The sequence below is a fragment of the Hemiscyllium ocellatum genome, chromosome 29 (assembly GCF_020745735.1).
Source record: "Hemiscyllium ocellatum isolate sHemOce1 chromosome 29, sHemOce1.pat.X.cur, whole genome shotgun sequence".
In the NCBI taxonomy this organism is placed as follows: Eukaryota; Metazoa; Chordata; class Chondrichthyes; order Orectolobiformes; family Hemiscylliidae; genus Hemiscyllium; species Hemiscyllium ocellatum.
Window position 1 is genome coordinate 26,890,289 of NC_083429.1, and position 72,089 is coordinate 26,962,377.

The window sequence follows — 72,089 nt, forward strand, 5'->3', positions numbered from 1 at the left end:
ATTCCTTATTTTTTCAACAGTCTCTTTGGGAATTTAGAATTGTGGGAATGGAGGTGAGGGCAGTTGAATGTTCCTCCTGCAGAATGTGGGAGATAAGGGTCACCGCTAGTCCTGCTGACTACATCTGCGGGAAGTGCACCCAACTCCAGCTATTCGAAAACCACGTTAGGGAACTGGAGATGGAGCTGGATGAACTTCAAATCATTCAGGAGGCAGAGGGGGTTATTGAGAGGAGTTACAGGGAGGTAGTCACTCCTAAGGCACAAGAAAAAGACAAATGGGTTACTGGATTCTGGATTAGTGGTGCTGATGAAGGGCTTTTGCCTGAAACGTCGATTTCGCTGCTCCTTGGATGCTGCCTGAACTGCTGTGCTCTTCCAGCACCACTAATCCAGAATCTGGTTTCCAGCATCTGCAGTCATTGTTTTTACCAAATGGGTTACAGTCAGGGGACAGAAAGGGAACCAGCAGGCAGTGCAGGGATCCCCTGTGGCCATTCCCCTCAACAATAAGTATACCGTTTTGGATACTGTTGGGGGGGGGAACGACTTACCAGGGAAAAGCAGAGGGGTACAGGTCTCTGGCACAGACTCTGTCCCTGCTGCTCAGAAGGGAAGGGGGAAGAGGAGCAGAGCAGTAGTGTTTGGGGACTCCATAGTTAGGGGGACAGATAGGAGATTCTGTGGGGATGAGAGAGACTCACGGTTGGTGTGTTGCCTCCCAGGTGCCAGGGTTCATGATGTTCTGATCGTGTTTTTGGGATCCTTAAGGTGGAGAGGGACAAGCCCAAGTCATGGTCCACATAGGCACCAATGACATAGGCAGGAAGAGAGATGGGGATTTAAGGCAGAAATTCAAGGAGCTAGGATGGAAGCTTAGAGCTAGGACGAACATAGTTGTTGTCTCTGGTTTGTTGCCCGTGCTAGTGAGGCAAGGAATAAGGAGAAAGAGGAGTTGAACACGTGGCTACAGGGATGGTGCAGGAGGGAGGGTTTTGGATTCTTGGATAATTGGGGCTCTTTCTGGGGTAGGTGGGACCTCTACAAGCAGGGTGGTCTTCATCTGAACCAGAAGGATAACAATATCCTGGGGGGGGGATAATAGCTAAGGCTATTGGGTTTGGTTTAAACTAATCCAGCAGGGGGATAGGAACCAAAATTGTAGTTCAAGTATAGAAAAGGTTGAGAGTAGAGAGGTCCAAAATCAAGTTTCAGGGATGCAAGATGGCACCGGCAAGCAAGAAGTTGCTTTGAAGTGTGTCTACTTCAATGCCAGGAGCATCCAGAATAAGGTGTGTGAACTGACAGCTTGAGTTGGTACCTGGGAGTTCGATGTTGTGGCCATTACAGAGACATGGATAGAGCAGGGAGAGGAATGGTTGTTGCAGGGAGTGGACTTAGATGTTTCAGTAAGAACAGAGAAGATGGTATAAAGTGGGGAGGTGTGGCATTGTTGGTCAAAGACAGTATTGCAGTTGCAGAAAGGATGTTTGGGGACTCATCAACTGACGTAGTATGGGTTGAAGTTAGAAACAGGAAAGGAGAGGTCACCCTGTTGGGAGTTTTCTGTAGGCCTCCGAATAGTTCCAGAGATGTAGAGGAAAGGATAGCAAAGATGATTCTCGATAGGAGTGAGAGAGACAGGGTAGTTGTCATGGGGGACTTCAATTTTCCAAGTACTATAGATGGATCAGTTTTTGTCCAGTGTGTGCAGGAGAGCTTCCTGACACAGTATGTAGACAGGCCTACAAGGGGCAAAGTCACATTAAATTTGGTACTGGGTAATGAGCCCAGTCAGGTGTTAGACTTGGAAGTAGGTGAGCACTTTGGTGATAGTAATTACAATTCTGTTATGTTTACTTTAGTGATAGAAAGGGATAGGTGTATACCACTGGGCAATAGTTACTGCTGAGAAAAAGGCAGTAACGATGCGATCAGGCAAGATTTAGGAGGCATAGGATGGGGAAGGAAACAGCAGGGGATAAGCACATTAGAAATATGGAGCTTATTCAAGGAAAAGCTACTGTGTGGCCTAGGTAAGTATGTACATGTCAGGCAGGGAGGAAGCTGTAGAGCGCAGGATCTGTGGTTTACGAAGGAAGTGGAATCTCTTGTCAAGAGGAAGAAGAAGGCTTATGTTAGGATGAGATGTGAAGGCTCAGTTAGGGTGCTTGAGGGTTACAAGGTAGCCAGGAAAGACCTAAAGATAGAGCTCAGAAGAGCCAGGAGGAGACATGAGAAGTTGTTGGCGGATAGGATCAGGGTAAACCCTTAGGATTTCTATAAGTATTTAAGGAATAAAAGAATGACAAGAGTAAGATTAGGGCCAATCAAGGATAGTAGTGGGAAATTGTGTGTGGAGTCAGGGGAGATAGGGGAAGCACTAAATGAATGTTTTTCCACAGTATTCACTCTAGAAAATGACAATGTTGTCAAGGAGATTACGGAGATACAGGCTACTAGACTAAATATGATTGAGGTTCACAAGGAAGAGGTATTAGAAACACTACAGAGTGTGAAAATAGATAAGTTCCCTGGGCCAGATGGGATTTATCCTAGGATCCTCTGGGAAGCCCGGGAGGAGATTGCCGAGCCTTTGACATTGATCTTTAAATTGTCATTGTTTACAGGAATAGTGCCAGAAGACTGGAGGATAGCAAATGGGTTCCCCTGTTCAAGAAGGGGAGTAGAGACAATCCTGGTAATTATAGACCAATGAACCTTACTTCAGTTGTTGGTAAAGTGTTGGAAAAGGTTATAAGACATAGGATTGATAATCATCTATAAAAGAATAATTTGATTAGGGATTGTCAGCACGGTTTTGTGAAGGGTAGGTCGTGCCTCACAAATCTTATTGAGTTCTTTGAGAAGGTGACCAAACAGGGAGATGGGAGTAAACTGGTTGATGTGGTGTATATGGATTTCAGCAAGGCATCCAATAAGGTTCCCGCACAGTAGGCTATTGTATAAAATGTGGAGGAATGGAATTGTGGGATATAAAGCAGTTTGGATCAATAATTGGCTTGCTGAAAGAAGATAGAGGGTGTGTTGATGGGAAATGTTCATCCAGGCGTCCAGTTACCAGCGATGTACCGCAAGGGTCGGTGTTGGGTCCACTGCTGTTCGTCATTTTTATAAACGACCTGGATGAGGGCGTAGAAGGGTGGGTTAGTAAATTTGCAGATGACACTAAGGTCGGTGGAGTTGTGGATAGTGACAAAGGATGTTGTAGGTTACAGAGAGATATAGAGAAGCTGAAGACCTGGGCTGAGAGGTGGCAATTGGAGTTTAATGCAGACAAGTGTGAAGTGATTCATGTTGGTTGGAATAACCGGAATGCAAAGTACTGGGCTAATGGTAGGATTCTTGGTAGTGTAGATGAGCAGAGAGATCTTGGTGTCCAGGTACACAGATCCCTGAAAGTTGCCATCCAGTTTGACAGGGTTATTAAGAAGGCATACAGTGTTTTAGCTTTTATTAATAGAGGGATCGAGTACTGGAACCATGAGGTTATGCTACAGTTTTACAAAACTCTGGTGCGGCCCCACTTGGAGTATTGTATACAGTTTTGGTCATCGCATTATAAGAAGGATGTGGAAACTTTGGAAAGGGTGCAGAGGAGATTTACTAGGATGTTGCCTGGTATGATGGAAGGTCTGATGAGGAAAGGCTGAGGGACTTGACGCTGTTTTTGTGAGAGAGAAGAAGGTTGAGAGGTGACTTAATAGAGACATATAAGATAATCAGAGGGTTAGATTGGGTGGGCAGGGAGAGCCTTTTTCCAAGAATGGTGTCGGCAAGCATGAGGGAGCATAGCTTTAAACTGAGGGGTGATAGATATAGGACAGATGTCAGAGATAGTTTCTTTACACAGAGAGTCATAAATGAATGGAATGCTTTGCCTGCAACGGTAGTAGATTCACCAACTTTAAGTACATTTAAGTCGTCATTGGACAAGCATATGGACATACATGGAATAGTATAGGTTAGATGGGCTTCAAATTGGTATGACAGGTCGGCACAACATCGAGGGCCGAAGGGCCTGTGCTGCACTGTATTGTTCTATGTTTTATGTAATGTTCTATGTTGTGACTTACAGGAAATCTTGTTTTAAATATCTCTCACATTCACAGTGATATTCAATGACTTATGGAGAAACTAGTTCAGGCATTCTTACAAAACTAGAAATAAATTCCTTTTCAATAACCTTTCAGACTTTAGCTCTTCCAGCAATTTAAATATAACGCATATTTTAAAACTACATAGAGCAAATGCGAACAGTCTATTGCTGCCCTAACTGAAGTTGAGGCAGGTACATCGATACTGCTGTGTATAACCTGTTGTGATGCCATTCAACTGAATTAAAGGTACACTGCTTGTTTAGTCTGGAATCTGTGCAATTGTACAACAGAGATTCCAGTGCACAGCCACAACATTTCGCTGATTTACTACATTTCATGGAGACAACATCTTCCAAACCTACGAACTCTACTACCCAGTAGGACTTGAGCAGCAGATGCATGGGATCATGACCGCCTGAATGTTCCCCATCAATTCACACACCATCATGACTTGGAACAACATTGAGGAGAAAGTGAGGACTGCAGATGCTGGAGATCAGAGCTGAAAATGTGTTGCTGGAAAAGCACAGCAGGTCAGGCAGCATCCAAGGAACAGGAGATTCGACGTTTTGGACATTTCCTGAAGAAGGGCTTATGCCTGAAACGTCGAATCTCCTGTTCCTTGGATGCTGCCTGACCTGCTGCGCTTTTCCAGCAACACATTTTCAGCTTGGAACAACATTGCCACTTCTTCACTGTTGATGAATCAAACTCCTGGAACTCTCTTCCTAATAACAATGTGAATGCATCTGCACCTCAAAGGATGTAGAGAAATGAAAAGGCAACTCCCAGCTTCTTGAAGACAATTCTGAATGAGAAATCAATACAGGTGTAGTCAGCTGTGTCAACATCCTCCACAAATAACATAATAACCAGTGTATCAGGCTGTGAATGTACTGCTCATTGTTACATTAAACCACATGCAGCTCATTTCCAGTTTGATGTGTAACCTCAATATGGTACCAATTGAGCATCTTTGTGGTGATATTGTTGGAATAGCGTGGGAACAGAGAGAATGTTTGTTCAAAGATTCAAGAGATAAATTAAATGATGAAGATTATACAGAAACAAATATTAATGCAATTAAAAGAAATTACCTTAAATTGATTTAAGGAATTTATCTGCAGAGCTTTATGAATAAACAGTTGAATGAATATGAAAAAGATGAGATTATACATTATAATTTATTTATGTATGTAGAGTATGCTGATGATATATTCTCAATGCAGAGTAAACAGTTTTACAAGGTATGAACTCATTGATATAGGGTTGAAATATTCTTCCCACTCAGGCTGCACATTGCAAGAGTGAACTTGGAAGTTTGAGAATGAAAGGAAACAAGAATTAAACCGATGGGAAATCTGGACTTAAAAGGATGCAATTCACCTAGAAGATCCTGGGATCAGATTGGTTACCCAATCTGCATATATTTATTTAATTGGTTGATCTCGGGATTTATTATGTTTGTGAGATTTGAATACTTTAGTCTATGTGGTTTATTCATAGAATCATAGAACTCTTACAGTGTGGAAACAGGCCATTTGGCCAAACAAGTCCATGCCAATCCTCCAAAGCATATCCCACCTAAACCCATTCCTCTACCCTAGGAGTGTTTTCCCTGGAGCGTCAGAAGCTGAGGGGTGACCTTATAGAGGTTTATAAAATCATGAGGGCATGGGTAGGATAAATAGACAAAGTCTCTTCTCTGGAGTGGGGGAGTCCAGAACTAGAGGGCATAGGTTTAGGGTGAGAGGGGAAAGTTATAAAATAGATAACCATCACACAGAGGGTTGCACATGTATGGAATGAGCTGCCAGAGGAAGTGGTGGAGGCTGGTACAATTATAACATTTAAAAGGCATCTGGCTGAATATAAGAAAAGGAAGGGTTTGGAGAGATATGGATTGGGTGTTGGCAGATGCGACAAGATTAGGTTGGGATAGCTGGTCGGCATGGATGAGCTGGCAAATACATCGGGCAATATGGCATGGCCAATTCACCTAACCTGCACATCTTTGGACTGCGGGAGGAAACCGGAGCACCTGGAAGGAGCCCTCATTTTGTATTCAGAGAGAGAGTGGGAAGTTCGAGGCATTTGCTTGCGTCCACCCAAAACAGATGGTCGACCCGATTCCATCAGTTTTACTCTGGGAACTTAAACTTTGCATAAATTAAATGAGTGTGGGTGCACAGGAAGTGGGAAACAATGACAAGGGAAAGAGAAATAGGGTGTGGAGAGAGTGAGGAATGGGGCTTTGGGTAAATGGGAATCCTACAACAGAGGGAATGAGTACAGAAAAAATGGAAAACAAAATTCAATAATCAGATTTTCCCTTGGCTTGATTTTACTGATGCAGGAAGATGACACCAGTCTATCATATATGTACTTTTATTGCTTTGCCTTTATGACTTGGTGTCTCTGCCTTTGCTGAACTGCATACATAGCATAGACATTCCTTTGGAAATTTTCCTTGCTTTTAGGGAGATGCAAATTTTACTAACTGTGAGCAGAAGAAGAGATGCCACTGATATGTTCATTCCCAGTTGGCTCATGAAGTGAATGGTAGCCGTATCAATGAACAGCTTTTAGAGTGTGCTAATGTCTTGAAATCAAGCAATCCAGCTCTCCAACACTGCCTTTCGATTTTTGTCTTTGCCAGCAATCATGAACGTCTCAGTGAAGTGTTGTCCATTGATAAGGCTTTCTATGGTTATACTCTTGGTCACTGGGCAAGAATATACAGCAGTTCAATGGTTCCCACAAACTGTTCATTGGTATTATTGATCAAGAATGAAAGAATTTCATGGGATGTTTAAGGGTGTATCATGTGTGGATATGGATTACCGTCTACGAGAGTCAAAGAGTCATAGAGATGTACAGCATGGAAACAGACCCTTCTGTCTAACCTGTCCATGCTGACCAGCTCTCCCAATCTAACCTAGTCCCACCTACCAGCAGCCCATTTCCCTCCAAACCCTTCCTATTCATATACCCAGCCAGATGCCTTTTAAATGTTGCAAATGTACTAGTCTCTCCCCCATCTCCTGTGGTTCCACACAAAGGCCGCCTTTCTGATCTTTGAAGGGCCCTATTCTCTCCCTAGTTACCCTTTTGTCTTTAATGTATTTGTAAAAACCCTTTGGATTCTCCTTGCCAAATCTATCTTGTCCATTTTTGCCCTCCTGATTTCCCTCTTACATATACTATTGCTGCCTTTATACTCTTCTAAGGATTCACTCGATCTATCCTGTCTATACCTTACATATGCTTCTTTCTTTTTCTTAACAAAACCCTCAATTCCTTTCGTCATCCAGCATTCCCTATACCTATCAGCATTTCCTTTCAACCCAACAGGAATATACTGTCTCTGGGACTCTCGTTATCTCATTTCTGAAGGCTTCCCATTTTCCAGCCGTTTCTTTAACTGCGAACATCTGCTCCCAATCAGCATTTGAAAGTTCTTGTCGAATACTGTCGTAATTAGCCTTTCTCCAATTTAGAACTTCAACTTTTAGATCCAGTCTATCCTTTTCCATTACTATTTTAAATCTAATAGAATTATGGTCGCTGGCCCCAAAGTGCTTCCCCATGACACCTTAGTCACCTGCCCTGCCTTATTTCCCAAGATTAGGTCATGTTTTTCACCTTCTCTAGTAGATACATCCATATATTGAATCAGAAAATTTTGTTGTACACACTTAACAAATTCCTCTCCATCTAAACCCTTAACACTATGGAAACCCTGACTTGTTTGGCAAGTTAAAATCGCCTACCACAACCACCCTATTATTTTTACAGATAACTGAGACCTCCTTACAGAGTTGTTTCTCAATTTCCCTCTGACTATTAGGGTGTCTATAATACAACCCCAATAAAGTGATCATCCTTTTCTTATTTCTCAGTTCAACCCAATTAATTTTCCTCAATGTATTTCCAGGAATATCCTCCCTCAGTACAGCTGTAATATTATCCCTGAACAAAAATACCTTGTGGTTCACTTAAACTGGATAACAAATGTGACAATGATTGTCAGAGCTCATTTTTCAGCAAAACAAATGTTAGATAGCAAGAAAAATAATACACAGTGCAGATACAGATGAAGGCAACCAGAGTTGATGCTTTGTTATGAACTTTGTAATTACTTCATAAGAGAGGATCAAGGTCTTTTAGGCTGCATTCAATCATTTTGACAGTCACATGATAATGGAGCTGCTCACAGTAAAAAAATTGTCTTGGTTAATTTGTCAGTTTTCAATAATTTTTATTAGTAATTAGATTCTGATTTGTTAATTCTGTGAAGAGGTAAATATGAAAAATTGATTGGCAGATTATGCATCAGATTTGACGGGCTGTCTGCAATTTGTTTTATAGCTCATTTGAAGCTTGTAGTTGTATATGTTCCCAAGTGGGGAAACTAAATATGTAGGTAGACAATAAATAGAAATAACCAATAGCACAACTGTTGTCAGGCATATAATTGCCACCAGAGGCTTATTGGACATCTACATAAACCAAGAAAATGGTTTATACAGAGAACTGGCAAAACATAAAGTAGTTGGCTGTTGAAAAATAACTCAACACATCATTTGCAGCAATTGAGTTATATTGGCTCAATTTTTTTTCCATGTTACATTGCTTTTAATTCAGTCATGGCCATTTACTGAGCCACGGACAGAATAGTGACAGGAATTAGTTAGAGGCATGTGCTTTCTGTCATGGCTGCCTTGTTCGTACATTCCCGTCAGATTTAATTTATCTAAAGTCCACCAATACTACAAAGAGTCGCTCACCAACCATGTGTTGCAAAATAACTGACAGAATTTATTAATGCATTATCTAATTAAAATTAGACTTGGAGGGAAGCAGTCATCAGGTTAATTAAAATTCAATTATGTTCGAACTCTATTATATGAAAATCCATCGCAAACACATTAAATGTAATCATTTGAAATCGCAATGAAATCACAATGTGAAAGATCAGTTTCATTGTATTTTTAATTAGACTTTTAAATATATCCAAAAGATTAAAGTTTATATTATATATTCAGAGTTTGCCTCTGAATCTCTCTCAGCGACTTTCTGTCTTTTATTCTGTTGTATCATTCTGACGTTTTGTTTCTATCATTGTTTTTGCAAGTTTAATATCTTTTAGCTCTATTTTCTCTTTGTGACATTTTGCTTCCCATTTGCTGCTGTCTATTTTTCCAGTTTTCAAGAAATAAAAGCCAGTAAAACTTGGAAACAATGGTAAATATCCAATCTGGAATCCCACGTTAACCAGATGGCTTTGGACTATTGCCATTATTTTTAAGTTTGACTGTTTCTTTGCTTTGCAATGTTCAGCTGTCTTCACATGGCAATTTCCACGTGGAAGCTATTTATCCCATCTTGATATTATACATCTTCCAATACCATGGATCAGTTTTTAAAAATTGTCATTCTATTGTGAGCAAGCTAGTACAAAGAACAACATTTTCAAACCTATGTCCTTTGCTATTGCTGGAAATAGCTGTCTGGCTAAAAAAAAAGTCCCTTTTGCTGCCAAGTTTGAACAGTTGAGTTGAGAATGTCAAAAGGGAGCAGCAAAGGGCACATTTCCATGCATTAACATCTTACTAATGACTAATTGCACCTCATTTTTAAGCACTTCACTATTCCACTATGCGGATCAGGACAGTGACAATTCCGATCAGGAAAGTCGGAGTGGGAACTGGTGGCGTTGGGGTCTCCTCCTTCTCTGATCCTGAAAGTTGACATCATACACGCCTGACCCTCACCACATCATCACGGCATATCTCTGACCCACTTATAGTTGTCCACTTCAATTCTGCCCTTTGGAGTGCGTCAACACTGTCCTTTCCAATATGGCTGCCAGGTGCTTTGTGTGCAGGGACAGATGGCCACTTCATGAATTGGAGATATGGTCAATCTCAGGTGTCATCACTTGCTGTCTCAGCATTCACTCTGTGTCAACATGGGTGCTCATAGAACCCTTGACTTCCCATTTTTTGTTCTGTATCATTCAGACCTTACAGGCTCAATATATTCCTGTTTTTCCTTGCTTCTTGGTTCATACAAAAAGTCAGGCAGCTTCTCATAGTTGGCAGAGTGATCTGTCAAAAGAAGTGAACATATTTCTTTATGGCACATCACTCTCACAACTGTAGCACGTGCCAGAAGATTATGTTTCAAACACAATGAATGTATTTTATAATTGGCCATGTGCTGAAGTCTAAAGGGAGTAACCTTCAGCCAATTGAAGGGGAACTGTCATCAGTCTGGGGGTACCCAGTACAGTAAGTCAAGGACATTATTTGAATTAAGTTCAGGGACTTGGGCATGGTCAGTCAGGTGCCTGAGGCAGTCAGGATTAGGGGTTCCATATCATTAAGTCCAGGATATGAACAGACAGAAGATTAATGATAACTCAGTGAGGAATTGCACAGATATCAGTCAGGGACCTGGTCATTCTTTGGTCAAGGCACTGTGGTGGCACAGCGGTTAGTACTGCTGCCTCACAGTGCCAGGAACCAGGGTTTGATTCCACCCTCGGGTGACTGTCTGTGTGGAGTTTGCATTTCTCCTTTTTTAACTTGCGTTTCCTCCCATAGTTCAAAAATGTGCAGGTTAGAATGGATTGGCCATGCTCAATTGTTCCAGGGTGTGCAAGCTAAGTGGATTGGCCAAGGGAAATGCAATAGCGGTTGGTCTGGCTGGTGTGCAGTTCAGAGAGTTGGTGTGGACTCAATGGGCTGAATGGCCTGCTTCTACACTGAAGGGATCCTAAGGCTGCACTTCCAGTTTAGTCAGAGGGTGGGCCATGATCAGTTCTGAGCAATGACAAGAAGTTGTGTTATGCTGAATGCTAGGTAAAGAAAGACATTCCCCTTAGAAAGAGTTTGAATATAATATGGTGGTAAAGGCTGATCGTCTGTGTAGCTTGGTTCTTATAGTGGCAGTTATTTTGACAGTCAGACAGGTCATACAATGATGAATGTGAACTTCAGTTTGCAATGAAGTGCCTCTTATGTGCTCTCAAAAGATTTTCATTTTCATTTCCTTCCCACTAAAACTACTGTGAAAGGGTATTCCTGTCTGGGTAGGTTTTTAACCTGGTGCACAGCTGAGACTTAAGCATGACACACACAATAGGAAACCTGAAAGGTTCCAGCAGCAATGAGTACTTCCATCACTTGTGAGAGCGCCGTAGCATGAATACAGAGTTATGGTGCAGGCCTAATGAAGTAAGTGGTGTGCATTACACAAGACAACTCGCTAGAGCTCACAGTGAGAAACCTTCCATGAAACTTCCCAAAATTGGCATTTTGCTGCTGTGTTGGCAAAATTCAGCCCAATGCATCTCTTTAAAAGCATACAGCACCTCAAATGTCCTTTTAAGTTCACAATATCTTGTTCAACGCAGTGTTTCTTATGAGAGATGTACAGGAACAACGGTTTATGAGGCTTGATGGAACTCTGTTTCCAAACAGAAACTCACAGCTTGCAGTTGTACAAACAATGGAAACTGTTCATTATGTAGATTAGGTGTGACACCAATGTTGCCTGTGCAAATCCTCTTCAATCCATGTGCAAAATCCCATTTAGAACTAACCATATTGATATGGGAACAGTTGTGCTTTTATGTGTGACCCTTTTGAAATTTGTAAACAGTTTTCTTTTCTTCTAGTTTTTTGAACCCTCAATGAACCCTTCTCTATACACTGAAGTGTTCCTTGAGTCACAGCATGAGTAGCTTGCACTCTGGACTTTGCGTAATGGATCATCCCCCTGCTCCCCAACCAATTTTTGAAGTCTACTCACCTTCAGGCCTCAAATGCTGCGACCTAACAATTGACTCTTTCAGCACAACCTCTCCTGAGCTTCTCCAATCATCACTGTAATAGCCATATTTCAGGAATACCTCTGAGGCAGGCATTTTATTTGTACCACCATGCGCAGCTAGAGGAATATCAGGTCACAAAAAAAGCAATTAAATGTCCCACTCAAGTGTAGAGTCAGCCACACCAGTCACAGCCTCCAACCAGTACAACTGGGTGGATTTTAAGAATGCTTTTCGATGTCAGTTCAGTGAAATCAAAGTCTTGCCTGGGCTCCATTAAAGATAATGGAAGAATTTATTCATAACTTACCTAATTAAAAATCTCATTCACAGAAGGTAATGCTCACATTAATTGAAGCAAAATTTTAATTTGTAATCTTAAGATCAAAGCTACATCCCAGCAAAATTGCAATTCTAAAGATCAAATAAAATATTAACCACTTCAGCAGCTATTCTTTAAAGTCTGTTCATTTGTTGAGACTTTTGAGAGTAGAATTTCCAACTGAGAGCATCCAGCTTAAGGGAACTTTGTTACACAAAATGGGTGAGTGAAATTTTGTGACAAATTCCTTTTTTTTCCATTTGTCCTTGTTGTAATTATCAGATCAAATTTTGGAGGCAGAATATAGCTTGGAGATAGTTTCATATGAATGATATTTGTACCCTTAAAATTGAATGAGATCTTTACATTTCACACAGTCACCTGATTGGACAATGTAAACCATTCATTCATGATTACCAAATATGTTGTTCCATCTACAAATCATTTTCACAGACCTAAAACACTGAGAACTTTATTTAAACCCTCTGACAACCTCTGAAGTACTTTAGAAATACAATCACTCATATGCCATAATAATAGTAAGTTCCTTTCTCAGTATCATGTGGTTAATAGTTGATTTTAGAGCTACTAATTGAGGAATAAATATCAACCAGGATTTCAGGAGAGTGTTCTTGCTCTTCCTTGAACATTATTAACACATCTTATGTCTTCACTTGAGAATATCATTGTTGAAGTTCTCACCAAAAAGATAGTACCTTCAAAAATCTAGCACTCCCCTACTAATGCACTGATGTGTCAGCCTTGATTATATTTGGAATTTGCAATAAGTGATGAACAAATAGTACTAAATATTTCCTATGCTTACAACTACCCACAAATACTGTTGTGGAATTTTGAGAGACAACCAGATTTAGGAGAGTAGGTCAAACAACCATGTAGGTCATCAAGTGAATACATTGAAGAAACCTCACTGCAGACCATAAATTTGGATTTAGAATGCCCATTTTTATTTCCTCTATATGTGTTGCTTTGCTTCCAAAATGGCATCTGTGGTATCATGCACGCTTCTGGGAGTGTTAGGAGGAATGTACTGGCGTGGATAGAGGATTAGCTGACTGACACAGGCAGAGAGTAAGGATAAAGGGACCTTTTACAAGGTGGCGACTGGAGTTCCACAGGGGTCAGTGCTATGACCACAACTTTTCACATTATACCCCAACAATCTGAATGAAGGAATGAGAACATTGTTGCCAACTTTACAGATGATACAAAATTATGTGGAAGGGCAGGTGGTGTTGAGGAAATGGGGAGTCTGCAGAAGAACTTGGACAGGCTTGAAAAGTGGGTACAAGACATTGCAGTTGGAATACAGTGTGGAAAATGTCAGGTTATGCACTTTGCTGGGAAGAATAGAGGCATAGACTATTTTTTTAAATTGGAAAGGCTTTGTTAATCTGAATCACAAAGGTACTTAGGAGCCCCAGTTCAGGATTAACAGGCAGATTAAGTTGGCAGTTAGGAAGGCAAATGCAATGTTAGCGTTCTTTTTGAGAGGGCTAGAATACCAGGGTAGAGATGCACTGCCAAGTCTGCAAGACCCTGGTCAACCCGTGTTTGGAATATTGTGAGTTGCTTTCAGCCCTGTATCTAAGGATGTGCTGACATTGGAGGGCTGTAGAGAAGGTTCACATAAATGGTCCTGGAATGAAGGGTCTGGATTGAAACTCAGTGGAGTTTAGAAGGAATAAGTGCGGTCTGATTGAAACTTACAGAATACTGAGAGGCCTGGAGAGAGTGGCTGCAAAGGAGATATTTCCACTAATAGGAGAGACTGGGACCCCAAGGCTCAGCAAAGGGGCAATGTTTTAGAACTTGGATGAAGAGGAATTTCTTCAGGCATAGGGTGGTTAATCTGTGGAACTCATTGCTGCAGAAGGTTGTGGAGGCCAAGTCATTGAGTATCTTTAAGAGAGAGATAGATGGGTCTTGATTAGTTAGGCAATCAATGGTAATTGGGAGGAGACAGGAGAATGAATTGAGAAGCAGATCATTTGTGATTGAACGGCCAAACAGACTCGATAGGCAGAATGGCTTTATAGTTTTGGCATAGAGAACAAGAACAAGAGGATTAGTTTGGCCTCAGTTGGAGTATTGTGATCAATTCTAGGTCTTACACTTTAGGCAATGGAGATAGTACAGAACTAATTCCAAGATATGTTCCAGGGAGAAGGAATTTCAATTCCGAACATACATTGGAGAAGTTAGAACTACTCTCCTTAGAAAACAGAAGGTTGAGAGGAGATCTGATAGAGGTAATCCAAGTCAGGAGAACAGAGTAGATGAGGGAAACTATCACCACCAACGAAATGATTATGAACAAGAGGGGACCATCTAAAGTCATTGGCAAAAGAGAAAGAAGTGACGTGAGAAAAAGCCTTTCATGTTTTAGCTCAGGAATGCAATTATGCGAGAGTGGTGGAGGCAATTGAAACATTCAACAAAATTTTCAAGCAATTACAATATGAAAGAATGAGACTTCACAACATTAAAAAGCTGTTCTTCAAGGCTAGAGAGCCATACATGAAGTGTCTCGCATTGTTAAATCATTGCTTACATATGTCCAACAAGTCTAGTCAGTCTATACACCGACATCACACATTTAAATCCCAAATATGTTAATGAGGTAGCAGTGCAGTCAAGACAATGGGGATGGGTTAAAGTTAGGAATGCAGACAGCAACAACTTAATGTCCATATTTTACAGAGCATATTTGAGATTCCTCTCCAAATTGATTTGTTATAGTAGTGCGTTTTACTAGTCTTAATTGTTATCTGGACCAACATGCTTAGGCCTTTTATAGCTTTTGGCACTCAGATAAGCTTCCTATCACTGGACCAAGGCAGAAGTTAACACTGAAAATGCAACATCCTTCAGCTGAAATTGAAACTTTTTTTTTATTAATTGGTTATTAGTGCTCTGGGACGTGCTTGATAAATCTCTGCAACCAATTATGATCTCTGGAGATTGTATCTTAAAGCCACCAGTTTCTTTCAGACTTATATCATATAGTATTAGCATATATGTAGCCAGTACAACAACAGAACTACGAAGAATTTTAAAGCTAAAACTACATTTAGCAGTTATCCATTCGAATCAATTCCATCGGCCACTGAGCACATTATGACAACAGTAAGGGTGGCACATTATGAAAGTAAGGGCGGCTAATGATGGAGATTAGAGTTGGGACTGTGATGCTGGAAAAGCACAGCAACTCTCAGGCAGCAACTGAGAAGCAGAAGAATCGACGTTTCGGGCAAAGGCCCTTTGTCAGGACAACCAGCCAGTTTGTGCCACATGTTTTGTGCCACGTGGGCGGCATGGTGGCACAGTGGTTAGCGCTGCTGCCTCACAGCGCCAGAGATCCGGGTTCAATTCCCTCCTCAGGCAACTGACTGTGTGGAGTTTGCAAATTCTCCCAGTGTCTGCGTGGGTTTACTCCGGGTGCTCCGGTTTCCTCCCACAGTCCAAAGATGGTGAATTGGCCATGCTAAATTGCCCGTAGTGATAGGGGCAGGGGTAAATGTAGGGGGGGTGGGTTGCGCTTCGGCGGGTCAGTGTGGACTTGTTAGGCCGAGGGGCCTGTTTCCACACTGTAAGTAATCTAAAAGAATATATATTTTATCTGGTCTCATTGTGTGCAATTTTGTTTTGACATCTATCTAGATAACAATAATAACTCTTCCTCAGAAGATCTTAAAGTACTTTGGGAAATCCAAATGATGGAAAGAATATTATATTAATATATTATTTTATTCTATTTATGCAAATCCATTCTTTATTTTATTTTTTAAAGAAAGTAATGCAACAAGATCTGCTGATATGTGTGTTTGACCATTAAATAAACATGGAGAAAGTGAGGACTGCAGACTGCAGAAACATCGAATCTCCTGCTCCTTGGATGCTGCCTGACCTGCTGCGCTTTTCCAGCAACACATTTTCAGCATTAAATAAACATGTAAGGATCAAATTCTCAGCATTTGCATTCAAACAGTGATTCCTCATTAACTGGAAATACACAGAAGAAAGTCTCAGGCAAATTTTATTCATTTTTCAACTGTTTAGGAGCAGGCCCTTGATTCTTGACTTGATATTGGTGAATCTTTGTTCCAGGAGAGCATAATTAACAGCTTGTATTCATATAATGGTTTTGATATAACAAAGCATTACAAGGTTATTGTGCAACAAAGTTTGGCATTAAGTCAAATAGCCAAGGTGAGGAGAATTGATCAAATGCTTGCTTGTTAGGAAAAATGTAATCATGTTAAAGTACTGGCTGGTTTAGCATAGTGTTGTGACCTCTAACTCTACTGTAATTGTCTTTGTATGCAGTCTATGGCAACTGATAAAAAGACATCACTTAAAACATGGTGACAGGAATGGAGCAGCTGAATATGTATGGATTTTCAGAGCTGCAGGAGAATTAGCTACTGAAAGAAACAGCAAGGGGAAAGTAAAATGACAATTGTAATCTGCAACTTTGTATTTATTGGTCAGTCAAAATCCATGTGCATTTTCCGCTATGTGATGTGGAAGTGCATGGAGATAGAAAACAAACTTAAAATTTTCCCATTCTCAAAAACAAAACTATAAAATAGCGCCTGAAATAATTTGAAAAGCCCGAGCAGATAAGAGTCACGATCTTATATCAGTGGTCATGAAAGATTTCTACAAGCTATTGCAACCCATGTTTAACTGAGATGTAGAAAAGCCAGACTGCAGAGGTTCTGAGGGCTTTGAAAGCATACTTTCAAGTTTATGTTTACATTACTGATGAATGGGATATCTTAAGTATCAGATCTTGCAGAAAGTGAGACTACTGATCAGAATATGCAAGTGCTGATATCTCTATAACTAAATCGATGAGGGAGAACTAGTGGATGTGGTGTTTTGGATTTTCAGAAGGCTTTTGGTAAAGTCCTTCCTAAAAGGATCAGAGACAATATTAAAGTACATGGAATGGGGTTGATATATTGGCAAGGATTGAGAATTGATTAACAAAGAGGGAATAGAGAAGGCAAATTCATGAGTATTTTCCCTAGGGGCAGTCAGGGACTGGGAGGGGTACTGCAACAATCAGTGCTTGGGCCCGAGCTATTCACAACACATACAAATGACCTGGGTGAGGTAATCCAATGCAACACTTTTATGTTTGCTAGTGACATGAAACTGGTAGGGATTGAGTTTTATGAGGAGGATGCAAAGAGGCTTCATGCTAATTTAGACAAGTTAAGTGAATGGCAGACAGGATAACAGATGCAGGACAACACAGTTACATCTGAAGTTATGCACTATGGTGCAAAAAGTAAAAAGATAGCGGATTATTTAAATAATGATATATTAGGAAATGTAGATGCCCAAAGGAGCATGGATATCCTGGTGCACCAGTCAATTAAAGTAGACTGGAAGGTGCAGTAAACAATTGGTATATTGGTCTTTTTTTGCAAGAAGATCTGAGATCAGGAATAGGGATGTCTCACATCAGTCATGCTGGACATTGGAGAGACCATATTGGAATATTGAGTGCAGTTTTGATTTTCTTACCTAAGAAAGGATCTACTTGTTATAATTGTGCAGCAGGTACTTACTGACTTATTACTAGAAAAGACAACTCTATTCTGCGAGGAGAATTTAGTGAATACAGGCCCAGTCAGATCAGAGTTGAGAAAGATCAGAGTTGATCTGAATAAACCTGTCAAATTCTAACAGGGCTGGACAGATTCAATGCAGGGAGGATGTTTCTCCTGTATTAATAGTATCGAGAATTCAGAGTCACAGACATGGGATACGTGTTAGGGTATTTAGCACTGTAAACAAAGATTCTTCACTGAAAGAGTTATGCACCTTAGTGTTACGATGGGGAGAATGGACCCCTCTACTAATTACAACCAAACAGCCAGAAAAGATCTCCTCGCTTTGTAATCTGTTAAAAATGTGTGAAAGAACGAAGATCCCTGATATCTACTGTATATATAAAAAGGACCAATTTATTTATTTCACCAGAACAGGGAACACTAACCAAAGCTATTAACAAACTGAACACTCTTGCCCCTAACCATTATCCCTTAGCTGAACACAATTCTATTAATATGCTGTTCCAATGACACAATTATGAACCATTACAGTAACTTAATTTTTCAAAGTGCATACGGCCTCTCATGCTGTCTTCATTCCTGTCTTCCTTCTGGGCTGCTGTCTTCTCCCTGGATCATCTTCCTACTTTGTAATACTTTTCAAGGAAAAGGTACCTTTGATAGATAGTGCCTTCTGAAATTTCTTTGAACGCAAGATGGTTATTTCTTCGGATGGCATTTGCTCTTCAGCTCTGTGGCAGTTGTGTGAACCATTTCTCAACATCTCACTTTTTTATACTCTTAACATTGCTCCTTCTCATTCATCCGATGTTGTCAATGCAGTAAATTCAAACTCAATGGGGTTTTAGCATTGTGAGCATATTTTGAATTGATTGGTTAAATTTGAATTGTTGTCAAAACAGCAACCAAAACTCAGGTATCTGTTGTTGTGGTTCTGTTCGCCAAGCAGGGAATTTGTTTTGAAGACGTTTCGTCCCCTGTCTAGGTGACATCCTCAGTGCTTGGGAGCCTCCTGTGAAGCGCTTTTATGATGTTTCCTCCGGCATTTATAGTATAGATGCCTGAGGAAACATAACAGAAGCACTTCACAGGAGGCTCCCAAGCACTGAGGATGTCACCTAGACAGGGGATGAAATGTCTGCAACACAAATTCCCAGCTCGGTGAACAGAACCACAACAATGAGCACCCAAGCTACAAATCTTCTCACAAACTTTGAACTCAGGTATCCATTTAAAAACCATTTGCAGCATGTAATATTTTGGAACAGCCCATCTTTAGGTGTTCTGTTCTCTGGCAGCTTTGACTGTATTTTAAATTTACTTTAAAACTTGGAAAGCTCTGTCTAACTTAAAGTGAGGATACACTCTTTTGACTTTGTAACACTTAGAATTAAAGTTAGATTATTATAACATGTACTCAAGTTCAGAAGCACAGGAGTACAGTGACTAGTTTACAATATCCTGCCTCATGGCACCATCTTAGATACAAAGTACTTACGGAATTCTCTACCACAAAAGGCTATGGCAGCCAAATGACTGAATATACTCACTTTTTAAAAAAGACTTCAAATCTGTCAGAGAATGTGGAGAAAGTAGGAATATTGCTGTGAAATAAAGATTCAGCTAAGATCATACTGAATGACAGAGCTGGTTCAACATATAGAATGGCCTACTCCTGCTCCTTTTTCCTATGTTTCTACCTGGCTGAATCCTGAGGGTTTTAGCACCAGAAAGATGATTCCACTGAAGATAGGATTGTCTTAAGCATAAGACCTGCATGAGTGCACATCTGCTGAGAGAGAAAAGCCAACAACATATACAGAATCTCTGAGAATGTCAAACATTAGCTCGTTGAAAGCGAGGACTACTAATGCTGGAAATCAGGCAGGTCAGGCAGCATCCAAGGAGCAGGAAAATCGATGTTTCAGGCAAATGCCCTTCAACAGGAATGATGCTGGGAGCCTTGGGGGTAGAGAGTTATATGGGAGGGATGGGGCTAGGGGAAGGTAGCTGGAAGTGCAATAGGTTGGTGGAGATGGGAGTAATGGAGATAGGTCAAAGGGGAGGGTGGAATGAGTAGGTGAGAAGGAAGATAGACAGGTAGGGCAGGTCATGAGGGCATTGCTGAGCTGAAAGATTGGAACTGGGATAAGGTGGTGTGAGGGGAAATGAGGAAACTGGTGAAATCCAAATTAATGCCATGGGGTTGGAGTGTCCCAAGGCAGAAGATCATGTGTTATCCCTCCAGGCGTCGGGTGGTAAGGGAATGGTGATGGAGGAGGCCCAGAACCTGCATGTCTTCGGCGAAGTGGGAGGGGGAGTTAAAGTGTTCAGCCATGGACGGTGGGGTTGGTTGGTGCAGGTATCCTGGAAATGTTCTTGGAAGTGCTCTGTGAGTAGGCATCCTGTCTCTCCAATATAGAGGAATCTGCATTGAGACCAACAGATTGAGTAAATGACATGTGTGGACATGCTGGTGAAACTTTGATGGATGTGGAAGGCTCCTTTGGGGCCTTGGATGGAGGTGAGAGGGGAGGTGTAGGCTCAGGGGAGGGTGGCAGGGGAGGGTGTAGGGTGGGTTGTTGGGGAGCGTGGACCTGACGAGGCGGCACGGTGGCACAGTGGTTAGCACTGCTGCCTCACAGCGCTTGTAGACCCGGGTTCAATTCCCGACTCAGGCGACTGACTGTGTGGAGTTTGCACGTTCTCCCCGTGTCTGCGTGGGTTTCCTCCGGGTGCTCCGGTTTCCTCCCACAGTCACAAAGACGTGCAGGTCAGGTGAATTGGCCAAGCTAAATTGCCCGTAGTGTTAGGTAAAGGGTAAATGTAGGGGTATGGGTGGGTTGCGCTTCGGCGGGTCGGTGTGGACTTGTTGGGCCGAAGGGCCTGTTTCCACACTGTAAGTCTAATCTAATCTAAGGTATCGTGGAGGGAACGGTCTTTACAGAATGCAAAAAGGGGTGGGAATGGAAATGTATCTCTGGTGGTGGAGTCCGTTTATAGATGGTGGAAATGGCTAAGGATAATGCAATGCATACAGAGATTGGTGGGTTCAAAGGTGAGAACGAGGGGGGTTCTGTTCTTGTTGTGGTTGGAGGGGTGGGGTTCGAAGGCAGAGGTGTGGGAAGTGGATGAGATGCACTGGAGTGCATCATCTACCACATGGGAGGGGAAACTGCGATTATTAAAGAAGGAGGTCATCTGGTGTGTTCTGTGGTGGAACTCGTCCTCTGGAGAGCAGGTGTGGTAGAGGCGGAGGAATTGGGAATAAGTGATAGCATTTTTACATGAGGCAGAATGGGCGGAGGTGTATTTCAGGTAGCTGTGGGAGTCGGTGGGTTTATAGAAAATGTCTGTGTTGAGTTGGTAACTGTTGATGGAGATGGAGAGGTCCAGGAAGGGGAGTGGGGGGAGGTGTCAGAGATCATCCAGGTGAATTTAAGGTCAGGGTGGAATGCGTTGGTGAAGTTGATGAACTGTTCAACCTCCTCATAGTAGCAGGACACACCAGATGGCCTCCTTCTTTAAAAACTGCAATTTCCCTTCCCACACGGTTGATGATGCCCTCCAGCACATTATATCCACTACCCGCACCTCTGCCCTCCATCCCCACCCTCCAACTGCAATAGGGACAGAATTCCCCCCCCCCACCCGGTCTTCACCATCCACCCCACCAACCTCCATATACATTGCATCATCCTCCACCATTTCTGCCACCTACAAATGGACCCCACCACCAGAGATATATTGCCCTCCCACTCCTATCCACTTTTCATAAAGACCATTCCCTTCACGACTACCTGGTCAGGTCCATGCCCCCTAACAACACACCTTCCCCTACGACACCTTCCTGTGCCACGTTAGGATTTGCAAAGCCTGCACGCACACCTCCTCCCTCACCTCCGTCCAAGGTCCCAAAGCAGTCTTCCACATCCATCAAAGTTTCACCTGCACTTCCGCATGTGTCATTTACTGTATCTGTTGCTCTCAATTAAGTTTCCTCTAAATTGGGGAGACAGGACACCTACTTGCAGAACGCTTCAGAGAACATATCCAGGACACCCACACCAACCAACCCCACTGTCCATGGCCGAACACTTCAACTCCTCCTCCCACTCTGCCGAGGTCCTGGGCCTCCTCTATTGCCACTCCCTTACCAACTGACACCCGGAGGAAGAATGCCTCATCTTCCGCTTCAGGACCCTCCAACCCCATGGCATCAATGTGGATTTCACCAGTTTCCTCATTTCCCCTCCCCCCCACCTTACCCTAGTTCCAATCGTCCAACCCAGCACCATCCTCATGACCCGTCCCATCTGTCCATCTTCCTTCCCATCTATCTGCAACACCCCCCCTCCAAACTATCACTTTACCCCCACCTCCATCCACCTATTGCACTCTCAGCTACCTTCCTCACAGCCCTGTTCCCTCTCATTTATCTCTCCACTCCCAAGGCTCCCAGCATCATTCCTAATGAAGGGCTTTTGCCCGAAACGTTGATTCAGCTGCTCCTCGGATGCTGCCTGACCTGCTGTGCTTTTCTAGCACCACACTCTCAGCTGTCAAACATAAGCTACAGAGTATTAATGGGAGAAAAGGTGTGGATTTGTATCATACTGAGAGACTTTCTCGGCTGAATGAGAACAATATCCTGCAAAATTCAATTAGAGGAAAATTTATCAGAAAAACCAAGGCCAGAGGGCAGGATGTGAACATTGCAGAGAACCTCAGATGAGCAAAAAAAAGGCAGAGTCCACAAGGGGAAGTACTTTTCTAACTTGAAGACACTGAATCACTTTGCACAAAAGTAGTTGGCTGCAAAGAACAAAGCAAGCCAATAAAAATGGCAGCTACAAAATACCATTCTGACAAAATCACTTTACACTATACATAGGTTGACATCAGCAGGTCTCAAAGTTTGGGGCAGCACTGTGGCTCAGTGGTTAGCACTGCTGCCTCACAGCACCAGAGACTTGGGCTCAATTCCCACTCTGGGCAACTGTCTGTCTTTGCACATTCTCCCCGTGTCTTCGTGGGTTTCTTCTGGGTGCTCCGGTTTCCTCCCACAGTCCAAAGATGTGCAGGTCAGGTGAATTGGCCATGCTAAATTGTCCATAGTGTTAGGTGGATTAATCAGGTGTAAACATAGGGGAGTGGGTTTCTCTTTGAAGGGCCGGTGTGGACTTGTTGGCCCAAAGAGCCTACTTCCACATTGTAGGCAATCTAATCTAATCTAATCTAATCTAGACGTGATAAATGGTTTGTGCCTCCAAAATGGTGACCGCAGAAGGTGAGAAACAAGTGGATGTGTAGTGCCAAAGACACACTGGTGGTTCCTACATTATCACAAGTTGTGTGAAGTGGTTCAAGATAGTGATTCAAAAATGAATCAGTTGAAGATTTGCTTGGGGCTATTTGATGGAAGACTACCAACCCCAAGAGCATGCATAAAGCTGGAAGGCCGAAGCAATGGGAAAAATTATAATTTGGAATTCCAGATAGTAGAAATTAAGCAGAATCCATACATCTCATCTGAAGCAAGACTTGTCACCTTAAATCCTCATGAAAAGATTTCGCCCATCACAGGTCACTAAACCACGAGGTGCTAATCTGATCCTAATATAGGTTTCGTTACTTTAGGATGACTTTTGGTAAATGTAATCTTGAAATAGATGAGTCAGGTCTTTGACAGCATCTGCCAAGAAAACATTCCAGTTCTCGTCAAGAAAATCATGCTAGAAGAGTAAAACAATGAGTCAGATGTCAGGGGGGCAGCACAAAGGCTCAGTGGTCAGCACTGCTGCCTCACAGCACAAAGACCTGGGTTCGATTCCATCTGTCCATATGGAGTCTGTACATTTTCCCCATGTCTGTTGGGTTTCCTCTGAGTACTCTGGTTTCCTCCCAAAGATGTGTTGGTTAAATGGTTTGCCTGTGCTAAATTGTCCACAGTGTCCAGGGATGTGTAGGCTAGCCATGGGGAATGTAGGATTAGTTGGATACATAGGAAGTTGGTATGGGTCAAATGCTATTCAACAGGTTGATGTGGTACACACACAGGCTGGACTAGCAGCACAGTAGTAGTGAACGAACCTTTGAAACTAAGAGTATTTGTGAATCCAAAGCATTTCCATAAAGCTTTGAATGAAAGTCACTCCCACATAACAAGCATTGAAGCAATGTTTTCACAAGGTGATGCAGGTTTTACCTTCTGTTGTTATGAAAGATGATTACTGGCATGTGAACCTAGATGAAAGCAGCAGTTTTCTAATTATATTACAGATGCAAGCCATTTTGTACCTTCGCTGGTCCAGAAGACTATGCAGGTTGATAACACAAGGCAGTCAGTGATCCTCCTGGTGTGGAAGCCATTGTGGATGATTTGGTAGTCCATGGAAACAGAGAAACAACTATAGAAGTCATTGCAGACCATGCTCATAATTCACTATCACGGCTGGACAGAGCTCTCCAGTTGAACCTGAAGCTGAACAAGGAAAAGATACAATTGAGGATGTCTGAAATCATGTAAACACTGTGTGAAGATGCTGCTTCTTTAACAAGGTTATGGTGTCCTTATCATTATTTTTCAGAGAGGTCATAAAAGACACAGACTCTGAAAAGTCTAAGTTTGAAGAGTTTTAGGTCCAATTTGATTATAGCTAACAGCAAAATACTTCTAAGTTAAAAAAAGAACAATGAAAGAGGAGTGGGCAGTTCTCCCAGCTCAGTTTTTCTCTGGTTTGGTTTGGTCTGGCTATTCACTGAAAGCAGTCAGACAGCTGTAAAAGCTGCTGGACCCAAAGAAGCAGGTCCATACTGATCCTCCTCTCTCTTTGACATCTCATCTGTAAGACCCTGCGTTTAATTGTACCTTTTTTGCCAAGGTGTGTTTATTGGTGTTGTTGCAAGTATTTGGAAAAACATCATTAAGTTGGGATAATCTGTTGAGTTTTCAGATAGGTTCAGTTATTCGGAATTTGTTCTCTTTGTTTTGTATTTTATCCAGTAATCTTGTAAATGAATTCTGTTTTGTTTAAATCGAAGTGGTTTGACCAGGTGCCTTGCTCCTGGAATATGTGCATTACACCTGCTTAAAACAATTAGCAAAGTTAGGGTATGGGCTACTTTCTTGAAATGTTTTGAGGGAGTCTGGTCTGGTCAGTAACAATTGGCAGTGAACAGATTTTGCCTGGAGCGTAACAGGATGAGAGTTGCATTAGAGATGCAACAACCAACAGATATTAAAGTAGTGCAGTGATCTGTTAGATTCTTGAACCTTTTATTAAATATCTTCCTAATTTGTTATCAGAGTGTGAACCTCATTACAAGCTCACTATAAAGCATGTATAGTAGATTTGAGATATTAAATAAAATGTTTCCTAGTGTTTTCACTAGAATCAAGCAACCAGTGACAAAAATACTAATACTGGAGAGCTATGATGTTATTAACAATGTCATTGTGTAGTGTAATGGTACTGAGACAGGACTTTCAGAAATCTTTCTGTAGGAAGGACAACCACTTGCAACCAGCAAGTGTAAACTGAAAGAAGCCACAAGCCTTGAGAAGGAGTGCCCAGTTATTGTATTTGCTTATGAGCATTTTAATCAATATCTGTTTGGAGGAGACAAATTGACAATGGAGGCTGAGCAAGGCATATGGAAGCATCTTGAAAGTAACTGCATGTACAGATCAATCATCTCGATATGACATTGAATAAGTGAGCACTCCTTGTGAAGAATTTGGAGGATGCTAAGACAAAGTCCTATATCTTCCAGATTCAGTGAGAACCACCAGCTTGACATGGTCTGGATTTCATCAACCTCAGCAAAGATGTTTAATCTGAAAGGCCACCATTTTGTTCAAGTCAAGCAAACTACACAACATAATTTGCATCTCCCACTTCTGTTGCAAGGAATGATGAAAGGATTGCTTGAAAGCATCAAGATACACCTGTCAGTACAAGAGAGTTTTGGGCAAACAGAGACAAATGGTCTTAGATGGCATATTGTACAAAGGAAATGTGTTATCCCTAAGGACATGAGAAAAGAGATGCGAAAACAAATCTAGGCAAGTCATGAGGTGATTTATGCTAGTCAGAGAAAGTAAAGAGAAGTACCCTACTGGTCAAAGATGAGCAAAAATTAGGACCACATTGACCAATGTATTTTGTGCTTGTAATTATTGTGGGTAAATGACCACATGTTACCTTTAATTTGGCTACTTAGTCGCATAATGAATGTTAGCTTAAGCAAGATAAAGAGTCACACACAGCATTCTAAATAGACCAGTGATGAAGTTTGCACAAAACCTTTTCATTCTCACAGGAACTGATTAACTTGTCACCATCGGTTGCTTTACTGGCAATTAGAAGTTAGACCAGATGACATCAACAATTACCAGTGTGATTGTAGAAAGCCCAAAAGCATACATTTCAGTCATTACAACATTCCAGATTTGATGATGATTGACAATGCCCTCTTTTCACAAATTACGCATTCAACTGCTTCATAAAGGATTGGGAAATTCAAGAATATACATCATATCCACAGTGAAATGAAAAGCCTGGGCACAAGTGAAAAATCCACGAAGGAATCATAAAGAAACCAAGCAAACCCAGCACAGGCCTGCACTAGGCAATCCTTGCATGGAGAAACACTGAAGGCATGGAAAATAGGCCAATCTAAAGATAAATATTACACTACCCATCTAGCAATGAAACAAAAATCGTTACAGGCATGACTTATAAAATCATGGCAAAAAGACAGAAAGCTATATTTAACTTTGACAATACTACCAAGCCATTGAAAAGGTTGAGCATTGCAGAACCAGTCTGAGTGTAAACATTCGATGGTGTCTGCAAGTATCAGGTGGCTCTTTGGGACCTGGGTTATGCTGCTGTCACCTCAATCACATGTGGTGACTGTAAACATTCTGATCTACTTTCACAAATGTAGACATCCATGTACAACTAGAGAATCCATATCATCACGACAGGAGGTTGAACAGGAAGCTTTGGTCTCTGCAGTTGCACAGTGTACAAAAGGACAAATTCTCTAGGAACTGAAAATAATCTACAACAGTTACTATGGCAATGACATTCACCAAGGGAATGGCAATTCCCAAAGAATGATCTGTAACTCTAACTCTAGGGGCAATTAGGTATCAGAAAAAATGTTAACATACATACACACGTACCATTAGGTGAGCTGTAGGACATAAAGTCTGTGTATGCAGAGACTGAGGAAAATAACACTGACTAGAACTAATGTACAGTTTTGATAGTGAACTATAATGGTATTTACTGACCATGTGACTTGCATACTTCGTCACTGCAAATGACCATGTGTGAGTTTTAGTTTTTTTCCTGAAAAGAGGAATGTTTGGAAGGAATACAATTCTACGAATTATGCTGGTTGGTTTGCCATCATTATGTGACCCCTATGTTTGCTGCAAGTACCTTAGGCAGCCATTTAACACAGATCATATGAAAACATGATTAAGGAGGTAGGTTTGAAGGGCTGTGTTAAAGGTTAAGTACAGAAAAGAAAGTCCAGAGCTTAGGGCAGAGATAGATGGAGGTATGACCACCTCCAACACCACCACCCACCTCCCCCCCACCCCACCCCCACCCCCCTCCAGTTGTAGGGTTACAGGAAGAAATGGAGGAATATAAAAGGCAAAATTGAAAGAGGGTCAAGATCCCTTCCAGAGCCTTATTCCTTTAATAACACTCTTCTGTCATCAATTTTTAAAATATTCACTTAAGTTTCTGGTGTACTCAACTGAATATAAATGTAAAGGTAGTGCAAGTGCACCCTTTTCTTATCTGCATTAATCAAGAAAAATTGAGTGACTCTTTGAAATTGGCACAAATGGTTTAAATCTTAATAAAATCTGGGAGTTAACCATCTCAGTAAATTGATACAATGCTTCTCAAATTAATTATCTTCCGAAACAAAATTATGTTTAAAAGCATGTCATACAAAAGGCTGGCATGATCTTCAGGATCCCTTGAGTCACTTAAGGCAAAATAGATAGCATAATATAATCACAACATCAGCACCCTGCTTCAAAACTAAATTACTTGACTCAGGATATTATAAATTTTTTTCATTGCTGTGTTTTGTTATGGAGCTGAAGTGTAATCATTTCAAAATGAAAATGCTGCTAAATTTCTTCATAAATTTCCTGGATAAAGCCCACTGGACACTATGCGAAGATTTTAATTAATCAGTGAGTCTAAATGATATGCTGACTGTTTACAAATGCAGAATCTTGTTTTCTGTATGAAAGAAAGGAGAAAGAGACATTGAAAATGATGCACAAAGATGTCAGGGATGATTTTGGAATTGAGAGTTTATACCCATGAGGTAAAAGTAAACATGTCAGAGCTCTTTTTTATATAAATGGAAAGACTGAGTTGTAACCTGAGAGAAATCTTTCAAATTTTAAAAGGACAGACGGGGTAGGTATAGAGAAGATGCCTGATCTTGATGAGTTAAAAACAATAAAATAATGTAAAAGTGAATGATACATTGGCTCAGTGGTTACCACTGCTGCCTCATAGCACTGACAACCTGGGTTTGATTCCATCCTCAGGCTCCCTATGTCTGTACGGGTTTCCTCCTGGTGCTCCTGTTTCGTCTCACAGTCCAAAGATCTGCAGGTTGGAGGATTGGCCATGTTAAAATGCCCATCGTGTCCAGGGATGTGCAGCTTGGGTGTGTTAGCCATGGGAAATGCAAGGTGATAGGGTTGGGGAATATGTCTGGGTGAGATGCTCTTTGGAGGATTGGTTTGGACTCAATAGGCCGAATGGCCTGCCCTCACACACTCTAGGGATTTTCAGTAATTTCCTTTGTGAATTCATGGGAGTTTCTTTCCTCTCAGAGAATGGTTAAAATGTGGAATTTTCTCTCACAACATAGAAGCATTTATAGAGTCATAGAGATGTACAGCATGGAAACAGACCCTTCGGTCCAACTCGTCCACGCCGACCAGAAATTCCAACCCAATGTAGTCCCACCTGCCAGCACCCGGCCCATATCCCTTCCTATTCATATACCCATCCAAATGCCTTTTAAATGTTGCAATTGTACCAACCTCCACCACTTCCTCTGGCAGCTCATTCCATACACGATTATTTAAGTGTATAAAGAGAAAGAACTGGAAAAATGTGCCATAAGAATTTGAGATTCAAGAAGCCTTGGCTCAGAATTACAGACACTGTGATGCATCAGGGATGGAAAATGTTGAATTGGGAAACAGTCACATCAGTCCAGAAAAGGTCTTCTGCTTTGGCCCATGCTGTAACTGCAGTGGATGTGTTAACTGTGGTACGTTCAAGTGCTGGGAGGAAAACAGTATGTAGTACAGTTGAAGGAATTGATACGTTTTCTCTGCAGGAGACTGTGAGTCCAGGTTGCTCTGATATAGAGAGAAAGGTGCAGGAGACGGTGCATACAAGTCCCAATGACTTAAGCAGGACAAAGAACCAGAGAGACCAACCAGACAGTAGGTTATATCAGACCTTGCATCGAAGAGTGAGACAGGATAAGTTAATACTCTATCAGTATTTATGCTCTTAGGCAGCAATGACTAGTCTCTGAGAGTGTATCAGAGACTATTCTGTAAAATTTAGCTTCGGCAATTATGAGGGTATGAAAGCAGAGAATTAAGTTCAAGAATACATCAATACAGATTCAGTGGCAGGTATGTCAGGGGCTACTTCAGAACATGCAGAATATATTCCAAAGAGTGAAAAATTTCCAACAGACAGACCCACCATTCTTTTTAAACTAGAAAGATTAAAGGCTATGTCAAACCTGAAGTAAAAACATATGAATGTGCAAAGAACAGAAGGTTGGGCAGAACATAAAGCAGCAAACATGAGCAGATAAATGACAACAAAATAAAGAGAAACAGAAATATCAAAAACAGTATGAGTTTCTGTATTTCTAAGAGAAATTAATAATGAAAAATAAAGAGATGGTAGATGAATTGAACAGTACTTTGCATCAGTCTTCACTATCAAGGATACAAATATTACCCTAGAAGTAGCTGCAAATCAGGAAATAATAAAAAGAGCAAAGAATGCAGGAAATTTGTTATCACCAGAGATGTGAGATTGAATGAATTGTTGAAGCTGCTGGCTGACTAGTCCTGATGGACTTCTTATGAGGGTCTAAAACGAGGTGGTTAGTAAGATAGCTAGTATATTGATTTTACTGTTCCAAAACTTCCCATTAGATTGTAACTTCTTTATTCAAAGAGAGAGGGAGCAGGGAAGCATGAAATTACAGACCAATTGGCTTAAAATCTATCAAAGTGAGAATGTTCGAAGCTATTACTGAAAAAGTTATAGCAAGGCACTTAGATAACTTCAAAGTGATCAGGTACATTCAACACGGTCTTGTCGAAGGGAAATCATGTTTACCCAGTGTATTAGAATTCTTTGAGGAATGGACAAGCTGTGGAAAAAGGGGAATTGGTGAATGTACTGTACTGAGATTTCCCGAAAATATTTGATAAGAAGTTATCATGGAAAATAAAAGCTCATGGTGTAAGTAGCGTGGATAGGAGATTGGCTGGCTAATAGGAAATGGTGAAAAGGCATAAATGAGGTGTTTTCAGGTCAGCAGGATGTAGAGAGTATGTGTATGGCAACGCATGGCAGAGTGTGGGTCTCAGAATACAGCAAGAGTGACTGTTATAGAGATATCTGTAATTCAGAATGGATTCAAAACATGAAGGATGAAACCTCTGTTGGAATCCATGTAGGATGAGTCTGAGCCAAAAGCAGTCACCGAGGAAAGTGATGTGGCAGTGGAAGCGGGTTTTGGCAAAAACCTTGTCAATCACTTGGAATGATACCGAAGATAATGATGGCGAACAAGAAAAAAGATTAGAATAGAAATCCTGACAGAGAGTGGAGCAGATGTCTTCAAGGTGGGCATGCCTGGAAAAGATATGTTAGAGAGTTAAAACATGAAACAAAAACAAATTCCTTTTTCTGCCCAATTATTTTTCTCTCTCCCTGGGCTCCATCTTCACCTACCTTTTACTCCTCCCCACTACCCATTCCATCTTTAGCATAAATACCAACCTTTTCCAAGCTAAAATCAGCTCTGAGGAAGGGTCACTGGACCCAAAATGTTGCCTCTTCTTTCTCTCCATTGATGCTGTCAGACCTGCTGAGTTTTTTTTCCAGCATTTTCTGTTTTTCTATCAGATTTTCCAGACTTTCAGACTTCAGACTTCCAGCATTTGACATTCTTTGTTCTCTCATTTGCAGAAGCTACAGATAGATTAAGTGAGTGGTCAAAAATGTATAGAATATGGGGTGGAAAATGTGAAATTGGCCATTTGGCTGGGAACCATCAGGAAGGCAGTACTGCACCAAGTTAGAGACCCAACCCTCCCAAACAGACTGCTGCCACCTGTGGCAAGGCCTAGATAACATTATAGGAGACAAAATGAAGCACAGCAAGGCAGAGCACAAAGACACATCCCTCCCCGGTGCGGTCAATGCTTTCTATGCTCGGTTTGAGTAGAATGCCAGTGGCGCGGTGAGGCCTGCCCTGACAGTCTTGGACACACCTGTTCCCTCAGTCACTGCTGCAGACATCAGATTGGAAAAGCGACAGGCCCAGACGGAGACCCCAGCCATGCACTCAGATAATCATGAAGTGCTTTGAGAAGCTGGTTATCAACTCTAGTCTCCCAGCCTGCCTCGATCCCCTACAGTTTGCTTACTGATGTAACAGGTGAAAAGCAGATACCATGTCCCTCGCCCTGCACTTATCCCTGAAACATCTGGACAACAATGGACAGCTATGTCGGACTCTTGCTCATCAACTGCAGCTCTGACTTCAACATCGTTATCCCCTCATGACTGATCTCAAATAGCCCACACCTATTGCGATGTAACCTTCATCTCAGCTCCCTCCTCTGCAACTGGATCCTCAGCTGCCTGACCAACTGACTGCAATCAGTGAAGATAGACAACTAGACCTCCTCCACAATAACGCTCATGAATGCGTCCTCAGCCACCTACTGTACTCCCTGTCCACCCATGACTGTGTTGCCAAATTCCAAGACAACGCCATCTACAGGTTTGCTGACGGCACCACTGTAGTGAGACAGATATTTAACAATGATGAGTCAAAATACAGAAGGGAGATAGAGGCTGGGTGATGTGGTTCAATGAGAACAACCACTCTCTCAACATCGGCAAAACTAAAGAACTGATCATTGACTTCAGAAAGAAAGGAGGATAACAGGCCCCCATCTACATCAATGGAACTGAGGTTGAGATAGTGGAGAGCGTCAAGTTTCTTAGAATGATGATAACAGACAACTTGTCTTGGATTTCCCACGTGGTTGTGATGTCAAGAGGCACAACAACATCTCTTCTTCCTCGGGCGGCTCAGGAAATTTGGCATGTCCTTAAGGACCCTCACTAATTTCTAATGATGCACCATTGAAAGCATACTGTCTGGGTGCACAATGCCCTGGTATGTCAACTGCTCTGTCGAGGATTAAGAAACTACAGAATGTGGTGTGCACAGCCCATGCGATCATGGAAGCCAAACCTCTATCCATGGACTCCATTCACACAGCTCGTTGCTGTGAAAAGGCTGTCATAATCAAAGACCTATCACACCCCAGTAATGCTCTCCTACAACCTCTTCCATCAGGCAGAAGATGTAGAAGCCTGAACACATGCACCAGCAGGTTCACGAACAGCTTCTTCCCTGCCATTATTAGACTGATGAATGGACTCGCTAGCCTCAAATAATGCTGACTTTGCCGGCACTGGTCTTACCTAGCCCACACCCATCGCAATGTAAGCTGTATACCTCTTTTTGATCTGTACGTCCTTGCTTACTATGATCTGTCTGTACTACTCATAAACAAAGCTTTTCACTGTACTTTGGTACATGTGACTATCAATCGATTAAAAAAGAAACATTTCATTCGATGATGAGAGATTGCAGAACTTTGAGATGCAGAGGGAGCATCCCCTGATGTATGAATGGCAGAAGTTTATAACGCAGGTACAACGAGTAATCAGAAAAACTAATGGAATGTTTTAACTTATTATGAGAAGAATTGAATCCGTAAGTTGGTGAATCCATAAGTTGGAAGTTTATACTCCAGGTAGACAGTGCATTAGATTACATTCCTTACAGTGTGGAAACAGGCCCTTCAGCCCAACCAGTCCACACCGACCCTCCGAAGAGTAACCCACCCAGACCCATATCCCTCTGACTAATGCACCTAACACTATGGGCAATTTAGCATGGCCAATTCACCTAACCTGCACATCTTTGGACTGTGGGAGGAAACCGGAGGAAACCCACACAGACACAGGGAGAATGTGCAAACTCCACACAGACAGTCGCCCAAGGCTGGAATTGAACCTGGGATCCTGGTGCTGTGAGGCAGCAGTGCTAACCACTGAACCATTATGCCGCCCTTTAAAAAAAAAATTCAGGGGTGAGCGCGAACGTAGTCCCCCACTACCACAAATGTTGCAGTCGAGTATCCCGCATTTGGGGACATCACAGGCGTCAGCACACCCGAAGTGCAATGGAATAGCCTTATCCTGGGAGAGACACCGCACTGATCATGTCATCTCCCCTGCCAAGTAAGTATAATGAGATCAAATCAGGAAGGCAGTGCACAGTATTGGCCTCCTTATTTAAGGCAGGATGGAAGTTGGACAGACCAGACTGGTATCCATTACAGTTGAGAAGAGTAAGAGGCAACTTGTTTGAAGTGTCAGATCCTGAGGGGTCCTGACAGTTATAGAAAGGATGTCCTCTCTTCTAGAAGAATGAAAAACTGAGATTACTCTTCAAAAATCCAGTGTCACCCATTTAAACTAGTGGTGAAGTGAAGTTCTTTCACTCAGAGGCTCATGAGTCTTAGGAAACCTCTTCCTGCATAATTGGTGGAAGAATTGTCCCTGAATGCTTTTAAGGCCAAGGTAGATAAATTCTTGTTAAACAAGAGTGTGAAAGATAATTGGGATGGGTGGGAATGTGGATTTGAGTTTACAGTCAGATCAGTCACAACCTGACTGGTGGAGCAGGCTCGAGGAGCTGAATGGCCTACTCAAGTTCTTTCTTCACTATATGTTTGGAGTATTTTAATCAGGTAAGACAAATTGGGGTCAAATATTGATCACCTCAGTTCAGCATCAGGGCTCTTACCTCACAATATAAACAAGACATTTGTCTCCTTTTAAATGTCAATCCTCTTGGAATGCTATGCCAACAACTCCCCAGTCAGAGCAGATAGCAGCAGTAAGGGAATACTGAACTTGCTTAGAAATAACTTTGATTTATTAGGACTTCATGCTGTCCAAGTGCAAAGTATAACATTTGAATATATTATGCATTATTAGTTCCCTAAACCTGGGTGTATTCATCTACATTACACTGCAGACTTCTAAATTATCCTATAACACTCTCTCCAGCAGAAAGCTTTAACCAGAAGAAAATGAGGATTTTGTTTTGAAAGTACTCTGAGACACCTTTAGGATTTTAAATATTCAAAGCTTGCCTAATTCACTTTCAATGTAGTTATCTGTTAGTGAAACCTAGCATTATATTTAAAGATTGAATAGTATTTTGTGTCTTGTCGGATCTTCCTGTATCTTCAGGCAACAGTGGATATCAGTTTGAACTCTCTGTAAATTAATGGTAAATGCACTGTTTAAATATTTAATTGGCTGTTATGAAGTTAAATTTTTTATTCAAGTATTTAAAGGCAGTACTATTTATGAACTCTTTGTACTAATGTACTTTGAGTCTCGCTGCAGGCGTTCCCAGCCAATGGCTCTGGAGGTGACATGCAGCTTGTTTCTGAGTTAAAAATCACACAATATCAGGTTACAGTCCAACAGGTTTATTTGGAATCACTAACTTATGGAGCGCTGCTTCTTCATCAGGTGATTGTGGAGCAGAACTATAAGACACAGAATTTATAGCAACAGGATTGCAGCATCATGGAATAGAATATTGAACCAATTTAGCTTACATCTTTAATCTTTTAACATGACCATGTTAGTTTCAGTTCCTTCATTTGTAAATCCCAGAGCTTTTTTAAACTTACATTCTCAAGATAGCTTTTAACTATAGGTGTCATCTCAGCTCAGATGATGTATTGAAGGTGTGAAGTTAAAGTCTTTCTGTGTTCCAATGTTAGGTCAGACTGATTCTATTTCTAAAGTGGAAGTTACAGAATCTTACATAAATTCATGCAGTTTTTGCGCAAAGTTAAATTTAATTCTGCAAGTACACATTCGCCTCACGAACTTACGTATATGTATGTAGGGGTGGGGAGTGTGTGTGTGTGTGTGTGTGTGTGTGTGTGTGTGTGTGTGTGTGTGTGTGTGTGTGTGTGTGTGTGTGTGTGTGTGTAGTGGGGTCACCTTTAGTGTGACCTGAACCCAAGGTCCCAGTTGAGACAATCCCCATGGATACCAAAATTTGCTATTGACCTCTGCTCAGCCACTTTGCATTGTTGTCTGTTCTGAAGTCCACCTTGGAGAATGGTCACCCAAAAGTCTGAGGTCAAATGCCCTGGACCGCTGAAGTGTTATTCAACTGGGAGGGAACACTCCTGGCTAGTGATTGTTGTGCGGTGTCCATTCATCCATTGCCATAGCCTCTGCTTGGTCTTGCCAATGTACCATGCCTCAGGGCATCCTTGTCTGCAACATATGAGATAGACATTGGCTGAGTCACATGAGTACATGGTGGGTGGTGTCCTTACGTGTAATGGTGGTACCCATATCGACACTCTGACACGTCTTGCAGCATCTTCTGTGACAGGGTTGTATGGTGTTGTTCGAAGGTCAGGCAGTTTGTTGCGAGCAATGATCTGTTTAAGGTTTGGTGGTTGTTTAACGTCGAGAAGTGGAAGTGAGGGGAAGGTCTTGGCAAGGTGCTCATCCTCATTGATAATGTGTTGCAGGCTGCGAAGAACATGGTATAGTTTATCGGCTCCCAGGAAGTACTGGACAATGAAGAGTATCCTATTGGTTGCAGCTCGTATCTATCTCCTGAGGAGATCATTACAGTTTCTTGCTGTGGCACATCGGAACTGGCAGTTGATGAGTTGAGCACCAATCCTGTTCTTATGAGGGCGTCCTTGGGCACTTCCAAATGGGGTCGGGGTCACTGAACTCAAAACATTAACTATACTTTTTTCTCCACAACTGCTGCCAAACCTGCTGTGTTTCTCCAGCATTTATTGTTTTTGCTTCAGATCTTCAGTATCTATAGTTCATTATTTTATATTCAAGCAAATCAAGATTCTGACTTGAGCAGCATCGACAGTGTCTGCGCTCAACCAGGATTTTCACCATTAGAGACAACTTTAAAGATTTACAATACATTATAAGTAATAATACCAATGGCTGAAGATTGTTTCAATTAGCATCACTACAGTTTCTCAAGTAAATGGTTACGCTCCATTTCTGGATTTTTATCAGAATATCATTTGGAGGTGAAGACTTATGAGGCTTGAACACAAAGCTCGTGAAAAACATTTATTGCCAGTCTTTGCACACCAGAGAAAGATAGATCAAGGCTTCACTCATATCTTTTTCCATCATGGCAACATGTGACCTCACAGCAAGATGACTTAGCTCTTTAAGCACATGCTCATTAGAGCTCTAACGTTCAGTACTCTCACTTTTATTTGAGTAGTGGTGCAGTTAGTTCTTTACAGATTGACTCATAGTTTAAGCTTGTGTGGGGCTTAATCTGAGGTGATATTGTGCTGTTGGGGCCTAGTTATCAATCTGCTAATCCACAGTTCTTTGCAGTTCAGATTGATAGAAAATGATCAAATGCATAATTTGAAGGGAAATAGGGGACACTTATGGGGGTCTGGCAAACTTACAGACTTTGCTCACTCAATTAAATTGATCATTCTTTCAATTTGGGATCTTGCATGAGTGAATTTTCATGTTGCATCAATAATTGTATGTCAAAAACACCTCAGTGGGTGTGAAAGGAACTTGGGATGTTCTGAGAATGTTAAGGATGCTGCATAAATCCAAACTCATTCCTTCTTTACCAATTTGAAAGAGATTTATTCTGAATGGTGTAGGGGTGTGCATTTCATAGAATTCCTACAGCGGGGAAAGAGGCAATACAGCCCATTGAGTTTGTATAACTCTTCAAACAGCATCCCACCCAGACCCAAGCATAAGATGCAGGCAAAGAGAGAGAAAGGATCACCAACTCATTAAGCTCCAACTTAAATATGGTGGATCACGTGCAGCGAGGAGAAAGCATAAGCCCAACTTAGAGGTGTGGCACTAGGACCTGAACCTTGAAGGTGATGAGATCAGTTTCCAATTTATTTTTATTTTTAATATCTTTATAGAATTAAGTTTTCTCTTTGAGCTCTCCAAGGGTCAACAGTTGACATTGAATTAAAAGGCAAAAAAGGGAGATTGAAGAGGAAATTTCAGAAAACCATTTAAAATCTCACAGGATACGAGCAGAATTTGATTGATTCTAAGCCATTTCTCTAGGTTTTTGTTTCTTTCGTGCTCAGTAAGCTTTCCTTCAATTATTTTTTCACATTCTAAATTGAAAGTATTAAGGAAATTAAATTCTGTTAGCAATGTTTGTGAATATTTATTCCATCCGCATATGATTTCTCAATGCATAATTTTAACGGTGGCATTAATCTGATTAAAATAAATAGCTAAGTGCCTCCTTTAGAATCAATTCCTACTAATATGATATGGGACTTCAGGGAAAATTAACTTATAACGTTTCAACAAATTGGTCTTGAGATTAGATTAAGTGTTTGAGGTGTCTGCCTGCTTGCTTCTGGTGCATCAGCAATTTTGAAGAGTAGGTAGTAAGGGACTAATTAATGGCTGGTTAAGGATGACAAGCTGGGGGCCACAGCGAGGACTGTGGGATAAATCCAATGTGTTCTCCCGCTCAGCCCTTGTGCAGGAAAGGACAATGCCTCCCTCAAGTGCCTTTTTTTCCCAATCAGCAGCACTTTCCCTACGCAAAGCATCTTATCCCATATCCCTCTTCCTTTCCAAATAGACTGCCCCCTCCCCTGTAATGCCTGCCATGAAATTCCTCGACTTAGTCTGTGTGCTGCAGCATTTAGCCTCATGGGACAACTTGTAGTACCATGGATAGCCACTGCTCGTGGTTGGTGCTGCTAGGACAACAGGGCTATTGGAAATTCAAATTGGAGACTTTCGTCTTTAGCAGTACTGGCTTCCGAGTCAGGAGTAAAACTTCCTCCTCTAGCCTGTTAATGCACCATGGAGCGTTAACTTCCTGCAGGGCTGCAGACAGCTGTGGGAATGCATTCCACACTGACATTTTCCAGTGAAAGGGCAGGAAGATGGTGACATGTAGTATATTCACTCAATTCAGTGTAGCTTTGTAAGATGTCTTGGACTGTCAAGTGTTCTATTTTTTGGCTGAATCATTAATCTGAATCCCCATTGGTATGTATGGATTGGGTCACATATATCTTATTTAATGCACAGTTAAAAATCATACAACATCAGGTTATAGTTCAACAGGTTTATGTGGAAGCACTAGCTGCTCCTTCATCAGGTGGTTGCCAAAGGAGCAGCGCTCCGAAAGCTAGTACTTCCAAATAAACCTGTACAACTATAACCTGGTATTGTGTGATTTTTAACTTTGTCCACACCAGTCCAAGTTATTTAATGTAAGGATTGTTTTAAACTCAGTTTAGACTATGACTTAAAATACCTAAGAACATTTTGCTTTGAGAGTCAGGAATTAGCCCTGAACACGAGCTAAAACAATCAATGGTTGTTTGAGGATCAGTGATTGGACACCCTTAACAGACATGACACTTGTCTGCCCTGTCGTGACTTTATTTGCCTAAGAGCGGAGGCATCCTTCAATATTGATTCCTTGGTCAGTATCACTAAAACAGCTTAACTAGCTCTGTATCTCTTTGCTGTGACTAGAATCTCACCGTGCACAAACTGGTTGCAAGAATTGTAGACATTACAACAGTAACAACACTTAAGAAGTACTTCTTTAACAGTGAAGAGCTTCAGGGCAATCTGAGGGTGTGAAATGAGCTGTGGAATATGAATGCATCTGCACTCCTCTTAACGCTCACACATTTATGAAATCATGACCTCCTTTGCATCACTCTGCCCTTCTTCTATTCATCTTTCATTCTTTTTGTCTGACACTTGACATCTCTACAACAGCTTTGAAAATTGCTATAAGTTTTCTCTTGCAAATGTCAAGCGTCATTAAGAGCTGTCACTTCCAACACAAAAGGGATTAACATTGTAACAACTGAACTCCTGACTTTATAATGTGAGATTTTCAAAAATAACAGCGATTTCAATGTGTGCTATACTGAACAAAATACATCTTTATGCATTGAAATTCACTGGCACTTATAGATTTTCAAACAGTTCCACACTCTGATAAAGCAGGCACTATTTTGTTTTTTCCCCTTAAACACAGGTTTGATTTCATTGAACCAAATGCAACAGTCTATGACATCTGTTTTGGTTCAAGGTTGGAAAACCAGGGCTGTTCCATTACAGTTTTGACCTGACACATGATCTGCAATTGTTTTCGGTTAGGTCTTGCAATTTTCCTTTGAGCCATTCCCAACTTTGGGGAAATGTCTATAAAGACCAGAAATAACATTGTTTTGTCAAGGTTTTTCTTCGGGTAATGCTATGAATGATTGCACTATCTTTATCCTCATGTCAAAGTAAACCAATGCAGTCAAACGTATGGATAATCTGAAACCTTAACAACAACAAATTCAGATCATTTAAGGGACTTAATCAGCATACCTCATTTTAGATTGGATCTTATCATGAACTAGGCAAAAGTGAGGACTGCAGATGCTGGAAACCAGAGTTTAGATTAGAGTGGTGCAGGAAAAGCACAGCAGGTCAGGCAGCATCCAAGGAGCTGATGAAGGGCTTTTGCCCAAAACGTTGATTTTCCTGCTCTTCGGATGCTGCCTGACCTGCTGTGCTTTTCCAGCAGCACTCTAATCTAAACTCTTATCATGAACTGTCTTCCCTGAAGGACTTTTCAGACTAGCAAAATTACCTCAGGGTCAAATATATCTACGGGCATATTATAGTAAAATTGTGTTCAGTTCTAGTAGCCACACTACCAGAAGAATGTGGACATTATGGAGAGGCTGCAGAAAAGGTTTACCAGGATGCCGCCTTGTATGGGGGATTTTAACTATGAAGAAAGGTTGAATAGATTTGGCTTGTTTTCACTGGAACACTGGAGGTTGAGGGGTGACCTGATAGAAGATTGTAGGAGAAAGTGAGGACTGCAGATGCTGGAGATCAGAGTCGAGAGTGTGGTGCTGAAAAAGCACAGCAGGTCAGGCAGCATCCGAGAAGCAGGAGAATCAACGTTTTGGGTAAGAGATTCTTGATGAAGAGCTCTTGCCCGAAACGTTGATCCTCCTGCTCCTCAGATGCTACCTGACCTGCTGTGCTTTTCCAGCACCACACTCTTGACTGATAGAAGATTGTGTGTGGCATGGATAGAATAGAAATTCCCAGTGCGAAGGAGTCAACTTCTAGGGGACACAGGTTCAAGGTGCAAGGGGGAAGTTTAAAAGAGATGTGTGGGCAAGCTTTTCACATAAAGGCTGGTAAGTACCTGGAACATGTTGTCAGAGGAGGTGATAGCAGCAGATACAATAGCAGCATTCAAGAAGCACCTCAATGAATTCATGAATTGAAAGGGAATGGAGTGATGCAGGTCCTGTAAATGAAGATAGTTTTAGTATGGAAGAACAAAACGTGTTGGTGCAGGCTTGGAGGGCTGACGGGCCTGTTCCTGTGCTGTATTGTTCTTTGTTCGAAAAGCAACTTTCTTATTTAACTAACATCCAAAACCACATCGAGAATCTTAACTTCTGCATTATAGGACCACGTGTAATCTTTTTGTGAGGAAGTCAGCATTGGGCCACACCTTTTAATATTTACTTATTAAGAATTGCATTGTAGAAATGAATATTTTAACATGGAGTATATTATATTTAAACATAGTTATATCATGACAACTCGACTTGCAATTAACATTCAACTTAAAAAACATTTGGATATCCAAACAAAAGGACATGATAAAAAATTATACTCACAGTCCATCATAATTTCTTTACAGGATGCACTGGTTTGTCCCGCCCTACAGAGGCAGTTGCAGTGTAAAGCTCACAGCAGTCAACCAAGAAATGCTGTTGTGGTTTGCATGTATGTTTCATTTTAAATTCATTCTCGCCTTAATGCTTTGTAGCCTGCTAAATAGGCTGCCGTTACTCATTATTAAATCTTACTGCAAAGAAGAGTTCCTAAGATTTTAACCACCCATTCTTTCAAAAGGATTATTTTGAGCAAACAACCTTTCTGGTGCAAAACTGGCAAGCGGTGATAAGACTATTTTACACCTTCCTTTCTCTGAAACATCATGTGAGAAATTGCTTTAGGCAAAATTTCAGATTTCCATATTGCTTAGGACTTTAAAAGGGTTGATTAATTTAGTGATTTTCTTTACAATACTGCACACCCCTGTTCGCGCCTGCTAGCACTGGAAGCTTTTGATATCATTTATTCATATTGCAGCACATCGACTCAATCTCATTCTAAACAAATGCCCTAAATGCTCACTCACATGGATGTAAAGGATCCTACAACACTATATTGAAGAACAGCAGAGGAGTTTTCCTCTGTCTCCTTGCCCATATTTATTATTCAGCCAAGGTCACTGAAACAGATTATCCAATCATTGGTGGACTGGTGTTTTGGGGACCTTGCTGCGTGTATATTGGCTACTACAATTACACAGCATCAGGTGACATAAGAACAGCAGTAGGCCATTCAACCCATTGAATCTGTGCCAGTCATCAAGCATCTATTTTCTAATCCCATTTTCCAGCACTTGACCCATAGTCTTGTGTACGACAGTGGAATGACTCCACCATTCAATTGATATGGGCTAATCTTATGCCCTAATGCCATCTTCCTACCCCCCTATCCCTTCACATACTCACTATCTTTTAATCTATTAGTCTCTGAATTGAACATCTCTGCCTTGACTGCAGATCAAAAATACTTTTACTCAGGCTTCAAAGTGCTTTAGGCATCTAATGGCTATAAATAAAAAGTGCTGCATATATGTATGTCCTTTTACTATATGGCTTCTGGATTAGAATTAACAACTGCAGTGTATAATTTATCCTGATTTCCTATCACCCACCATCATCACCACTGCAGACAGCAAAGCATTAGGCACAATTCAAACTTTCCAAAGCAGATGAAAGAAAAGAATAATTTTGCTGAGAATTTCTTTTGAAAGGACCCATACTGTTTGCCAGGGCTTTGGCAGAGAGTCAGAAACGTGTGTTTTTAGATTAGATTCCCTACAGTGTGGAAACAGGCTTTTCGGCCCAACAAGTCCACACCGACCCTCCGAAGAGCAACCCACCCAGACCTATTCCCCTAAATTCACCCTGACTAATGCACCTAACATTACAGGCAATTTAGCATGGCCGATTCACCTAACCTGCACATCTTTGGACTATGGGAGGAAACCAGACCCACCCAGAGGAAAGCCAGGGACACAGGGAGAATGTGCAAATTCTACACACACAGTTGCCCGAGGTGGGAATTGAACCCCGGCCCTTAGCGCTGTGGGGCAGCAGTGCTAACCACTGAGCCACTGTGCTGGTGTTCTAAAAGTGTTATCCATTTTCACTTCCTCTTCAAACCGTGTTTCTGTTTAAACAGTGTGCTTGCTTATAGGCCATTTATAAACAATATCTTGATTTATATTGTGATACCATTTATTAAACTATAACATGCAACGCTCTGGGTCAAGTGCTAGAATAGGGACGTAGAATATGGATGCTTGATGGCTGGCAGGGACACAATGGGCCAAAAGGACTATGACTCTGTGATCATACTTATTTTGTTCAGATCTGATTAGAGCCCATTTTCCAGCCTCACACTACAAGAATGGTTGCTATCATCAGTCGCTAGTATTGGGCAAATCATACCTCCATAAAAGCTTACATCTTCAGGAGACAAAGGAAGAAAATGTCTGACCAGGCGGAGGGGAGGCTCAGAATAAACCATGGGAGAAACTGAGGACAGCAGATGCTGGAGATCAGAGACAAGAGCGTGGTGCTGGGAAAGCACAGCCAGTCAGGCAGCATCCAAGGAGCAGGAGAGTCAATCCCACAGGCACAAGCCCTGGTGAGGAGTGCCGATTCTCCTGCTCCTCGGATGCTGCCTGACCTGCTTTGCCAACACTACACTCTCAACTCAAAATAAAATATAATTGGTCTGATATTTTTAAGATTTGGGAAGAACCTCATTGTGAGTGATATTCATATTATCAGCACTAACACATTCAAGTCAAATTTCTTAGTTCACTATTGTGACTAAAACACAAAAATTAATAGGCATGACCAAGGAACCTCCTGTGAAGCCATAATCATATCCTTGTTTAATATTGCAATGTTTCAAACTAGTTCAATCCTTGCATTGTGATGAGTGAGCAGTCCTTTGATTTCTCACTGTTTAACAATAGGATGTGATATTTATCCTGAATATAAATGATTTTCTGTTTTGACTTCCCAGAAATTACCTCATTATTGTCGATGTTTCACAACGAGAGTAGAACTAATCAAAGGAACGGTTATAAATTATAAATTGCTTCTATCTCAAGCATTTCCCCCATCACTCAGTGTAATATATTTCTCTTTCCCTTGATATTTTATTCATTAATAAATGTTAGGTTTACTTTTCTGCATTTTGGAATTGGTGCCACATCTAATGCTTAAAAAAGATTGGTTACATAAGTAATAGATAACTATCAGTCAACTTCATTTTTTTTAAACAAACTAAATGCAGTTCGTTATCGAAATTGCTGAATGAATTCACCACCTTTTGCTTTGAATTGTGTTTCCAGTGGGTAACAAACTTTTTCATGCTGGCTATCTTATAGTTGGTAGAATGTCAACTTGATGTTAGTTGGGGGGAGGCTTCAGAAGGATCTGAAATTGCCTTGATACTTACATCTTTAATGAGACATTAATTGATTTCTTTTTCCGAATATTTTCTTTTTTTTTGAAGGCAACGACCTTTGTGAGAATTTGACTTCACCTCTAGCCCTCATGTACCTTGAGCAAGTGGTCCCTCTCCCTCATTGGAAACCTTTGGAGGTGTCAGAGATCTCGATTCTCAGTTGGAGAGTCAGCGGGAGGCCCATGCTGCCTATTTTTGGTGGAATCAAGACTTTGTGGGAGAACATGTTGCCATTTAAAGACTGTCAAGTCCTTGTGCTCTGCAGTGTCACAGCCCAGGTCACTGAGTGACTCCAGACCATGATAAATAAATGAAGGAGTTACGAGAACAGGTAGTCATGAGGAGAGGGGTGCAGTAGTAAAGTTTAGATTAGAGTGGTGCTGGAAAAGCACAGCAGGTCAAGCAGCATCTGAGGAGCAGGAAAATCGACATTTCGGGCAAAAGCCCTTCATCAGGAAGAGAGCATTTTCCTGCTCCTCAGATGCTGCCTGACCTGCTGTGCTTTTCCAGCACCACTCTAATCCAAACTCTGGTTTCCAGCATCTGCAGTCCTCGCTTTTGCCTTGTCAGTAATAAAAATGGAGCGATGCCTCTCAGCGGTCTTCAACATCCCGAGGTTCCCATCTCTCAATCAGGCCCTGTGTGCAGTGCCCACCACTGCCCGGGAACTGCATTGGAATTGTATTAGCTTTATAGTCACATGCACTCAAATGAGTAGAGGGAAAAAAGTCTGGTTGAAGATTTGTAGCTCGGGTGTCCGTTGTTGTGGTTCTGTTCACCGAGCTGGAACTTCCAGCTCGGTGAACAGAACCACAACAGTAGAGGGAAAAGTTTATAAGTCACCACTCACAGTGCCATCATTGGTACAAAGACAGGTCCAGAGTAGAGAAAGGAATAGAAAAGTTACAATAAAACTATTGATCCCCCACCACTATCTGTGTTCTGCAGAGACCATTCCCTTAGTGACTCCCTCATGGTCCATGGTCCCCTCCCAAACCACCCTCCACTACAAGGACCTACCCTTGCTGCCACAAGAGATGTAAAAACCTACCCCCACATCTCCCCCTTCACCTCTGTTCAACAACTGAAACAATCTTTTTAAATCTGACAGAGGTTTTCCTGCACATCACCCCATCTCATTTACTGCATCCGTTGCTCGCGATGTGGTCTCCTCTACATCGGGAAGATGGAGTGTCAACTTGCGGAATGTTTCAGGGAACATATCTGGGCCGTATGTACCAACCAACCCCACCGCCCTGTGGCGGACCACTACAACTCCCGGCCCACCAAGGCCATGCAAATTCTGGGCATCTTCCACTGCCAAATCCTAGCCATCAGCTGAATGGAGGAAGAACGTCTCATCTTTGGCCTCATGACACGACAACCACACGGCATCAACATTGACTTCACCAGTTTCCAAATCACTTTCTCCTAGTTGCAGAAAAACAAGAAGCAAAGATAAAAAGGCAAACATCATAGTCTTTCCCCAAAATGAGCCTGCAGCAGGCCAGTGTAAGGGGCCATCTTGTGGGCTGACCATTGGCTGGCACCATGCTCCACACTGGGATGCTGCTCCCACTCCTGCAACAGGCTGCTGGTCACCAACCACTGCTCGCTAGTGTCCCCGCTCCAGATCTCTGCTCGCTAGTGTCCCCGCTCCAGATCCCTGCTCGCTATTGTCCCCACTCCGGATCACTGCTCATCATTGTTCCTGCTCCGGATCACTGCTCACTAGAATCCCCGCTCTGGATCGCTGCTCGCTAGTGTCTCCACTCCAGATCCCTGCTCATCATTGTCCCCGCTCCAGATCTCTGCTCGCTAGTATCCCCGATCCAGATCCCTGCTCGCTAGTGTCCCCGCTCCAGATCTCTGCTCGCTAGTATCCCCGATCCAGATCCCTGCTCGCTAGTATCCCCGATCCAGATCCCTGCTCGCTAGTGTCCCCGCTCCAGATCTCTGCTCGCTAGTGTCCCCGCTCCAGATCCCTGCTCGCTAGTATCCCCGATCCAGATCCCTGCTCGCTAGTATTCCCGCTCCAGATCCCTGCTCATCATTGTCCCTGCTCCAGATCCCTGCTCGCTAGTATTCCCGCTCCAGATCACTGCTCATCATTGTCCCTGCTCCAGATCTCTGCTCGCTAGTATTCCCGCTCCAGATCCCTGCTCATCATTGTCCCCGCTCCAGATCCCTGCTTGCTAGTGTCCACGCTCCAGATCCCTGCTCGACAGTATCCATCTCTGCATCACTGCTGTCCAGTACCCCTGTTCCGGATCACTGCTCGCCAGTATCCCCACTCCGGATCACTGCTCGACAATATCTCTGCTCCAGATCACTGATCAGCAGTGTCCCCGATCTGGATCACAGCTTGCCACAATCCATGCTCCGGATCCCCTCTCTCCAGTATCCCTGCTCCGGATCACTGCTAACTGCTTTCCCCGCTCCGGATCACTCCTTGCTAGCGTCCCTACTCCAGATTACTGCTCGTTTCTCTTCTCTGGAACACTGCTCACTGCTGTCCCTGTTCTGGATCACTGTGTGCCGGTGTCCCTACTCCGGAACACTGCTCAGCGGTGTCCCTGCTATGGAACACTGCTTGCCCGTTTCCTACTCTGGAACACTGCCCGGCGGTGTCCCTTCTCCGGAACACTGCTTGGCGGTGTCCCTTCTCCGGATCACTGCTCACCAGTATCCCTGCTCCAGATCTCTGTTCGCTTCTATCCCTGCTCCGGATCACTGCTTGCCAGTGTCCCCGCTCCAGATCACTGCTCATCAGTATCCCTGCTCTAGATCACTGCTCATCTGTATCCCTGTTCCCGATCACTGCTCGCCGGTATCCCCATTCTGGATCACCGCTCGCCAGTGTCCGCGCTCTGGATCACTGCTTGCTGGTAATCCCACTCGGGATCACTCCTCACCAGAATCCCCGCTCCGAATCACTGATCAGCAGTGTCCCCGATCCGGATCACTGCTCGCCACAATCTCCGCTCAGGATCTCTGCTCGCCAGTATTCCTACACTGGATCACTACTCGCCAGTATCCCTGCTCTAAATCACTGCTCGACAGAATCCCCACTCCGGATCATTGCTCGACAGTATCCCGGTTCCGGATCACTGCTTAACAGTATCCCTGTTCCGGATCACTGCTTGACAGTTTCCATGCTCCAGATCACTGATCAGCAGTGTCCCCGATCCGGATCACAGCTTGCCACAATCTCCGCTCCGGATCCCCCCTCACCAGTATCCCCGCTCCAGATCACTGCTAACCACTTTCCCCACTCCGGATCACTCCTCGCTAGCGTCCGTACTCCGGATCACTGTTCAGAAGTGTCCCCTCTCCGGATCACTGCTCGCCGGTGACCTCACTCCGGATCACTGCTCGCTCGTGTTCCTGCTCCGGATCACTGCTCACCAGTATCCCCGCTCCGGATCATTGCTCAACCATGTCCCCGATCCGGATCACTGCTTGCCGGTGTCCACTCTCCGGATCACTGCTTGCCGGTGTCCCTACTCCGGAATACTGCTCACCGGTGTCCACTCACTGGATCACTGCTCGCCAATGTTCCCACTCCGGATCACTGCTTGCCGGTGTCCACTCTCCGGATCACTTCTCACCAACATTCCCTCTCCGGATCACTGCTCGTCGGTGTCCGCTCTCCGCATCACTGCTTGCTGGTGCTCCCACTCCGGATCACTGCTCGCCAATGTCCCTGCTCTGGATCACTGCTCGCCGGCGTTCCCTCTCCGGATCACTGCTTGCCGGTGTTCCCACTCCGGATCACTGCTTGCCGGTGTTCCCACTCCGGATCACTACTCGCCAATGTCCCCACTCCGGATCACTGCCCACTAGTGTCCCGGCTCCGGATCACTGCTCACCAATATCCCCACTCCGGATCACTGCTCACCAGTATCCCGGCTCCGGATTACTGCTCGCCAGTATCCCCGCCTCAGCTCACTGCTCACCAGTGTTGCCACTCCGGATCACTGCTCGTCAGTATTCCCGCTCCGGATCACCACTCATCAGTATCTCCGCTCCGGATCACTACTTTCCAGTGTCCCTACTATGGATCACTGCTCACTAGTATCCCCGCTCCGGATCACTGCTCGCCGGTGTTCCCTCTCCGGATCACTGCTTGCCAGTAACCGTGCTCCGGATCACTGCCCACCAGTATCCCCGCTCTGGATCACTGCTCGCCGGTGTTCCCTCTCCGGATCACTGCTCGCCAGTGTCTGCTCTCCGGATTACTGCTTGCCGGTGTTCCCACTCCGGATCACTACTCGCCAATGTCTCCACTCCGGATCACTGCCCACTAGTGTCCCGGCTCCGGATCACTGCTCACCAGTATCCCGGCTCCGGATTACTGCTCACCAGTATCCCCGCCTCAGCTCACTGCTCACCAGTGTTGCCACTCCGGATCACTGCTCGTCAGTATTCCCGCTCCGGATCACCACTCATCAGTATCCCCGCTCCGGATCACTACTTTCCAGTGTCCCTACTATGGATCACTGCTCACTAGTATCCCCGTTCCGGATCACTGCTCGCCGGTGTTCCCTCTCCGGATCACTGCTTGCCAGTAACCGTGCTCCGGATCACTGCCCACCAGTATCCCCGCTCTGGATCACTGCTCGCCGGCGTTCCCTCTCCGGATCACTGCCCACTAGTGTCCCGGCTCCGGATCACTGCTCACCAATATCCCCGCTCCGGATCACTGCTCACCAGTATCCCTGCTCCGGATTACAGCTCACCAGTATCCCCACTCTGGATCACTACTCTCCAGTGTCCCTGCTCCATAGAACATAGAACATAGAACACAGAACAATACAGCACAGAACAGGCCCTTCGGCCCACGATGTTGTGCCAAACCTTTGTCCTAGCTTAAGCACCTATACATGTACCTATCCAATTGCTGCTTAAAGGTCACCAATGATTCTGACTCTGCCACTCCCACCGGCAGCGCATTCCATGCCCCCACCACTCTCTGGGTAAACAACCTACCCCTGACATCCCCCTTATACCTTCCACCCTTCACCTTAAATTTATGTCCTCTTGTAACACTCTGTTGTACCCGGGGAAAAAGTCTCTGACTGTCTACTCTATCTTTCTCCTGATCATCTCATAAACCTCTATCAAGTCACCCGTCATCCTTCACCGTGCCAATGAGAAAAGGCCTAGCACTCTCAACCTATCCTTGTACGACCTATTCTCCATTCCAGGCATCGGCCTGGTAAATCTCCTCTGCACCCTCTCCAAAGCTTTTACATCTTTCCTAAAGTGAGGTGATCAGAACTGCACACAGTACTCCAAATGTGGCCTTACCAAGGTCCTGTACAGCTGCAACATCACCTCACGCCTCTTGAATTCAATCTCTCTGCTAATGAACGCTAATACACCATAGGCCTTCTTATACGCTCTATCCACCGGAGTGGCAACTTTCAAAGAGCTATGAACATAGACCCCAAGATCCCTCTGCTCCTCCACCTTACTAAGAACCCTACCGTTAACCCTGTATTCCGCATTCTTATTTGTCCTTCCAAAATGGACAACCTCACACTTGATAGGGTTGAATTCCATCTGCCACTCCTCAGCTCAGCTCTGCATCATATCTGAGTCCCTTTGCAGCTGACAACAGCCCTCCTCACTATCCACAACTCCACCAATCTTCGTATTGTCTGCAAATTTACTGACCCACCTTCGACTCCCTCTTCTAAGTCATTAATAAAAATTACAAACAGCAGAGGACCCAGAACTGATCCCTGCGGAACTCCACTTGTAACTGGGCTCCAGCTGAATATTTACCACCTACCACCACTCTCTGACTTCGACCAGTTAGCCAGTTCACTATCCAACTAGCCAAATTTCCCACTATCCCCTGCCTCCTGACTTTCCGCATAAACCTACCATGGGGAACCTTATCAAATGCCTTACTAAAATCCATGTACACTACATCCACTGCTCTACTCTCATCCACATATTTGGTCACCTCCTCAAAGAATTCAATAAGACTTGTAAGGCAAGACCTACCCCTCACAAATCCGTGCTGGCTGTCCCTAATCAAGCAGTGTCTTTCCAGATACTCATAAATCCTATCCCTCAGTACCCTTTCCATTACTTTGCCTACCACAGAAGTAAGATTAACTGGGCTGTAATTCCCGGGGTTATCTCTATTCCCTTTTTTGAACAGGGGCACAGCATTCGCCACTCTCCAATCCCCTGGTACCACCCCCGTTGACAGTGAAGACGAAAAGATCATTGCCAACTGCTCTGCAATTTCCTCTCTTGTTCCCCACATAATCCTAGGATATATCCCGTCAGGCCCGGGGGACTTGTCTATCCTCAAGTTGCTCAAAATGTCCAACACAGCTTCCTTCCTAACAAGTATCTCCTCTAGCTTACCAGTCCGTTTCATACTCTCCTCTTCAACAATACGGTCCCTCTCATTTGTAAATACTGAAGAAAAGTACTCATTCAAGACCTCTCCTATCTCTTCAGACTCAATACACAGTCTCCCACTACTGTCCTTGATCGGACCTACTCTCGTTATTGTCATTCTCATGTTTCTCACATACGCATAAAATGCCTTGGGGTTATCCTTGATCCTACCGGCCAAAGATTTTACATGCCCTCTCTTAGCTCTCCTAATCTCTTGCTTCAATTCCCTCCTGGCTATCCTGTATCCCTCCAACGCTCTGACTGAACCTTGTTTCCTCAACCTTATGTAAGCCTCCTTCTTCCTCCTTACAAGACATTCAACCTCCCTCGTCAACCAAGGTTACCTCACACGACCATCTCTTTCCTGCCTGACAGGTACATACATATCAAGGACACGTCATATCTGTTCCTTGAAAAAGTTCCACATTTCAATGACATCCTTCCCTGACAGCCTATGCTCCCAACTTATGCTCCTCAGATCCTATCTTGCAGCATCGTATTTACCCTTCCCCCATTTGTAAAACCTACCCTGTTGCACGCATTTATCTCTCTCTATAATCAAGGTGAAAGTCACAGAATCGTCCAGATCACTGTTTGCCAGTATCCCCGCTCTGGATCACTGCTCTCCAGCGTTCCTGCTCCGAATCACTGCTCACCAGTAATACCGCTCTGGATCACTGCTCACCAGTATCCCCGTTCCCGATCACTGATTAACCGTGTCCCTGCTCCCAAACAATGCTCGCCAGTTTCCCCGTTCCGGATCACTCCTCGCTTGCGTCAGCTCTCCGGATCATGGCTCGCCAGTATCCCTGCTCCGGATCACTGCTCAACCCTGTCCGCACTCCGAATCACTGCTCAACCCTGTCCCCATTCCAGATCACTGCTCACCAATATCCCCGCTCTGGATCACTGCTCACTAGCATCCCTGTTCCGGATCACTGCTCAATCGTGTCCCAACTCCGGATCACTGCTCACCAGTATCCCTGCTCGGGATCACTACTCACCGGTGTCCCTGCTCCGGATCACTGCTCTCCAGTGTCCCCACTCCGGATCATTGCTCACCAGTGTCCCTTCTCCGGATAACCACTCACCAGTGTCCCCGCTCCGGATCACTGCTCGGCGGTGTCCCTGCTCCGGATCACTGCTCTCCAGTGTCCCCGCTCCGGATCATTGCTCACAAATGTCCCTTCTCCGGATCACTGCTCACCAGTGCCCCCACTCCGGATCACCACTCATCAGTATCCCCGCTCCGGGTCACTGTTCGCCAGCGTTCCCGCTCCGGATCACTGCTCACCAGTATCCCCGCTCTGGATCACTGCTCACCACTATCCCCACTCCGGATCACTGCTCAAAATTATCCCCGCTCCGGATCACTGCTCACCAGTATCCCCACTCTGGATCACTGCTCACCAGTATCCCTGCTCCGGATCATTGCTCACCAGTATCCCCGCTCTGGATCACCGCCCACCAGTATCCCAGCTCCGGATCACTGCTCACCAGTATCCCCATTCCAGATCACTGCTCACCAGTATCCCTGCTCCAGATCACTGCACACCAGTATCCCCATTCCAATCACTGGTTACCAGTATCCCCGTTCCGGATCACAGCTCGTCAATATCCCCACACTGGATCACTGCTCACCAGTATCCCCGCTCCATGTTATTGCTTGCTAATAACCCCGTTCCAGATCACTGCTCACCAGTATCCCTGCTCCGGATCACTGCTCGGCGGTGTCCCTGCTCCGGATCACTGCTCTCCAGTGTCCCCGCTCCGGATCATTGCTCACAAATGTCCCTTCTCCGGATCACTGCTCACAGTGCCCCCGCTCCGGACCACTCATCAGTATCCCCGCTCCGGGTCACTGTTCGCCAGCATTCCCGCTCCGGATCACTGCTCACCAGTATCCCCGCTCTGGATCACTGCTCACCACTATCCCTGCTCCGGATCACTGCTCACCAGTATTCCAATTCCGGATCACTGCTCACCAGTATCCCTGCTCCAGATCACTGCTCACCAGTATCCCTGCTCTGGATTACTGCTCACTAGTATCCCCACTCCGAATCACTGCTCAACAGTATCCATGCTCCGGATCACTGCTCGGCGGTGTCCCCACTCCGGATCACTGCTCACTACTACCCCCGCCATGGATCACTGCTCGCCTGTATCCCCGCTCCGGATCACTGCTCACTAGTAACCCCATTATAGTTCACTGCTCACCAGTATCCCTGCTCCGGATCACTGTTCGCTCGTAACCCCAGTGTTCCCACTCCGGATCACTGCTCGGCGATGACCCGCTCGGGATCACTGCTTGTCAGTATCCCCGTTCCGGATCAGCATTCGCCAGCATCCGCGCTCCGGATCACTGCTCACCAGTATCCCCGCTCCGAATCACTGCTCACTAGTATTCCGGTCCGGATCACTGCTCGGAAGTATCTCCGTACCGGGTTACTTCTCACCAGTATCCCCGTTCCGGATCACTGCTCGCCTGTATTGCCGTTCCGGATCACCGTTCGCCAGTATCCCCGCTCCGGAACACTGCTCACCAGAATCCCCGCTCTGGATCACTGCTCACCAGTAACCCTGCTCCAGATCACTGCTCTCCAGTATCCACGTTCCGGATCACTGCTCTCCAGTATCCACGCTCCGTATCACTGCTCACCAGTAAACCCGCTCCGGATCACTATTCACAGGTATCCCTGCTCCGGATCACTGCTCACCAGTAACCCCGCTCCGGATCTCTGCTCGCTAGTAACCCCATTCCAGATCACTGCTCACAGGTATCCCCGCTCCGGATCACTGCTCACCAGTCACCCCATTCCAGATCACTGATCACCAGTAATCCCGCTCCAGATCACTGTTCGCTAGTAACACCGTTCCAGATCACTGCTCACCGGTGTTCCCACTCCGGATCACTGCTCGGCGGTGTTTACTCTCCAGAACACACCACCAGTAACCCCGCTCCAGATCCCCACTCGACAGTATCCCCATTCCAGATCATTGCTCACCAGTATCCCCGCTCCAGATCACCATTCGCCAGTATCACAGCTACGGATCTCTTCTCACTATTAACCCTGTTCCAGATCACTGCTTGCCAGTATCCCTGCTCCGGATCACTGCTCACTAGTATCCACGCTCCGTATCACTGCTCACCAGTAACCCCGCTCCGGATCACTACTCACAGGTATCCCTGCTCCGGATCACTGCTCACCAGTAACCCTGCTCCGGATCACTGCTCGCTAGTAACCCCATTCCAGATCACTGCTCACTGGAATCCCCGCTCCGGATCACTGCTCACCAGGCACCCCATTCCAGATCACTGATCACCAGTAACCCCGCTCCAGATCACTGTTCGCTAGTAACACCGTTCCAGATCACTGCTCACCGGTGTTCCCACTCCGGATCACTGCTCGGCAGTGTTTACTCTCCAGAACACATCACCAATATCCCCGCTCCAGATCACTGCTTGCCAGTATCCCTGCTCCGGATCACTGCTCACTAGTATCCCCGCTCCGAATCACTGCTCACTAGTATCCCCGCTCCGGATCACTGCTCGGAAGTATCTCCGTACCGGGTTACTTCTCACCAGTATCCCCATTCCGGATCACTGCTCACCAGTATCCACGCTCCGGATCACTGCACACCGGTGTTCCCTCCCCGGATCACCACTCTGGCGTGCTCCCTTTTCGGATCACAACTCAGCCGTGTTCCGTCTCTGGATCACTGCTCACCAGTATCCCCTCTCTAGATCACTGCTCACCAGTATCCCCGTTCCGGATCACTGCTCACCAGTATACCTTTCCGGATCACTGCTCGCTAGTATCCCCGTTCCAGATCACTGCTCACCAGTATCCCCGTTCAAGATCACTGCTCACCAGTATCCCCGCTCCGGATCACTGCTCACCAGTATCCCCGTTCTGGATCACTGCTCACCAGTATCCCCGCTCCGGATCACTGCACACCGGTGTTCCCTCTTCAGATCACTGTACACCGGTGTTCCCTCTCTGGATCACTGCATACTGGTGTTCCCTCTCCGGATCACTACTCAGTGGTGTTCCCTCTCCGGATCAATACTCAGCGGTGTTCCTCTCCGGATCAATACTCAGCGGTGTTCCCTCTCTGGATCACTGCTTGTCGGTATCCCCGTTCCAGATCACTGCTCAGCAGAGGCCCCACTCCTGATCACTGTTCGGCAGTGTCCGCACTCTGGAACACTTCGCCAGTATCCCAGCTCCGGATCACTGCTTACTTGTGTTCTCTCTCCAGATCACTGCTCGGCGGTGCTCCGTCTCCGGATCACTGCTCACCAGTATCCCCGTTCCGGATCACTGCTCACCAGTATCCCCGTTCCGGATCACTGCTCACCAGTATACCGTTCCGGATCACTGCTCGCTAGTATCCCTGTTCAGGATCACTGCTCACCAGTATCCCCGCTCCGGATCACTGCTCACCAGTATTCCAGCTCCAGATCACTGCTCACCAGTATCCCCGTTCTGGATCACTGCTCACCAGTTTCCCCGCTCCGGATCACTGCTCACCAGTATCCCCGCTCCGGATCACTGCACACCGGTGTTCCCTCTTCAGATCATTGTACACCGGTGTTCCCTCTCTGGATCACTGCACACTGGTGTTCCCTCTCCGGATCACTGCTCTTCGGTGTTCCCTCTCCGGATCAATACTCAGCAGTGTTCCCTCTCTGGATCACTGCTTGTCGGTATCCCCGTTCCAGATCACTGCTCGGCAGAGGCCCCACTCCTGATCACTGTTCGGCAGTGTCCGCACTCTGGAACACTTCGCCAGTATCCCAGCTCCGGATCACTGCTTACTTGTGTTCTCTCTCCAGATCACTGCTCGGCGGTGTTCCCTCTCCGGATCATTGCTCACTAGTATCCCCGATCTGGATCACTGATCACCAGTGCTCCCTCTCCGGATCAATACTCAGCGGTGTTCTCTCTCTGGATCACTGTTCACTGGTGTTCCCTCTTCGGATCACTGCTCACCAATATCCCCGTTCCAGATTGCTGCTCGCCAGTATCCCTGTTCCGGATCACTGCTCACTCATGACCCTGTTCCGGATCACGGCTTGCCAGGTTCCCAGCTCTGGATCACTGCCCACCGGTGTTCCCACTCCAGATCACTGCACACCGGTGTCCCGTCTCCGGATCACGGCTCATCAGTATCCCCGTTCCGGATCACTGCTTGCTAGTAACCCCGCTCCAGATCGCTGCTCACCAGTATCCCTGCTCCGGATCACTGCTCACTAGTATTCCCGCTCCGAATCACTGCTCAGTAGTATCCCCGCTCCGGATCACTGCTCGGAAGTATCTCCGTACCGGGTTACTTCTCACCAGTATCTCCATTCCGGATTACTGCTCACCAGTATCCACGCTCCGGATCACTGCACAACGGTGTTCCCTCTCTGGATCACAACTCTGACGTGTTCCCTTTTCGGATCACTACTCAGCGGTGTTCCATCTCTGGATCACTGCTTGTCGGTATCCCACTCCGGATCACTGCTTGCCGGTGTTCCATCTCCGGATCATGGCACACCGGTGTTCCCTCTCCGGATCAATACTCCCTGGTGTTCCCACTCTGGATCACTGCTCGCCGGTGTTCCTCTCCGGATCACCACTAAGCGGTATTCCCTCTCTGGATCACTGCTTGTCGATATCCCCGTTCCGGATCACAGCTTGGCAGAGGCCCCACTCCTGATCACTGCTCGGCGGCGTCCGCTCTCTGGAACACTTTGCCAGTATTCCCGCTCTGGATAACTGCTCACTTGTGTTCCATCTCCGGATCACTGTTCGGCGGTATCCCCACTCCGGATCACTGCTCGCCAGTATCCCCACTCCGGATCACTGCTCACTAGTATCCCCATTCCGGATCACTGCTTGCCAGTATCCCTGCTCCGAATCACTGCTCACCGGTGTTCCCACTCCGGATCACTGCTCACCGGTATTCCCACTCCGGACCACTGCTCACCGGTGTTCCCACTCCGGATCAATACTCACCGGTGTTCCCACTCAGGATCACTGCTCACCAGTGTCCCGCTCCGGATCACTGCTCGGCGATGCCCCCGCTCCGGAGCAATGCTCACCGGTATCCCAGCTCCGGATCACTGCTTGCCGGTGTTCCATCTCCGGAGCAATGCTCACCAGTATCCCGGCTCCGGATCACTGCTTGCCGGTGGTCCATCTCCGGATCACTGCTCGCCGGTGTCCCCGCTCCGGATCGATACTCAGCGGTGTTCCCTCTCCGGATCAATAATCAGCGGTGTTCCCTCTCTGGATCACTGCTTGTCGGTATCCCCGTTCCGGACAACTGCTCGGCAGAGGCCCCACTTCTGATCACTGCTTGGCAATGTCCACACTCTGGAACACTTCGCCAGTATCACCTCTCCAGATAACTGCTCACTGGCGTTCCCTCTCCGGATCACTGCTCGCCAGTGTTCCGTCTCCAGATCATGGCTCACCATGTATCCCTGTTCCGGATCACGGCTTGCCACGTTCCCTGCTCCGGATCACTGCCCACCAGTATTCCCACTCCGGATCACTGGTCACCGGTGTCCCGTCTCCGGATCACGGCTCATCAGTATCCCCGTTCCGGATCACTGCTAGCTAGTAACCCCACTCCGGATCGCTGCTCACCAGTAGCACAGCTCCGGATCTCTGCTCACTATTAACCCCGATCCAGATCAGTCCTCACCAGAATCTCCGCTCCGGATCACTGCTCGCCAGTATCCCTGCTCCCGATCACTGCTCGCCCGTATCCCTGCTCTGGATCACTGCTCACTAGTAACGCCGTTCCGGATCAATCCTGGCCAGTATCCCCGCTCCGGATTTCTGCTCACCAGTAACCCTGCTCCGGATCACTGCTCACCAGTATCCACGCTCCGAATCACTGCTCCCCAGTATCCATGCTCCGGATCATGGCACACCGGTGTTCCCTCTCCGGATCAATATTCATCGGTGTTCCCACTCTGGATCACTGCTCGCCGGTGTTCCCTCTCCGGATCACCACTAAGCGGTATTCCCTCTCTGGATCACTGCTTGTCGATATCCCCGTTCCGGATCACAGCTTGGCAGAGGCCCCACTCCTGATCACTGCTCGGCGGCGTCCGTTCTCTGGAACACTTTGCCAGTATTCCCGCTCTGGATAACTGCTCACTTGTGTTCCACCTCCAGATCACTGTTCGGCGGTATCCCCACTCCGGATCACTGCTCACCAGTATCCCCACTCCGGATCACTGCTTGCCAGTATCCCTGCTCCGAATCACTGCTCACCGGTGTTCCCACTCCGGATCACTGCTCACTGGTATTCCCACTCCGGATCACTGCTCACTGGTGTTCCCATACCGGATCAATACTCACCGGTGTTCCCACTCAGGATCACTGCTCACCAGTGTCCCGCTCCGGATCACTGCTCGGCGATGCCCCCGCTCCGGATCAATGTTCACTGGTATCCCGGCTCCGGATCAATGTTCACTGGTATCCCGGCTCCGGATCACTGCTTGCCGGTGTTCCATCTCCGGATCACTGCTCGGCGATGTCCCCGTTCCGGATCACTGCTCGCCGGTGTTCCATCTCCGGATCACTGCTCGCCGGTGTTCCATCTCCGGATCAATGTTCACCGGTATCCCGGTTCCGGATCACTGCTTGCCGGTATTCCCTCTCCGGATCACTGCTCAGCGGTGTTCCCTTTCCGGATCACTACTCAGCGGTGTTCCGTCTCTGGATCACTGCTTGTCGGTGTTCTATTTCCGGATCACTACTCACCAGTGTCCCGCTCCGGATCACTGCTCGGCGATGCCCCCGCTCCGGATCAATGTCCACCGGTATCCTGGCTCCGGATCACTGCTTGACGGTGTTCCATCTCCGGATCACTGCTCGCCGGTGTCCCCGCTCCGGACCAATGTTCACCAGTATCCCGGCTCTGGATCACTGCTTACCGGTGTTCCATCTCCGGATTACCGCTCGCCGGTGTTCCATGTCTGGATCACTGCTTGCCGGTGTCCCCGCTCCGGATCAATGTTCACTGGTATCCCGGCTCCGGATCACTGCATGCCGGTGTTCCATCTCCGGATCACTGCTCGCCGGTGTCCCCGCTCCGGATCAATGTTCACCGGTATCCAGGCTCTGGATCACTGCATGCCGGTGTTCCCTCTCCGGATCACTGATCGGCGATGTCCCCGTTCCGGATCACTGCTCGCCGGTGTTCCATCTCCGGATCAATGTTCACCGGTATCCCTGCTCCGGATTACTGCTTGCCGGTGTTCCCTCTCCGGATCACTGCTCAGCGGTGTTCCCTGCTCCGGATCACTACTCAGCGGTGTTCTGTCTCTGGATCACTGCTTGTCGGTGTTCCCTTTCCGGATTACTGCTCGCCAGTATCCTTACTCTGGATCACTGCTCACCAGTATCCTGGCTCCGGATTATTGCTTGCTAGTAACCCCATTCCAGATCACTGCTCACCAGTATCCCCGTTCCAGATCACTGCTCACCAATATCCCCGCTCCGGGTCACAGCTCACTAGTAACTCCGTTCCGGATCGCGGCTCACCAGTCTCCCTGCTCAGATCACTGCTCACTGGACTCCCCGCTCTGGATTAATGCTCACAAGTAACCTCGTTCCGGTTCACTGCTCACCAGTATCCCTGCTCCGGATCATTGCTAGCCAGTATCCCTGCTCCGGATCACTGCTTACTAGTATCCCCACTCCGGATCACTGCTCAACAGTATCCACGCTCCGGATCACTGCTCACTGGGGTTCCCTCTCCGGATCACTGCTCACCTGTGTTCCCACTCCAGATCGCTGCTCACCAGTAACCCCGCTCCGGATCACTGCTCGCTAGTAACCCCGCTCCAGGTCCCCACTCAACAGTAACCCCATTCCAGATCACTGCTCACAGGTAACCCCGCTCCGGATCACTGCTCACCAGTAACCCCGCTCGGGATCACTGCTCACCAGTAACCCCGCTCCAGGTCCCCACTCAACAGTTTCCCCATTCCAGATCACGGCTCACCAGTATCCCGGCTCCAGATCACTGTTCGCCAGTATCACAGCTCTGGATCTCTGCTCACTATTAACCCCGTTCCAGATCACTGCTTGCCAGTATCCCTGCTCCGGATCACTGCTCACTAGTGTTCCCTCTCCGAATCACTGCTCACTAGTATCCCCGCTCCGGATCACTGCTCGGAAGTATCTCCGTACCGGATTACTTCTCACCAGTATCCCCATTCCGGATCACGGCTCACCAGTCTCCCTGCTCCAGATCACTGCTCACTGGAATCCCCGCTCCGGATTAATGCTCACAAGTAACCTCGTTCCGGTTCACTGCTCACCAGTATCCTTGCTCCGGATCATTGCTCGCCAGTATCCCTGCTCCGGATCACTGCTCACCAGTAGCCCTGCTCCGGACCACTGCTCACTAGTATCCCCACTCCGGATCACTGCTCAACAGTATCCCCGCTCCGAATCACTGCTCACTGGGGTTCCCTCTCCGGATCACTGCTCACCTGTGTTCCCACTCCGGATCACTGCTCACCAGAAACCCCGCTCTGGATCACTGCTGGCTAGTAACCCCATTCCAGATCACTGCTCACAAGTCATCCCGCTCCGGATCACTGCTCACCAGTAACCCCGCTCCGGATCACTGCTCACCAGTGTTCCAGCTCCAGATCACTGCTCACCAGTATCCCCATTCTGGATCACTGCTCACCAGTATCCACACTCCGGATCATTGCTCACCAGTATCCCCGCTCTGGATCACTGCACACCGGTGTTCCCTCTTCAGATCCCTGTACACCGGTTTTCCCTCTCTGGATCACTGCATACTGGTGTTCCCTCTCCGGATCACTACTCAGCGGTGTTCCCTCTCCGGATCAATACTCAGCGGTGTTCCCTCTCTGAATCACTGCTTGTCGGTATCCCCGTTCCGGATCACTGCTCGGCAGAGGCCCCACTCCTGATCACTGTTCGGCAGTGTCCACTCTCTGGAACACTTCGCCAGTATCCCAGCTCCGGATCACTGCTTACTTGTGTTCTCTCTCCAGATCACTGCTTGGTGGTGTTCCCTCTCCGGATCATTGCTCACTAGTATCCCCGATCCGGATCACTGATCACCAGTATCCCCGCTCCGGATCACTGCTCGCCGGTGTTCTCTCTCCGGATCACTGCTCGCCGGTGTCCACTCTCCGGATCACTGCTCGCCGGAGTTCCCTCTCCGGATCACTGCTCGCCGGTGATCCCTCTTTGGATCACGGCTCACTAGTATCCCTGTTCCAGATTGCTGCTCGCCAGTATCCCTGTTCCGGATCACTGCTCACTCGTCAAACCGGTCCGGATCAATCCTCACCAGTATCCCCGCTCCGGATCACTGCTCACCAGTATCCCTGCTCCGGACCACTGCTCACTAGTATCCCCACTCCGGATCACTGCTCAACAGTATCCACGCTCCGGATCACTGCTCACTGGGGTTCCCTCTCCGGATCACTGCTCACCTGTGTTCCCACTCCGGATCGCTGCTCACCAGTAACCCCGCTCCGGATCACTGCTCACTAGTAACCCCGCTCCAGGTCCCCACTCAACAGTAACCCCATTCCAGATCACTGCTCACAGGTAACCCCGCTCCGGATCACTGCTCACCAGTAACCCCGCTCGGGATCACTGCTCACCAGTAACCCCGCTCCAGGTCCCCACTCAACAGTATCCCCATTCCAGATCACTGCTCACCAGTATCCCGGCTCCAGATCACTGTTCGCCAGTATCACAGCTCTGGATCTCTGCTCACTATTAACCCCGTTCCAGATCACTGCTTGCCAGTATCCCTGCTCCGGATCACTGCTCACTAGTGTTCCCTCTCCGAATCACTGCTCACTAGTATCCCCGCTCCGGATCACTGCTCGGAAGTATCTCCGTACCGGGTTACTTCTCACCAGTATCCCCATTCCGGATCACGGCTCACCAGTCTCCCGGCTCCAGATCACTGCTCACTGGAATCCCCGCTCCGGATTAATGCTCACAAGTATCCCCATTCCGGATCACTGCTCACCAGTATCCACGCTCCAGGTCAATGCACACCGGTGTTCCCTCTCTGGATCAGCACTCTGGCGTGTTCCCTTTTCGGATCACTACTCAGCTGTGTTCCGTCTCTGGATCACTGCATGTCGGTATCCCGGCTCCGGATCACTGCTTGCCGGTGTTCCATCTCCGGATCACTGCTCGTCGGTGTTCCCTCTCCAGATCATCACTAAGCGGTATTCCCTCTCTGGATCACTGCTTGTCGATATCCCCATTCCGGATCACAGCTTGGCAGAGGCCCCACTCCTGATCACTGCTCGGCGGCATCCGTTCTCTGGAACACTTTGCCAGTATTCCTGCTCTGGATAACTGTTCACTTGTGTTCCATCTCCGAATCACTGCTCGCCAGTGTTCCATCTCCGGATCACTGCTTGCCAGTGTCCCCGCTCCGGATCAATGTTCACTGGTATCCCGGCTCCGGATCACTGCATGCCGGTGTTCCATCTCCAGATCACTGCTCGCCGGTGTCTCCGCTCCGGATCAATGTTCACCGGTATCCCGGCTCTGGATCACTGCTTGCTGGTGTTCCCTCTCCGGATCACTGCTCAGTGATGTCCCTGTTTCGGATCACTGCTCACCGGTGTTCCATCTCCGGATCACTGCTCACCGGTGTTCCATCTCCGGATCACTGCTCGCCGGTGTCCCCGCTCCGGATCAATGTTCACTGGTATCCCGGCTCCGGATCAATGTTCACTGGTATCCCGGCTCCGGATCACTGCCTGCCGGTGTTCCATCTCCGGATCACTGCGCGCCGGTGTCCCAGCTCCGGATCAGTGTTCACCGGTATCCCGGCTCCGGATCACTGCTTGCCGGTGTTCCCTCTCCGGATCACTGCTCGGCGATGTCCCCGTTCCGGATCACTGCTCGCCGGTATTCCATCTCCGGATCACTGCTCGCCGGTATTCCATCTCCGGATCACTGCTCGCCGGTGTCCCTGCTCCGGATCAATGTTCACCGGTATCCCGGCTCCGGATCGCTACTTGCCAGTGTTCCCTCTCCGGATCACTGCTCAGTGGTGTTCCCTCTTCGGATCACTACTCAGCGGGGTTCCGTCTCTGGATCACTGCTTGTCGGTGTTCCCTCTCCGGATTACTGCTCGCCAGTATCCTCACTCGGGATCACTGCTCACCAGTATCCCGGCTCCGGATTATTGCTTGCTAGTAACCCCATTCCAGATCACTGCTCACCAGTATCCCCGTTCCAGATCACTGCTCACCAGTATCCCCGCTCCGGATCACAGCTCATTAGTAACCCCGTTCCGGATCACGGCTCACCAGTCTCCCTGCTCCAGATCACTGCTCACTAGTATCCCCGCTCCGGATTACTGCTCACAAGTAACCTCGTTCCAGTTCACTGCTCACCAGTATCCCTGCTCCGGATCATTGTTCGCCAGTATCCCTTCTCCAGATCACTCCTTGCCAGTATCACCACTCTGGATCACTGCTCACCAGTATCCCTCCTCCGGATCACTGCTCACCAGTATCCACGCTCCGGATCACTGCTCACAGGTAACCCTGCTCCGGATCACTGCTCACCAGTATTCCAGCTCCAGATCACTGCTCACCAGTATCCCCGTTCTGGATCACTGCTCACCAGTATCCCCGCTCTGGATCACTGCACACCGGTGTTCTCTCTTCAGATCCCTGTACACCGGTGTTCCCTCTCTGGATCACTGCACACTGGTGTTCCCTCTCCGGATCACTGCACACTGGTGTTCTCTCTCCGGATCACTACTCAGCGGTGTTCCCTCTCCGGATCACTGCTCTTCGGTGTCCCCACTCCGGATCAATACTCAGCGGTGTTCCCTCTCCGGATCAATAATCAGCGGTGTTCCCTCTCTGAATCACTGCTTGTCAGTATCCCCTTTCCGGATCACTGCTCGGCAGAGGCCCCACTCCTGATCACTGTTCGGCAGTGTCCACTCTCTGGAACACTTCGCCAGTATCCCAGCTCCGGATCACTGCTTACTTGTGTTCTCTCTCCAGATCACTGCTTGGTGGTGTTCCCTCTCCGGATCATTGCTCACTAGTATCCCCGATCCGGATCACTGATCACCAGTATCCCTGCTCCGGATCATTGCTCGCCAGTATCCCCGCTCCGGATCACTGCTTGCCAGTGTTCCCTCTCCGGATCAATACTCAGCGGCATTCCCTCTCTGGATCACTGCTCGCCAGTGTCCACTCTCTGGATCACTGTTCACTGGTGTTCCCTCTTCGGATCATGGCTCACCAGTATCCCCATTCTAGATCGCTGCTCACTCGTCAAACCGGTCCGGATCAATCCTAACCAGTATCCCTGCTCCGGATCCCTGCTCACCAGTATCCCTGCTCCGGACCACTGCTCACTAGTATCCCCACTCCGGATCACTGCTCAACAGTATCCACGCTCCGGATCACTGCTCACTGGGGTTCCCTCTCCGGATCACTGCTCACCTGTGTTCCCACTCCGGATCACTGCTCACCAGTAACCCCGCTCCGGATCACTGCTCGCTAGTAACCCCGTTCCAGATCACTGCTCACAGATAATCCCGCTCCGGATCACTGCTCACCAGTAACCCCGCTCGGGATCACTGCTCACCAGTATCCACACTCCGGATCACTGCTCACCAGTATCCCCACTCCGGATTACTGCACACCGGTGTTCCCTCTTCAGATCACTGCTCGCCAGTGTCCACTCTCCGGATCACTGCTCGCCGGTGTTCCCTCTCCGGATCACTGCTCGCCGGTGTTCCCTCTTTGGATCATGGCTCACTAGTATCCCCGTTCCAGATTGCTGCTCGCCAGTATCCCTGTTCCGGATCACTGCTCACTCGTCAAACCGGTCCGGATCAATCCTCACCAGTATCCCCGCTCCGGATCACTGCTCACCAGTATCCCTGCTCCGGACCACTGCTCACTAGTATCCCCACTCCGGATCATGCTCAACAGTATCCACGCTCCGGATCACTGCTCACTGGGGTTCCCTCTCCGGATCACTGCTCACCTGTGTTCCCACTCCGGATCGCTGCTCACCAGTAACCCCGCTCCAGGTCCCCACTCAACAGTAACCCCATTCCAGATCACTGCTCACAGGTAACCCCGCTCCGGATCACTGCTCACCAGTAACCCCGCTCGGGATCACTGCTCACCAGTAACCCCGCTCCAGGTCCCCACTCAACAGTATCCCCATTCCAGATCACTGCTCACCAGTATCCCGGCTCCAGATCACTGTTCGCCAGTATCACAGCTCTGGATCTCTGCTCACTATTAACCCCGTTCCAGATCACTGCTTGCCAGTATCCCTGCTCCGGATCACTGCTCACTAGTGTTCCCTCTCCGAATCACTGCTCACTAGTATCCCCGCTCCGGATCACTGCTCGGAAGTATCTCCGTACCGGGTTACTTCTCACCAGTATCCCCATTCCGGATCACGGCTCACCAGTCTCCCGGCTCCAGATCACTGCTCACTGGAATCCCCGCTCCGGATTAATGCTCACAAGTATCCCCATTCCGGATCACTGCTCACCAGTATCCACGCTCCAGGTCAATGCACACCGGTGTTCCCTCTCTGGATCAGCACTCTGGCGTGTTCCCTTTTCGGATCACTACTCAGCTGTGTTCCGTCTCTGGATCACTGCATGTCGGTATCCCGGCTCCGGATCACTGCTTGCCGGTGTTCCATCTCCGGATCACTGCTCGTCGGTGTTCCCTCTCCAGATCATCACTAAGCGGTATTCCCTCTCTGGATCACTGCTTGTCGATATCCCCATTCCGGATCACAGCTTGGCAGAGGCCCCACTCCTGATCACTGCTCGGCGGCATCCGTTCTCTGGAACACTTTGCCAGTATTCCCGCTCTGGATAACTGTTCACTTGTGTTCCATCTCCGGATCACTGCTCGCCAGTGTCCCCGCTCCGGATCAATGTTCACTGGTATCCCATCTCCGGATCACTGCTCGCCGGTGTTCCATCTCCGGATCACTGCGCGCCGGTGTCCCATCTCCGGATCAATGTTCACTGGTATCCCGGCTCCGGATCAATGTTGACTGGTATCCCGGCTCCGGATCACTGCCTGCCGGTGTTCCATCTCCGGATCACTGCGCGCCGGTGTCCCAGCTCCGGATCAGTGTTCACCGGTATCCCGGCTCCGGATCAATGTTCACTGGTATCCCGGCTCCGGATCAATGTTCACTGGTATCCCGGCTCCGGATCAGTGTTCACCGGTATCCCGGCTCCGGATCACTGCTTGCCGGTGTTCCCTCTCCGGATCACTGCTCGGCGATGTCCCCGTTCCGGATCACTGCTCGCCGGTATTCCATCTCCGGATCACTGCTCGCCGGTGTTCCATCTCCGGATCACTGCTCGCCGTTGTCCCTGCTCCAGATCAATGTTCACCGGTATCCCGGCTCCGGATCGCTACTTGCCGGTGTTCCCTCTCCGGATCACTGCTCAGTGGTGTTCCCTCTTCGGATCACTACTCAGCGGAGTTCCGTCTCTGGATCACTGCTTGTCGGTGTTCCCTCTCCGGATTACTGCTCGCCAGTATCCCGGCTCCGGATTATTGCTTGCTAGTAACCCCATTCCAGATCACTGCTCACCAGTATCCCCGTTCCAGATCACTGCTCACCAGTATCCCCGCTCCGGATCACAGCTCATTAGTAACCCCGTTCCGGATCACGGCTCACCAGTCTCCCTGCTCCAGATCACTGCTCACTAGTATCCCCGCTCCGGATTACTGCTCACAAGTAACCTCGTTCCAGTTCACTGCTCACCAGTATCCCTGCTCCGGATCATTGTTCGCCAGTATCCCTTCTCCAGATCACTCCTTGCCAGTATCACCACTCTGGATCACTGCTCACCAGTATCCCTCCTCCGGATCACTGCTCACCAGTATCCACGCTCCGGATCACTGCTCACAGGTAACCCTGCTCCGGATCACTGCTCACCAGTATTCCAGCTCCAGATCACTGCTCACCAGTATCCCCGTTCTGGATCACTGCTCACCAGTATCCCCGCTCTGGATCACTGCACACCGGTGTTCTCTCTTCAGATCCCTGTACACCGGTGTTCCCTCTCTGGATCACTGCACACTGGTGTTCCCTCTCCGGATCACTGCACACTGGTGTTCTCTCTCCGGATCACTACTCAGCGGTGTTCCCTCTCCGGATCAATAATCAGCGGTGTTCCCTCTCTGAATCACTGCTTGTCGGTATCCCCGTTCCGGATCACTGCTCGGCAGAGGCCCCACTCCTGATCACTGTTCGGCAGTGTCCACTCTCTGGAACACTTCGCCAGTATCCCAGCTCCGGATCACTGCTTACTTGTGTTCTCTCTCCAGATCACTACTCAGCGGTGTTCTCTCTCCGGATCACTGCTCGCCGGTGTCCACTCTCTGGATCACTGCTCGCCGGTGTCCACTCTCCGCATCACTGTTCACTGGTGTTCCCTCTTCGGATCATGGCTCACCAGTATCCCCGTTCCAGATCGCTTCTCGCCAGTATCCCTGTTCCGGATCACTGCTCACTCGTCACCCTGTTCCGGATCAGTCCTCACCAGTATCCCCGCTCCGTATCACTGCTCGCTAGTATCACAGCTCCGGATCACTCCTCGGCAGTATCCCCCCTCCGGATCACTGCTCACCAGTATCCCCGCTCCGGATCACTGCTCACCAGTATTCCAGCTCCAGCTCATTGCTCACCAGTATCTCCGTTCTGGATCACTGCTCACCAGTATTTACACTCCGGATCACTGCTCACCAGTATCCCCGCTCCGGATCACTGCACACCGGTGTTCCCTCTTCAGATCACTGTACACCGGTGTTCCCTCTCTGGATCACTGCACACTGGTGTTCCCTCTCCGGATCACTACTCAGCGGTATTCCCACTCCGGTCACTGCTCTTCGGTGTCCCCGCACCGGATCAATACTCAGTGGTGTTCCCTCTCCGGATCAATAATCAGCGGTGTTCCCTCTCTGGATCACTGCTTGTCGGTATCCCCGTTCCGGACCACTGCTCGGCAGAGGGCCCACTTCTGATCACTGCTTGGCAGTGTACGCACTCTGGAACACTTCGCCAGTATCACCGCTCCAGATAACTGCTCACTGGCGTTCCCTCTCCGGATCACTGCTCGGCAGTGTTCCGTCTCCAGATCACGGCTCACCATGTATCCCCGTTCCGGATCACGGCTTGCCAGGTTCCCTGCTCCGGATCACTGCCCACCGGTGTTCCATCTCCGGATCACGGCTCATCAGTATCCCCTTTCTGGATCACTGCTTGCTAGTAACCCCGCTCCAGATCGCTGCTCACCAGTATCACAGCTCCGGATCTCTGCTCACTATTAACCCCGATCCAGATCAGTCCTCACCAGAATCCCTGCTCCGCATCACTGCTCGCCAGTATTCCTGCTCCCGATCACTGCTCGCCCGTATCCCTGCTCTGGATCACTGCTCACTAGTAACCCCGTTCCGGATCAATCCTCGCCAGTTTCCCCACTCCGTATTACTGCTCACCAGTAACCCCACTCCGGATCACTGCTCACCAGTATCCCTGCTCCGAATCAATGCTCACCAGTATCCATGCTCCGGATCACTGCACACCGGTGTTCCCTCTCCGGATCAATATTCACCGGTGTTCCCACTCTGGATCACTGCTCGCCGGTGTTCCCTCTCCGGATCACCACTAAGCGGTATTCCCTCTCTGGATCACTGCTTGTCAGTATCCCCGTTCCGGATCACAGCTTGGCAGAGGCCCCACTCCTGACCACTGCTCGGCGACGTCCGCTCTCTGGAACACTTTGCCAGTATTCCCGCTCTGGATAACTGCTCACTTGTGTTCCATCTCCGGATCACTGCTCGGCGGTATCCCCACTCCGGATCACTGCTCACCAGTATCCCCACTCCGGATCACTGCACACCAGTATCCCCATTCCGGATCACTGCTTGCCAGTATTCCTGCTCCGAATCACTGCTCACCAGTGTTCCCACTCCAGATCACTGCTCACTGGTATTCCCACTCCGGATCACTACTCACCGGTGTTCCCACTCCAGATCAATACTCACTGGCGTTCCCACTCAGGATCACTGCTCACCAGTGTCCCGCTCCGGATCACTGCTCGGCGATGCGCCCGCTCCGGATCAATGTTCACCAGTATCCCCGCTCCGGATCACTGCACACCGGTGTTCCCTCTTCAGATCACTGTACACCGGTGTTCCCTCTCTGGATCACTGCTTGTCGGTATCCCCGTTCCGGATCACTGCTCGGCAGAGGCCCCACTCCTGATCACTGTTCGGCAGTGTCCGCTCTCTGGAACACTTCGCCAGTATCCCAGCTCCGGATCACTGCTTACTTGTGTTCTCTCTCCAGATCACTGCTCGGCGGTGTTCCCTCTCCGGATCATTGCTCACTAGTATCCCCGATCCGGATCACTGATCACCAGTACTCCCTCTCCGGATCAATACTCAGCGGTGTTCTCTCTCTGGATTGCTGTTCACTGGTGTTCCCTCTTCGGATCATGGCTCACCAGTATCCCCGTTCCAGATCGCTGCTCGCCAGTGTCCCTGTTTCGGATCACTGCTCACTCGTCACCCCGTTCCGGATCAATCCTCACCAGTATCCCCGCTCCGTGTCACTGCTCGCCAGTATCCCAGTTCCGGATCACTGCTCACCAGTATCCCCGCTCCGGATCACTGCTCACCGGTGTTCCCTCTCCGGATCACTGCTCTTCGGTGTCCTCGCTCCGGAGCAATACTCAGCGGTATTCCCTCTCTGGATCACTGCTTGTCGGTACCCCGTTCCGGACCACTGCTCGGCAGAGGCCCCACTTCTGATCACTTCTTGGCAGTGTCCGCACTCTGGAACACTTCGCCAGTATCACCTCTCCAGATAACTGCTCACTGGCGTTCCCTCTCCGGATCACTGCTCGGCAGTGTTCCGTCTCCAGATCACGGCTCACCATGTATCACGGCTTGCCAGGTTCCCTGCCCCGGATCACTGCCCACCAGTATTCCCACTCCGGATCACTGGTCACCGGTGTCCCATCTCCGGATCACGGCTCATCAGTATCCCCGTTCTGGATCACTGCTTGCTAGTAACCCCGCTCCGGATCGCTGCTCACCAGTATCACAGCTCCGGATCTCTGCTCACTATTAACCCCGATCCAGATCAGTCCTCACCAGAATCCCTGCTCCGGATCACTGCTCGCCAGTATCCCTGCTCCCGATCACTGCTCGCCCGTATCCCTGCTCTGGATCACTGCTCACTAGTAACCCCGTTCCGGATCAATCCTCGCCAGTATCCCCGCTCCGGATCACTGCTCACCAGTATCCCCGCTCCGAATCACTGCACACCGGTGTTCGCTCTCCAGATCACTACTAAGCGGTATTCCCTCTCTGGATCACTGCTTGTCGATATCCCCATTCCGGATCACAGTTTAGCAGAGGCCCCACTCCTGATCACTGCTCGGCGGCGTCCGCTCTCTGGAACACTTTGTCAGTATTCCCGCTCTGGATAACTGCTCACTTGTGTTCCATCTCCGGATCACTGCTCGGCGGTATCCCCACTCCGGATCACTGCTCACCAGTATCCCCATTCCGGATCACTGCTTGCCAGTATCCCTGCTCCGAATCATTGCTCACCGGTGTTCCCACTCAGGATCACGGCTCACTGGTATTCCCACTCCGGATCAATACTCACCGGTGTTCCCACTCAGGATCACTGCTCACCAGTGTCCCGCTCCAGATCACTGCTCGGCGATGCCCCCGCTCTGGATCAATGTTCACCGGTATCCCGGCTCCTGATCACTGCTTGCCGGTGTTCCATCTCTGGATTACTGCTCGCCGGTGTTCCATCTCCGGATCACTGCTCGCCGGTGTCCCCGCTCCGGATCAATGTTCACCAGTATCACCGCTCTGGATCACTTCTCACCAGTAACCCCGCTCCAGATCACTGTTCGCTAGTAACACCATTCCAGATCACTGCTCACCGGTGTTCCTACTCCGGATCACTGCTCGGCAGTGTTTCCTCCCCAGAACACATCACCAGTAACCCCGCTCCAGATCCCCACTCAACAGTATCCCCGTTCCAGATCACTGCTCACCAGTATCACCGCTTCAGATCACCGTTCGCCAGTATCACAGCTCCAGATCTCTGCTCACTATTAACCCCATTCCAGATCACTGCTCGCCAGTATCCCTGCTCCGGATCACTGCTCACTAGTAACCCTGTTCCGGATCAATCCTCGCCAGTATCTCTGCTCCGGATTACTTCTCACCAGTATCCCCGCTCCGGAACACTGCTCGGAAGTATTCCCGAACGGGATCACTGCTCACCAGTATCCACTCTCCGGATCACTAAACACCGTTGTTCCCTCTCCGGATCACTATTCAGCGGTGTTCCCTTTCCGGATCACTACTTAGCGGTGTTCTGTGTCTGGGTCACTGCTTGTTGGTGTTCCCTCTCCGGATCACTGCTCACCAGTATCCTCACTCTGGATCACATCTCGGCGGTGTCCACGCTCTGGATCACTGCTCGCTGGTGTTCCGTCTCTGAGTCACTGCTCAGCAGTATCCCCGTTCCGGATCACTGCTCCCTACTATCCTTGTTCCAGATCACCGCTCGCCAGTATCCCTGCTCCGAATCACTGCTCACCAGTATTCTAGCTCCAGATCACTTCTCACCAGTATCCCCGTTCCGGATCACTGCTTGCTAGTATCCCCATTCCGGATCACTGCTCAGTAGTATCCCCGCTCCGGATCACTGCTCACCAGTATCCCCGCTCCGGATCAGTGCTCACTAGTATCCCCACTCCGGATCACTGCTCAACAGTATCCACGCTCCGGATCACTGCTCACCGGTGTTCCCTCTCCGGATCACTGCTCACCTGTGTTCCCACTCCGGATCACTGCTCACCAGTAACCCCGCTCCGAATCACTGCTCAGTAGTATCCCCGTTCCGGATCACTGCTCACCAGTATCCACACTCCGGATCACTGCTCACCAGTATCCCTGCTCCGGATCACTGCTCACCAGCGTTCCCTCTCCGGATCATTTCACACTGGTGTTCCCGCTCCGGATCACTAATCAGTGGTTTTCCCTCTCCGGATCAATACTCATCGGTGTTCACTCTTCGGATCACTGCTCGCCTCTATTCCCTCTCCGGATCAATACTCACCGGTGTTCCCTCTCCGGATCACTGCACACCGGTGTTCCCTCTCCGGATCAATATTCACCAGTGTTCCCACTCTGGATCACTGCTCGCCGGTGTTCCCTCTCCGGATCACTACTCAGCGGTGTTCCCTCTCCGGATCACTGCACACTGGTGTTCCCTCTCCGGATCAATATTCACCAGTGTTCCCACTCTGGATCACTGCTCGCCGGTGTTCCCTCTCCAGATCACTACTCAGCGGCATTCCCTGCTCCGGATCACTGCTCGCCAGTATCCCTGCTCCCGATCACAGCTCGCCCGTATCCCTGCTATGGATCACTGCTCACTAGTAACCCCGTTCCGGATCAATCCTTGCCAGTATCCCTGCTCGGATTACTGCTCACCAGTAGCCCCGCTCCAGATCACTGCTCACCAGTATCCATCCT

General features: G+C 47.0%; 1 non-coding gene across 1 annotated transcript; it reads right to left on the reverse strand.

The window, feature by feature from the left end:
* Positions 1-33,391: 33,391 nt before the first annotated feature.
* On the reverse strand, positions 33,392-33,555 carry LOC132829729 (U1 spliceosomal RNA). Its single transcript, XR_009646267.1, has one exon. It is a non-coding gene; the product is annotated as a U1 spliceosomal RNA (small nuclear RNA).
* Between the last annotated feature and the right edge of the window lie 38,534 nt (positions 33,556-72,089).